The 54,751-nt window shown below is 37.4% G+C and overlaps 6 protein-coding genes and 1 pseudogene across 6 annotated transcripts; 3 read left to right on the top strand and 4 right to left on the bottom strand.

The window, feature by feature from the left end:
* The first annotated feature begins 1,609 nt into the window (after nucleotides 1-1,609).
* LOC137721938 (uncharacterized) lies at nucleotides 1,610-2,317 on the top strand. Its single transcript, XM_068460956.1, has one exon. It carries the CDS (start codon nucleotides 1,610-1,612, stop codon nucleotides 2,315-2,317), a length of 708 nt encoding a protein of 235 aa, XP_068317057.1.
* Nucleotides 2,318-14,538: 12,221 nt separating this feature from the next.
* LOC137723547 (phospholipase D beta 1-like) lies at nucleotides 14,539-21,375 on the top strand. Its single transcript, XM_068462745.1, has 10 exons — nucleotides 14,539-15,764; nucleotides 16,591-16,704; nucleotides 17,282-17,476; nucleotides 17,831-18,079; nucleotides 18,185-18,253; nucleotides 18,335-18,482; nucleotides 18,677-18,825; nucleotides 19,054-19,227; nucleotides 19,325-19,522; nucleotides 19,994-21,375. Exons 1-10 carry the CDS (start codon nucleotides 14,802-14,804, stop codon nucleotides 20,285-20,287), a joined length of 2,553 nt encoding a protein of 850 aa, XP_068318846.1. The 5' UTR covers nucleotides 14,539-14,801; the 3' UTR covers nucleotides 20,288-21,375.
* Nucleotides 21,376-25,929: 4,554 nt separating this feature from the next.
* LOC137723134 (bifunctional dTDP-4-dehydrorhamnose 3,5-epimerase/dTDP-4-dehydrorhamnose reductase) lies at nucleotides 25,930-27,884 on the top strand. The gene is made up of 2 exons (XM_068462305.1): nucleotides 25,930-26,553; nucleotides 27,119-27,884. The coding sequence occupies exons 1-2, from the start codon at nucleotides 26,107-26,109 to the stop codon at nucleotides 27,569-27,571; spliced, it is 900 nt and encodes a 299-aa protein (XP_068318406.1). The 5' UTR covers nucleotides 25,930-26,106; the 3' UTR covers nucleotides 27,572-27,884.
* A 291-nt stretch (nucleotides 27,885-28,175) lies between these two features.
* LOC137721937 (cucumisin-like) lies at nucleotides 28,176-29,597 on the bottom strand (annotated as a pseudogene).
* Nucleotides 28,844-29,359, bottom strand: LOC137721936 (subtilisin-like protease SBT4.6). The gene is made up of 2 exons (XM_068460955.1): nucleotides 29,222-29,359; nucleotides 28,844-29,107 (listed from the first exon to the last, which is right to left on the bottom strand). Exons 1-2 carry the CDS (start codon nucleotides 29,357-29,359, stop codon nucleotides 28,844-28,846), a joined length of 402 nt encoding a protein of 133 aa, XP_068317056.1.
* A 14,623-nt stretch (nucleotides 29,598-44,220) lies between the features above and the next one.
* On the bottom strand, nucleotides 44,221-45,744 carry LOC137723346 (transcription factor TCP9-like). The gene has a single exon (XM_068462514.1). The coding sequence runs from the start codon at nucleotides 45,448-45,450 to the stop codon at nucleotides 44,308-44,310; it is 1,143 nt and encodes a 380-aa protein (XP_068318615.1). The 5' UTR covers nucleotides 45,451-45,744; the 3' UTR covers nucleotides 44,221-44,307.
* A 3,886-nt stretch (nucleotides 45,745-49,630) lies between these two features.
* LOC137722912 (hydroxymethylglutaryl-CoA synthase-like) lies at nucleotides 49,631-53,905 on the bottom strand. Its single transcript, XM_068462032.1, has 12 exons — nucleotides 53,687-53,905; nucleotides 52,816-52,922; nucleotides 52,260-52,392; nucleotides 51,975-52,118; nucleotides 51,695-51,853; nucleotides 51,452-51,525; nucleotides 51,274-51,349; nucleotides 51,103-51,158; nucleotides 50,912-50,999; nucleotides 50,653-50,793; nucleotides 50,422-50,571; nucleotides 49,631-50,044 (listed from the first exon to the last, which is right to left on the bottom strand). Exons 1-12 carry the CDS (start codon nucleotides 53,747-53,749, stop codon nucleotides 49,838-49,840), a joined length of 1,398 nt encoding a protein of 465 aa, XP_068318133.1. The 5' UTR covers nucleotides 53,750-53,905; the 3' UTR covers nucleotides 49,631-49,837.
* Nucleotides 53,906-54,751: the final 846 nt, after the last annotated feature.

The raw sequence follows: 54,751 nt of genomic DNA, 5'->3' as shown, positions 1-54,751 counted from the left end.
AACACAGAGTACAGGCCACCTCATTGTCTACCAAGATCAGACATGATAGATTTCCCAGAAGATTTTCCCTCTCTACGAGGCTATGCGATCTTGGAGAGCCCAACTTCTTCTGAGAAGTTGGGCAGAAAAGTTACCAATGAAGACTTGCAAGTCACTGTGGTGCAATGAACATAAGAGAAAGGTCTCGTTAATTTAACTTACTTAGATCACTTCTCTCTTAGATTAAATACATTCCTTGGATTCCCTTATTACTTAAGCACATAATTCAATAAATAGTGATTAACAACAAGCTTTGCCCTTCCGTAAACATATAATAGTTTAACATAATAAGTATTCCAAAGCTATTACATCAAATTAGTGGCTTTATGGGCATACTTCCAACACGGACGAGATCGAGGAGTACTACCAACTGCTAATGGAGTGCAAAGACATCTTTTCTTGGACCTACAAAGAAATGCCCGGCCTTGACCTTACCATCGTCGTGTATCGTCTTGCAATCAAACTTGGAACGCGATCAATAAAGCAAACTCAAAGACGCTATCGATTCAAGCTTATCCCACAAATTGAGGTTGAGGTGCAATACCCTAAATGGATCTTCAACATCGTCATTGTCCTTAAGAAATCTGGACAAATACGTGTTTGCGTAGATTTCCGCGACCTTAATGATGCTTGCCCCGAAGGATGACTTTCCCTTACCAATCATCGAAATCATGGTAGACGCAACCTCTGGCCATAAGGAGCTATCATTCATGGATGGCTCCTCTAGGTACAATCAAATCCGCATGGCTCCCAAAGATGAGGAACTAACAGCCTTTCGTACCCCAAAATGTATCTACTGCTTCAAGGTAATGCCCTTTGGCTTGAAGAATGAAGGGGCTACATATCAACGTGCAATGCAAAAGATCTTCAATGACATGCTACACAACAATGTAGAATGTTACGAAGACGACGTAGTTGTGAAGACCAAGAAGAGATTCGATCACTTGAAGGATTTGCGAATGGTGTTCGATAAACTACGGCCCTACAACCTCAAGATGAACCTGTTGAAATGTGCATTTGGTGTCACCTCTGGGAAGTTCCTTGGCTTCATTATCAACAACGTGGCATTGAAGTGGACTAATCAAATATTAAGGCCATTCAAAGCATGCTAGAGCCAAGGAATCTACACGAGCTGAAAAGTCTATAAGGATGGTTAACCTTCATTAGGCGCTTCATCTTTAATCTTACCAGATGGTGTCAACCCTTCAGTCGCCTCATGAAGAAGGACACTCCATTCATATGGGATAACGCATGTCGCAATGCCTTTAAGAGCATAAAAAGGTACCTGGCAAGCCCACCTGTCTTAGGAGTTCCCGTGCCTGGAAAGTTGCTCATTTTATACATTGCTACACAAGAGGGTTCTGTTAGAGCACTCTTGGCACAAAAAAATAAAGACCAAAAGGAAAGAGCACTCTATTACCTAAGTAGAACTCTCACTGGTGCCGAGCTTAACTACTCACCGATCGAGAAGATGTGCCTTACCTTAGTCTTTGCCGTCTAAATGCTTAGAAACTACATGCATGCTTACACCATCCACTAGGTTGTTAAAGTCGATCTAGTCAAGTACATTATGTTCAAACCGGTTCTGACAGGGCGACTAGCTAAATGGACATTGCTTCTCAACCAACACAAGATCATCTACGTCTCAATTAAAGCCGTTAAGGGACAAGCCCTAGTGGACTTCCTTGTCGATCATCCAATCCCAGTCGATTGGAAAATCTCGAACGACTTGCATGACGAGGAGGTGTTCTACATTAACATCTTCCCGACATGGACAATGTTCTTCGACGGATCCTCACGAGCAGACAAAGCGGGGGCAGGAGTAGTATTCATGTTGCCACAAAGACAAGTACTACCCTATTCCTTTCGACTAAATGAATTATGCTCCAACAATGTCACTGAGTACCAAGCACTGATTATTGGACTCCAAATGGCGATCGACATGGAAATCACAAATCTAGAAAGGTATGGCGACTCCAAACTCATAATCAATCAACTCTTGACTAAATATGAATTAAGGAAAGATAATCTCGTTCCATACTTCCGGCTAGCAACTCAACTGCTACAAAAGTTTGAGGTCGTGGTGCTAGAACATGTGCCAAGAAAAGAAAATCAAATGGTGGACACTCTCGCTAACCTAGCCTCAAGTATGGCACTAGAAGGAGACGAAGCTATGGATATGCCAGTTTGCCAAAAATGGGTGATCCCACTCGTCACTGAAATTTTACTAGAAGATACAAATATCATCTCAGTACTTCCAGTTGACACTGAAGAGTGAAAATAGTTGTTGATCAACTACTTAGAGCATGGAAAGCTTCTAGATGATCCTAGACACCGTTTTGAAATACGTCGACGAGCACCTTGCTTTCTCTACTACAAAGGAACACTCTACCAACACTCTTTTGAAGGAGTACTTCTAAGATGCCTAGATGAGGAAGGAGCTAATCAAGCCATGGAAGAAGCACATTCAGGCGTATGCGAAGCATATAAGTCTGGACCAAAACTACACTTCCAGCTTAAGAGAATGAGTCACTACTGGTCGAGCATAGTAAAGGACTGCCTGGAACACGCCAAAAGGTGCCAAGCCTGCCAATTCCAATCCAACTTCATACATCAACCACCTGAGCCATTACACCCTACAGTTGATTCATGGTCCTTTAATGCTTGGGGATTGGATGTCGTAGGAGCAATCACACCAAAATCATCTGCCGGATAAACCTACATCCTAGCCGCAATAAACTACTTCTCAAAGTGGGCTGAAGTCGTACGCCTAAGGGAATTCAAGAAGGAAACTGTCGTTCATTTCATCAAGGAGCATATCATCCACCGATATGGTGTGCCTCACTACGTCATCACCGAAAACGGAAAACAATTCTACAACTGACTCATAGACAAGCTTTGCAAAAAATACAAATTTAAGCAGCACAAGTCTTCTATGTATTATGTTCCAGCCAACGGTCTTGCAGAAGCATTCAACAAAACGCTATGCAACCTCCTAAAAAAAGTAATCAACCGAACAAAGAGAGACTGGAACGAAAGAATAAGCGAAACACTTTGGGCATATAGGACGGCACATATGACTCCTACACAAGCTACGCCTTATTCTCTCATATATGGCGTGGAAGCTGTTCTGCCACTCGAAAGTAAAATCCCCTCACTAAGGATGACTATACAAGAAGGCTTGACTGAAGAGGAAAATGCAAAGTTATGACTTCAAGAGTTGGAAGCACTCTATGAAATGAGGCTTGAAGCTCAACAACACTTGGAATGCTACCAAGCACGGCTATCCAAGGCATTCAACAAGATGGTCCACCCAAGGTTTTTCCAAACTGGAGATCTTGTCTTGGCATTACGAAGGCCTATCATCACAACTCACAAGACAAAAAGCAAGTTCACATCAAAGTGGGATGGACCTTACGTAATACAAGAGGTCTACACCAACTGTGCCTACTTAATCATGGCAGAAGACGGCTTAAAAATCATCCCCATCAATGGAAAATTCTTGAAGCTTTACTACCCCTAAAACAAACAAGCAATGCTCCTCGCTTGTATAAGCCTAAACTACACACGGCACAATGCTCCTCGCCTGCATAAGCCTAAACTACACACAACACAATGCTCCTCACATGCAAGAGCCTAAACTGCGCACAACACAATGCTCTTCGCCTGCATGAGCCTAAACTGCACGGCACAATGCTTCTTGTTCGCATGAGCTTAAAAGGCAACACCCAATGCTCCTTGTTTGTATGAGCTTAAAAGGAAACACTCGACACTCCTTGTTTGCACGAGTTTAAAAAGCAACACACAACGCTCCTAGCCCACAAGAGCATAAATTGTGTACGGAAAACAAAAAGCAAAATCACCATAAAAAATCCATCACTTTTTTGAACTACATCATGACTTGATCCTTCCTCAACCAAGGGTGTGTAGGCAACTTGAAACTTTAAAACTTCAAGTACAGTCATATCATCAACAAAAACACAAGCACTTTGAAGAATAAAGAGCAAATTCAAGAATGTGAATATTTTCTTTAAAGGAAGAATTCGGCTACAAAGCCATATTACAAAATGAGCAAAAAAAAAAGACGGCTTCTTTAGTAGTCGGTGCTATTCCAAGTCATAGCTCCGCTAGGGATGTGATCGCCAAGAAGCTCAAACAAAGTCGGTGAATTGTCACGAACATGGTGCGAAGGATTCAAAATAAGAATCCTTGACGTGCACATCTTCTTCTTCATATTCGGACGACCAAAATCTGTCACCTCCCAAGATACGTCAGAAGACCACGACTTCATATGCATCGAGTTGCCTTTTGTAGGAAGAACAAGCGCCTTAGGGCTAGTCAATGGCGCATAAAGTTTCAACGTCGTTCCTCTATCTTGCATATCACCTTCCTTCACAAGAATAGTGATGGTGTTGCTCGTAAAGCACTTGAAAAATACCATGGCTGCAACGGAAAAAAAAGATTGCTTCACTAAAGCAAAAGACATGCGAGACAAACCTCGTGAGTGTTGAAAGATGACGATGACAAAGTCACAACGACAAAAAGAAATCAGCCACAAAGCTTGAGCAACACAACAAAGAGCGCAACTACAAGATGGTCATTCAAAGCACACTACAATAGCAAAGAAAACCAAAATGTTATGCAATCACACTACGCAACCCCTCAGTGATTATGCAAGCAGTTTCTTGCACTGCACGACAACATCACCACCGAGGGAAAAATTGAGACCAAAGGACACTACACAGCGTAACCTCACTACAGTCTTTTGTACAACACCACACAGTAAAAATTGATGCACTGCTACAAGCAAGCAGCCCATGGCAGCAACAACTGCATCACACATGGTACAACATCAAAGACAATGCACGACAAGGAATTGTGAAAAAGTACACACCCAATTGTCCTATAAATAGGTGTCAATTGCTTCCTAATGATATAAGGAAGAGTACATACCAAATAGCAAAAGGAAAATAATAAAAAAAGAAGCACATTTCAACCAAAAGAAGGAAGCAAATTCCAAGCAAAAAATGGCAAGTTTCAACCAATCTGCGTAAGTAGGACCTTTTTAGTGATAATTCGACTTTTCGGAAGTGTTTTGATGCAAGGCCAGAAGGAAGCTAAGAGGCTGATGATCATTGTGTCCAAATTTCATAATTTTCCCTAGAGCCAAACGTTCCATTTTTTAAAGTTAATCCTGCAGAAGTTGTTTTCCCATCAAAACTGCGCATCTGTGGGAAAATGACGAGTTGAAGGCTTTCCCGATTTTTCCTAGTGGTGTGTATGCCTGGAAAGATAAGAGATAAAGCTGCGATTCGCATATTTTTACAGAATTTTCTAGAAGAGAAATCGACCTCAAACTGGGCATGCAAGTTAGATGATGTGTTTCTCAAACCAACAAGGGAAATGCATGCTATTTTTGCAACAAAAATCAGCAAAGAAAAGAAAACAAAACAAAAAATAAAATAAAATAAGGAGAGGGCTTTACTTTCCTTGCCAAAATACAAAAGGGAATCCCTCCAAAGCAAGGACAAGTCTTCAAGTTTCCCAATCCAAAGGGGAAAATACCCTTTTTGCCGTGGAAAAGAAAAAGTGAAAGAAAAAAAAAATGCAAATCCTACTCACCCAAGGACAAGCATTAAATCTTTCCGAAACCTTGAAGGAAATCACCAAAATTTTCCAACACTTTGAAGGAAATCACCCTCGTTACCAAAATTGAAGGAGGTTTCTGCCTAAGGAAGGAAAAACGTTTTTTGTTTTCCTCACAACCACAAGGAAAAAAATTCAAAATACACCAAATGTATTTTGTCAAAATTATGGAAAATTTAATACGCACAATAAGTATGTGCCGATTTATCCATTTCCAAAATTTCTTTCAATATCAAGCCTCTATAGCCCTTGAAGAAAAAAAAAATCTCATTTTTTTCAAGATTAAGCCTCTACGGCCCTTGAATTAAATTTCCATTTCATTCAAGATCAAGCCTCTATGGCCCTTGAAGAAAAATTTCATTTCACTCAAGATCAAGCCTCAACGGCCCTTGAAGAAAATTTCATTTTCATTCAAAATCAAGCCTCAACGGCCCTTGAAGACAATTTTCATTTTTCATTCAAGACCAAGCCTCAACGGCCCTTGAAGAAATGTTGTGTTTAAGAAATATGCCTCTATGGCCCTTGACGAAAATCATCATTTCAATTCAAAAAATATGCCTCTACGGCCCTTGAAGAAGCAAACTAATTCAAGATCAAGTCTCAACGACCCTTGAGTTAGAACATTCACATTGCATGACTTCAAAACACGTTTCCTACATGTGACAAGCACATGCCTCCAACGCGCCTTGAAGTGGGGGCATTTGTAGACATGGAAATTTCATTGCATACAAATGATGCATCACAAGGCTCCACGTGGCATATGACTCATCACAAATAGACAAGTCATCAAAGACATGTAGCAAAGGAAGCTCAAAATTTCCCAAAAATCGGCAAAAGGGAGAAAATCCCTCTTAAAAACTGCAAAGGGCCCAAATTGCTCCCAAAACTAGAATGAAAACTAAAACATTTTCACAAAACAAGCAAGAATTGAAGGTTGCTCACAAAATAGGCAAGAAAGCCCTATAATTCGGCCAAGCAAGGGAAAATGGCTGAAATTAAGACACAAAAATGCCTAATTCTCCCATGGACGAATCAAGACACAAATCAATGCCAAATCCACCCAAAGGCATGGCTTTGGAAGTCTATAAATACAAGGTCCCAAGACAAGCATAAGGTCGACAATTTCTACATTGAAGGGCCGAAATTCTCACAAAAGGAGAACCTCTGCCAAATCTTTGAAGACTAATACGCTGCCAAAGCACTCGTCAAAGAACGCATAACCAAAGCCAAAGCTTTCTTTCGACCAAAGCTGAAGCATTCCCTTGAAAAATCAACAAGCACCTGTGCTGATTCTTTCAAGACTTTGTTGCAAGCTCAAAACTTGTAAAAATGTCTGATTCAAGATCAAGTCACCAAGACCCTTGAATCAACGAAATCCTACATCAACATTCCCTTTACCGCAGCCCTAAACCTGAGGTGAAGACCATCCACGCATTGTTTCAAGCTTAAAACTTGAAGCAATTGTTCAATCATTCATCTGAGATCAAGTCATCACGACCCTTGGATCAACAACCTACGCATCTACATCAAATTTGAAGCCTAAATCAGAGGAAAATTGTAAACAGAGATTGTAACCTAAAATTCAAATCAATACAAATTTACTTTGTACACGAATTTACTTTGTACACGTGTTCTCATTTCATTCGTTACAAAATTTTTGTGTTTACACATGCGTTCTACAAACATTGATAGAAGTAGGCAACGATGAAGTAAGGATCTTTTGGACAATTATTTTGACCGTAACAGTGCATTCCCTGATGCGTACTTTAGACGTCATTTAGAATGCAACGACATTTGTTCAACAAAATCATGATAGCTATTTGTAACCATGATTCTTACTTTGTGCAAAAGAATGATGTTTTTGGTGTCATGGGTCTCCTTCCTGAGCAAAAAATTACTGCAACCATGTGGATGCTTGCATATAGAGCATTTGTAGACCAAGTCGACGAGATAGCGAGGATGGGAAAAACAACCATTCTAGAGTCCCTGATGAGGTTTTGCTTCACAATCGAATCTATCTACACCAAAAAGTACCTCCGGAGACCCATGACCATGGACTCGTAAAGGCTTTTGAAGAAGGGTGAGATACGAGGTTTTCTTGGCATGATTGGAAGTATCGACTCTATGCATTGGACCTGGAAATGAGCCAAAAGTATCATTTTGGAGGCGGTGTCATCATTTGATACATGGATTTGGCATGCTTTTTTTGGTGTTCCAGGAGCTCAAAATGACCTCAATGTCCTTGCTTAATCCCTAGTGTTCAACGATGTCCTGCAAGGAAGAACTCCTCAAGTCATATATACAAATAATGGAACCGTACACTCAGAGGCTTACTACCTAGTAGAAAACATCTTCCCAATGTGGACATCATTTTTCAAAATAGTGTCACATCCATGAAGTGAAAAGGAAAAACACTTCGCAAAATGTCAAGAGGGGTGTATGAAGGATGTGGAGAGTTGTTTTGGTATCCTCTAAGCTCGTTAGGCGATTGTCAAGGGTGTTATTAGATTGTTTGATTTAGAGTCGCTTCGATCCATCATGATGACGTGTGTCATTCTTCCCAACATGATTGTGGAAGATGAGTATGATTATGACGTCATTGATAAATTTGAGCTAGACACGATGAACAATTCCAAAATACAGATATATTATGCTTATGATGCCACCGAAGAACCCGTGCAACACAAGCCATTAGAAAGAGATGGACATTACAATGAAAGGCTCATTCAACGATATACTTCACTCCAATCCTCATAATATCACAAAGCCCAACAAAGTGACTTGATAGAACACTTGTGGTCGTTGAAACAAGCTCAAGAAACTTGAAATAATCTCTCAGCAGCTGCAACTTTTGCCTCATCTCTAGCCTTATCAGCCTCAAATTTAGCCATTTCCCACGCCAAAGTCAATTCACCTTGGCGAGCAAGTTCTTCCATATATTTTGTATAATCGTTCTTGGAAGAACCACCTCTTCTCATTGAAGTCTTCTCACCTTGAGACCTCAGTGGATAACGGGTCGACCCCGACACTTGTTCAGGGGTTGCTTTCGGCACTTGTTATGTGTCGCTTTCATTAACATGCGAGTCATGATCTGGCATATAGTGTAGAGATGTGTTGTTCATGACAACTTTTGGACCGACATGCACAACTCTGAATTTGGGACAATCTTTGACAATATTCCAACATTTCCACCGATTGAATAATTTGTTTTTGTTTTTGGCATTGTACCAAGCTTGTGCTTGAAAATGTCTACAAAATGCAGGAGAAGAAAAAATTATAATCAAAGTAGCTAATGTAAATTTTGGTATACTACAAACAAATAAATAATATATTGCTACCTGATCAATGTAATTTTCCCCACTTTGAATATTAGTATTAGATTGTGCCAAGGTGTATCTCCAATGAATAAACGATTGGCTAAGTATTCTCCAACAACTTGAGAGCGATTGTTCCCTTCTTTCGCCACCAATTTTCTCAAGAAAAAGGGAATGAACAATGCTCCACATTTCTCGTAACTGCATCTCATTACATGTAATCGAATCATGAGTAACTTCAACCCAGGTAGAACATAATGCAACATCTTCAGTAAGTGTCCAATTCGTACTTGCATCATTGGCCCTTTTTTTGGAAACAAAAGTATATAGAAACTTTGAGAGAAAGATTGGAATGTGGTTGAAAGTATTTGAGAAAATATGAAGGTGTGGTGTAAGGTGGAAGATAACGATAAGGTACATATAGAAAAATAAAATAATTTTTTTAAATTTTTTAAATTTTTTTTCGAATTTTTATTTACTTAATTAATTTATACTGTTGGATTATACAAAATTTGAAATCCAACCCTCCAAATGGTGACACATAGCATAATGGTAACATATCAATTTTTTTTATTTATTTTATTTTTTTATTTTAATTTTTAAAGCCGAAAAACTTGGACCATTGATCTGGATTTGAAAGGCTCAGATCGTGCCACGTCATCTAGCGGTTAGGGGACTTTTGAAATTTTTTTTATCTTTGAAAATCGAACGGTCCAGAAAAAAGAGTCGTTGAAATCCAACGGCCGAGTGGGTGCCATGTTGCACCTAGCAATGGCTACAGATAGCCTGTCCAGTACGGGTCTCATTTCCTGCAAATCCTGTCGGTGACAGCTTTGCTAAAGCAGCCGATCCCCTTGGCGTTTAACCATGCTAGACTTGCTCTTAGCAACTTGGATCAAAGAGAATGACCTGAGAGAGAAAGCTTACCTTAGAAGTAGGAGATGGTTCTATAAAAGGCAGCAGAAAGGAAGAAAAAATGACGCTCAACTCAACATATAAAAGACTTCAAAGCTTTGTAAGGCAACTTTTACAAATTTCTTTTGTACTTCAAGCACCCTGTACCTTTATAGCCCTGCTACATTACTTGTAGTATCGATTCCTTGTATTAAAATTTGTAATGACCCATCCCCCAAAATTACGGTTTTTATAATTTTAAAATGTGAAATTACGAAAATACCTTTTGAGGCGAATGTGTTGACTTTTGTTGACTGCCTTGTCGTGTCACCTAAGATTCATTTCCTTAGCATATTCTGGTAGTACTCGTCACTACGGACGCGTGGACGTAAGCGGAATTGAATTTGGAGCTAAAACAAAGATTTTACAAAACTCGGAATGATAAGGCATTTTGGGATCTCTCATTGGCTGACATATGGCGAAATCTTCCCCATTTCTGGGGTGTTTCCTTCTCTCCCATGAGATACCTCTCTCGAACTCTCTCTCTAGAACTTTTCATCTCATTTCCTCACTAACTTTAGAACTCTCTCAGCTCTCCCAACACTCTCTTCTTCTTCCCAAGCAACTCACACACGTACACAGACTACTAACCTACTCTCTCACTATTCCATCCCTTCTTTCTCAACTCTCACCTCTCTCTCTGTGCACATTGCAACAGAGACACCACCAACCTTCACCATCGTGGCTTACTCTCTGACAATTTTTCTCGACGAACCTCGCACTCCCAACCTCGTTAAGGACCAACACCATGTCATCTTATCTTAGTTTTCAATTTCTAGCTCGATCTCGAGCTTACATGCGAGTTTTGCGTAAATTCTATGTAGAAACTAGCTCGGGAAAACATTTCCCAGTTTTTCGACGAGGACATGAGTTTTGAATGGCATTCCTGGCCAACATCAACAATAACTCGACCCCAAATTGGTATGATCTTGTTTCTCCATGTTTTAAGCTTCAATATGGCTTTTGAATCATCGATTTTAGTTGAGTTGTGGCCCTAAATCGAAGCCGGGGAAGTTTCCCGGCCAAAAACCCCAGGTCCGACCTTCGTCTTCGTTGGGTCTGGCGACCCATGAACTTAACCGGGTCGACCCAACCCATAAACGGTAAACCTTAAGCCTGATCCACTAACCCAGCCCAAACTATTGGGCCATGCAACCCAACTAAGTAAGCCCAACCATTATCCAGCCTAAATCTATGAACCCATTTACTAAGCCAAACCTTATAACTCGGCCAACCTAACAACCCAGATACTAAACCAAGCCCAAAACCCTTGGCCCATTACCCTAGGCCCAACCCAACAACTAGCCCAATCCATTAACCCTAGCCCATATCCCACCCAACCCGGATCTCAGCCCATGTTCCATGGTCAAAGCGTAGGTCTGCGAGTAGGATCGCGTGTGCACTGCCATGGGCCAGCACATGGAGCGCACGCCCCTCTGCTGGAGGTACTATGCTCTGCTGCCATCCACGGTAACAACCATGGTAGCGTCGATGACTTTTTTGGTGAACTTTCTGATGACCCAACTCGGCGCATGGCGGCACGTAAAAGAACATGAGGTCCCTCCTTAGGTTTTTCGACGTGCTGAATCCGAATCTGTCGTCCGTTTTGCAATGTTCGATCATTTTAATAGAGTTTTACTAAATGACATCTAATGTGGTTAGGTCAATGGCGAGAAGTGACACCATCCTCGCTAGTTCGAGCGGCTTTTGGGCAATGGAATACTAGTGAGTGAACCCCTTCTAAACTTGCATGGTTTTATAAAATATTAGGCTTGCATGCATTGCATATTTCATGCATTGAATATGTCTTATATTATGTTTTCCAAATTTCTATATTTATGCTTTATAAAGGATTTATGATTTATTAAAATTGCTTTTATACATATTTATGATTTATTGAATTTACGTTTTTACTAAAGGTTATGAATTATGGGATTTTCACAATAAGAATTCTATGGATTTACGAATGTGAGTTATCATGAATTTATGTGTTGAGGCTTTAAGCTTTTGAGCTCCAGATTTGGATATGAGATTTTGAGATATGTTTTCGGTACGTATCTAATGGGTTATCATACAACACATCCACACAAAACGGGTATGTAGACGTCTATGGCCATAGGACACAGTTGAGGAGATTTATGTATATAAATTTTCTCCAGCGTAACCCTGAGTCGTATAGTTTCACCTTCGGGTGATAAACCATGGTTTATTCACTGGCGTAACCCAGTGTCGTACAATTTCACCTTCGGGCGAATAAGGAGTGAGATATTTATGCTATACCCCCCGCTCACTAGTCGGGGCTAGTGTCGGTGTGTGATGTTATATATCCTCTTCTCCAGCGCAACCCGGAGTCGTACAGCTTCACCTTCAGGTGATGGACCATGGTTTCTTCATTGGCATAACCCAATGTCGTACAACTTCACCTTCGGGTGATGGACAGGTACTGCCTTCAAGCGACTATGATACCCCTAAAGAGTACAGTATGATGTATTTAACGGATTTGCCTTCTGACGGTGGTATTCATTTCTGAGCACGGTTTTATATGTACTGATTTTATGAACGTTTGCATGGCATGTAGAGTTTTTGAAAAAACCTATATATATATATATGAGTTTTCAAAACAAGGGGTTAGTATGTTCCTAAATAAAATGGTTTTTTTATTATTCAAAACAGGGGGTCAGTATGTTCCTAAATAAAATGATTTGCCTTCAGACGGTGGTATTCATTTCTGAGCACGATTTTATACCTCCTTTCTGTAGGTCCCATTCCTCAGTTCATACCTTTCCATAATCATTCTTTCACATTATTCTTGTTTAGTTGTATGCTCTGAACATCTAATTACATGTTTTAGTTATATGCGTGTTTAAAATGGCTTTGTCACCCTCAAGTGTCGATCAGCACGTGTCTACCCTGATATTTGGGGATATTGGAGTTGGGGCGTGTCAAAATTTCTTTCACAAACACTTTCTACATGTACTAGGATCTACCCGATCGGTGGATAACTATGCCTAACTGTGGGTAAAACTTGCCTTAATAGGTTTAATCTTTGCCTGATCACTTGTATTATTTGTTTATTTTCAATTTATTATATTTTCATGCAATTTAGTATGGTTTAATTAATATTTTGCAAGTCTTGACAACTTCTTACTTTCACCTTTTTACTTGTACTTTGTTTCGTTTTACTTACTGTTTTTACATTTATAACAAAGATTGCAAACTGACTTAGATCACTTTTGATCAGTTTGTGGTTCTCTCTTAGCATCAATATAAAAGAAAATAAAAGTCATTGTCACACCTTGTCACCAAGGCATAAAAAGAACTTAACATGGATTTAATCCTTTCATGGAACAATTTTTGATAAGAAGTTCAGTTTACTTGGGGCGCAACCAGACAAACTCAACAAATACTTAATAAACAATCAATCTGTTGGCCTTAACTAATAGTGGCACACCTGAAAGCAATCAAATTGTTTATAAGAGCCTAAAAACCTACTCAAGGTTTTGACAAGGCACCTTAAACTAACGCAGAGTTCCACACTCATGTAAAAAACGTGTGGGGATTGACCATCCAACACTAGTAGTGTTTTCATAAACCACTGATCACGTCACATGATATAAGGATATGTACACAAATTGCGTCAATAATAAGCAAAGAGATGCGTCACACAGTTGACCTGATTAGTACGTGAAGGATTTACAATCACTGCAGTGTATTAAATTCAAAAAGCTGTTACACATAGCAATCACTAGATACTTTGGTCCTTATAGGCTGCATGATAAAGGTTCATTAACATCGAAAGGAGTCCTAGTGCTCACTAGTTACTAAAGATATGAGATCACATGCTCATTACATAAAAGTTACAGAAAACTAAAGAAAATGATTTGAAAATTTTGAGTTTTAATTAAAATGACAAAAAAGTGTTGTAAGTGAATAGTACTAGGAGTGACATTTTAGAGTAAAAATATATTTTTTGTTAAAAGTGAACAGTACTGTAAGTGTTTTGTTAAAATCCCCATTGAAAGTTAGGCATCAAACTTAAAGATATGACATCACATGCTCACTACATAAGTTATAACACAATATTTTGCACAAGATTTTGTGTTCGATTTTTTCTCCTCTAATATTGTTCGTATTATGTAATAATTAAACAATATCATGCATGACATGCTTCTTTGAAATTTCAAGATGTGTTCGTGTAATTTTTAAAATCTCATGATAAAACCTTAAGAGAGTGTCGAGATAATAATTAAATTATATCAATTATCAAGCATGGTATAGCCATGGAATAACTTTAAAACCTCAAAGGGGTTTCTTAATGTAATATTCCAAACTTGATAGAACTTTCCACGCAAAACCAAAGACAATCAATCATATATAATATCTCCCTATTTTTTAATGTCGTGTTGATTATTCAATAACTCTCCATATTTCAAATAATTAAAATAATGGGAAAGTTTGCGTCTTCTTCTTCCTTCTTCACACTCATTCAAATTCAACTGCTGCTGCTTCTATTGTATAATATTCATCTTTCCAAGGCCACCTTATTTTACCAAGTCAAACCAACCCACCATGTTTTATTTTTGTCCTCCCCTTAAACCCCACGTTTACTCTTATTTTTTGGCCCATTCCTTCTGGTACTCCAATATTTCACCAGAACATCTGTTTCTTTCTTTTCTGGTGGAGCAACAAGAATCTTTGGGGTGTTTTCTGAATTGGGTTATCGCCATTTTTTGATTTCGAATCCTGTTTAGCGAAAGTATTTAGTTGGCTGAGTTTGTTTGATATGTAAGTGATATAGATATCATCAAGTTCAAAATCTTTGAGTGGTGAGCAAGTACTCTTGATTATATGGCGTATCCTGCGTACACCTCGCTATCGTTTGGAGGTTCAGAGCATGGGCAGGGCCAACAAGTTTTGCCATTCAAGACTGCCAAGGGGTCTCTCAAGGTCTGTCTTTTACATGGCAACTTAGTTATATGGGTAATGGAGGCCAGAAACCTTCCTAACATGGACATGGTTCATAGGACTCTCGGAGACATGTTTGCTAAATTTCCAGGGAAGTTTGGCAGCAAGACCGAAGGGCAAGCGCCGCAGAAGATAACCAGTGATCCCTATGTGACAATTTCTGTGTCAGGTGCTGTGGTTGGGAGGACGTTTGTGATTAGTAATAGCGAAAACCCGGTTTGGGGGCAGCATTTTGATGTTCCGGTCGCGCATTATGCTTCGGAGGTGCAGTTTGTTGTGAAAGACAGTGATGTTGTGGGATCACAGATCATGGGTGCTGTGGGAATCCCAGTTGAGCAATTACTTTCTGGCATGAAAGTAGAGGGAACATTTCCGATACTTAATTCGAGCGGGAAAGCTTGTAAGCCTGGAGCCGTTTTGAGATTGTCAATTCAGTATATCCCAATTGAAAAACTGACATTTTATGATCAGGGAGTAGGTTCGGATCCTGATCATCAAGGCGTCCCCGGCACTTACTTTCCTCTTAGGAGAGGCGGTAAGGTGACTCTGTATCAAGATGCACATGTTCATGATGGTCGCCTTCCGAATTTGGAGCTTGACGGCGGTGTTCAGTATGAGCAAGGGAATTGTTGGCAAGACATGTTCGATGCAATAAGTCAGGCCCGTCGCTTGATATACATTGCAGGGTGGTCTGTGTACCACAGAGTTAGATTGGTTCGGGATAAGAATGATGCCGCGGATTACATGTTAGGTGATCTTCTTAAGGCCAAATCACAGGAAGGTGTGAGAGTGCTGCTTCTTGTTTGGGATGATCCAACTTCCCGGAGAATTTTGGGATATAAAATGGTAAGGCCTTCGAGATTAGTAAATATATTAATTCGGGATTCTCTCGGTTCAGATCAAATTTATTATACTTTTCTTGCATATAAGGATGATTTTATAAGTTTTTCCCTTCGATTGAACAAGTTATTATTGGCTCATTGTTGAAGCTCTGAAAAATGCTTTCGCAAATCTGAAATATTTCTATCTTAGGCGCCAAGAATACTGATTGCTACTTATACCAACTGTTATGCTTTGTTCTACTTCCTCATTTCTCTACAAGACATAAAAGTGATCAAATCATCAAACATCGTAAGAAATGACATAAACAGAACAAAGTTTGTGTTTGTTCTTAAAAAAAAATTATCTTTCACTTAATGTTTTAATATTTGAGTTGAGAATTGTGTATAAGAAATTGAAGCAAATACTAAAAACAGAAGATAGAGACAATGTAGGGGCAGCTGAAGATGAACTCGAATCTTGATGAGAGCGGAACTGAGGAGAGGATGATAGAGAGCTCGGATTAGGTTTATCAAATACTACTAGATTCATTTGATTTTTGCCTGATGTTGTACTTCAAAGCAGATGCAGTTATGTATGATGTACCAAGCTAATTGACCAAAACGTTATAATAAGTAACTCTAAGGTGCATCTACACATTGCCCGTTCTCTGCAGTCTCGTATTTCCCTTTGTACTTTTTAAATTTTGATTTTGATTTTCATACATGTACGGGATTCAAAGGCTATGCTCTTGATCCGGCTGACACCAAAGTATAGCTTGAATAAATGCTTGAGAAGGCTAATCTTTATTTTGTACATCATTGTCCATTTTGATTGACTATATGATATGCAGGAAGGGGTCATGCAAACCTCTGATGAGGAAACTCGGCGTTTCTTCAAGCACTCTTCAGTCCAAGTGTTGCTTTGCCCTCGATCTGTTGGGAAGGGTAGCTGGGTCAAAAAGCAGGTTAGATAAAATAACCAACTTAGTTATGCTGCAAGTTGAGAGGTGAACATTGTTCATGTCATTTTGTTTTTCATACGTGGTGCTAAAATTTTGCGTTTCCTTCACTTATTACACTAGTAAATGGACCTCGTAAAATGAAATCTGGAAAGTCCAGAGTTCTGTTATGATATGCCAAGTTGCATATCAATTACAATTATCCCACTTCAACTAATTTGGGGCTGAACATCAAGTAAATCCCACACAATCTTTTGGAGGACTAGGAATCAGTGCTGCTTATTCTTGACATGGTGATATTATCATCAACTGAGAAAAAAGAATCGATATCTTCTATGGCTGGCAAGCTCTAAGCTTATGTCAAATCGTCGTTTTTTTCTTTTCACAAGTAGTATGTTAAAACTGTATGGACATATATATAGCACAACTCAGATTTGATTTATGTTTTCGTGTTCTGTTCGGATACTTATCAAAAGAAATCATCAGGTGTATAATTGCCTGTCTCTATCTCTTTGTATTTTCATGCTTAATGTTCTGCGTGAGTGCTTCTTTGAACCTTGATACTTCTTGTCTTTGGTCATAGGAAGCCGAAACTATCTATACCCATCATCAGAAAACAGTGCTTGTGGATGCTGATGCAGGCAATTCTAAAAGAAAGATCATTGCATTTGTTGGAGGTCTTGATCTATGCCTGGGGCGCTATGACACTCCAGATCATCCAATCTTTAAGAGTTTACAGACAGTGCACAAAGATGACTGTCGTAACCCTACTTTCTCGGTAATCATTGTATTAATTTTTTATTTTTCTGTTGGATTAACATCCATTGCTAGATGATGTACACACAATGAAAAATTGATAGTTTATAAGCAATTTTTTTTTTTTTTTTTTTTGTGTAACACGAGCAAGAATACTTATTAGGTATTAGTGCATTACATGCCCTCTTCTTAAAAAGTTCTCATACTTTTGTGATCCTATAAGAAGTGTGTAAGTCATTGATGTTACTGGTTTACGAGCTCCCTGTCGAGTTTTCATGAAAAGATAGAGGATCACCTTGATGATTTGATTCAATAAATAGTATAGTTATGTCGAATTTTTTCTTCTTTACCATGTTCACCTTTGCAACACAAACAGGAGCGCTCTGTTGGTTGTCCAAGGCAGCCATGGCATGATTTGCACAGTAAAATTGATGGTCCAGCAGCATATGACATCCTTGCCAATTTTGAGGAGCGTTGGTTGAAAGCTTCAAAACCCCGCGGGCTTCAAAAAATTAAAACACCGCATGATGATGCACTACTAAGGATTGAGAGAATTCCTGAAATTATTGGGATGGCGGAAGTTCCTTGCCTGAGTGGCAATGATCCAGAAGCTTGGGATGTTCAGGTACATTGGATCTCAATCAGGCGTGTGCTATCTTTTGTCTTCTATGATTTCTAAACAAATTGGTCAATTTTTAATCTTCTCCCCCACCAACCCCCACAATTGAAGGTTTTCCGTTCAATTGATTCCAATTCAGTGAAAGGATTCCCGAAGGACTCAAAAGATGCTACAAGCAAGGTGAGAAATTTGGCTTAACTTCTTTGCACTAATATAAGGTATCTCACAGTTTACACTAATGTCTCACCATGTCTGCAACAGAACCTGGTTTGTGGGAAGAATGTGCTGATAGACATGAGTATACATGCAGCATATGTCAAGGCAATCCGTGCGGCTCAACATTTCATTTACATAGAAAACCAGTACTTCCTTGGGTCATCATATAATTGGAACTTATACAGTGATTTAGGTGAGGACTCTAACCTTTGAAGCAAGTAACCCGAAAAATGAATATAGGTGGTTCATAAACATGTCGGTGCTCTATTTTTCCCTTCCCACCATGTAGCATCAATGCAGCATTGGGATTTATGAAGCTAAATTTGTATTGTATTTCCATGTGATTTATTTTCGTAGAGACATCGGTGATGAGGCCTTTTTATGCAGGTGCAAACAATTTAATACCAATGGAAATTGCTCTTAAAATCGTAAACAAAATCAAAGCAAATGAGAGGTTTTCTGTATATATTGTAATCCCCATGTGGCCAGAAGGTGTTCCTTCAAGCACTCCTATTCAAAGAATTCTCTTTTGGCAGGTAATCTGATTACTGTTTAAGAAAGTACTTGTACTCGAGCAGTTATCGTTGGCTCCAGACTCATTAGTGTTCTAGCATGCCTTATGAAGCTTTCTAGGCCGTAATAACACAAGAACAATTTCAAGGCATTTTGTTTTTTTTACCAATCAGATGAAACATCCATAAAAAACAATAACAATGCAGCACCATTTTTTTTATACCATGGCTTTTTTTTTTTCTTCTCTGCAGAATAAAACAATGCAACTGATGTACGAAATGATTTACAAGGCTCTAAAGGAGGCTGGACTTGAAAACAAGTATTGTCCACAAGACTATTTGAATTTCTTTTGCCTCGGGAATCGCGAAATACCGAATGGTGAAGAAACTTGTGCTGCAAACAAAAAAGAAGCAAATACTCCCCTGGTATGTCCCCTAAATTTTTTCTTGAACACACCTTTAGCTCATGAAGCTAGGTTTGCCGATATATTTCAATTGCTTGTGCTGGTTTTCTGTAATGCAGGCACTCACTCGGAAGAATCGGCGTTTTATGATTTATGTCCATTCTAAAGGAATGATTGTGGATGATGAATATGTTATAATAGGATCTGCAAATATCAATCAGCGATCCTTGGAAGGTACCCGGGATACCGAAATAGCAATGGGAGCATACCAGCCTCATCACACCTGGGCTAGAAAACTCTCTAGTCCACATGGAAAGGTAAAGCCTTAATTGTCAAAGCTTTCTGTACCCATATTGCTAGAGGTTTTCTTGTGCATCGTTTTATCCTACCTGAGTCCTGAAAGTTTAAGGTTGAGAGAAGTTTCTGAATCATGATAAAATGCAACATGTAGCACTATTAAAATTTTCGAACATAAGTATGTTATCCGAGTGTCCAGATTTTGGTGTTGAGTAGAAGATACAACTGCAAGATTTTCAATTCTGTCTGTTGAATAATTGGGAAATGATTTCCGAAACCTTTTTCTCCTGCACATCCCTATTTATTTCTTTCCCTTGATTTTTTTTTTATTTATTCAATCCAAATGCGAGAAGTAACAGGGCAGGGGGAGAAAAGTGGTGTGTGGAAATCACCTTACGTTATAATTTGGAAGAGGTCACCATTCATACATATGGAAATGGTACGCTACAAGGGAAAAAATTGTAATAATTTGCTTGCATATATGATTGCAGATATATGGATATAGAATGTCACTTTGGGCAGAGCATACAGGATGTCTTGAAGAATGTTTCAAGAAGCCGGAGAGTCTTGAATGCGTGAGACGGGTGCGATCCTTGAGCGAGCAGAACTGGAGGCAATACGTTGCGGATGAGATTACAGAAATGAAGGCTCACCTCCTGAAATATCCGGTTGAAGTCGATCAAATGGGCAAGGTGAAGGCTATTCCGGGCTGCGAAACTTTTCCAGACGTCGGCGGCAACATACTGGGGGCATTCAAAGCCATCCAAGAAAATCTCACCATCTGATCACAACAGATTTTTCAGTGCAGATTTGAAGTCCCAGTTGATAAGTATGCTTCTGCCTCAAATTCTTGGTCATATGAATATACAACTAGGCCTGCTAGCTATGTGGCACCAACTTGTCTATTTTTCCTTGTACATTAGAAGGTAGGATTTGAACATGCATTGTCCCACATGCGTTGTAATGTATATGGTTGGTGGTGAGTTATTTTGTCCAACTCTGCTTAGAATGTCGAAATAATTTGGGGTGAAAATTTGAATCCTCAATGCAGATTAAGTCATTTGGCTAAAGCAATGTATTATCTTCTTTACACTCAAGTTTAAATTCTCTCGTTATAAATTACGGCTGTTTAGAATAAAATATCTAGTAAAACAAAACTATGAATGACAAATATAAGAGATACTAAATGTTCTTCTTTTCTTGATTGCTGCGTGGAGGCATTTTATACTCAAGCTGTCAAACCTTAGGCGTTAGTGGGGAAAATGGCATGCATAAATCACTTTCCTGATTTTTTTAATTTACAAAGGAAATCGAGCTTAGAATCTATTTTCATCATGGTTCTCGAGTAACTCAATTTTTTTTAACTCTAAGAGGTTGGTTAAGTGGAAAGCGAGTAAAAGTTTGGAGCTTTCAGCTTAAGTTTGAACTTCCAGGGATATGCATTCTTTAGGTGAGCCACGAGCTCTACTTTGACGAATCGTTGGATCCAAAGGTAAAAAGTACATTACACTTGATGTGGTACTGAGATTGCATAGAGAGGAGGATGATTAGTTTGTAATCAATGTATGATGAAATACTTTTTATATATATATATAAAATAAAGTCCTTGCTTAAGTAAAACATTAACAAATTAGGAATGTAGTTGTTATAATCCTGAAATGTTTATTAATATATGTAACGAGTATAGATACATCTCGCTTATGTTTGTCGCTCTTATCGTGTAATCATACATATCGTTTATTTTCATAATGTGATTGAGAATAATGGAGAAGAGAAACAGAGCCGTGAAAATTAGTGAAATCATGAGTAATGGTGGGAGCTGAAAATCGGGTCCTACATGGTTTGCCTTCGTTATCACACGATTCACACTTGAGCTAAAGGTGTGTGTGTTCTTTCTCAAACCACCCACTCTTTTGGACAAAAAGATCCGTATCCTATTTAAGCATCAGACGAGGTATTATTACAGTGTGTTGCAGGTGCATCAACTATCATCCTGCCCTTGTAGCCACAGTCACAACAATCATCGACATTTTATACATTGGTCATCTGTATTAGTTGATACAATTATACATACATACATACATACATACATACATATATATATATATATATATATCAATATCATAGCTAAAATGATGTGGGATGATTTTGTAATTCGATTACTACTGTTTTTTAAAGTAGTAATACTAAGGGAAGGGGATTGTTCAAAATTATTACAAAAACTTAAGAGAGTAGGGAGTTTCGAACCTAAGACGCGTATGTAGAGCTTAACACTATATCTATATCCACTAAGATATTAGACCAAATGCTACTTATAAACTTGTTATTTGAACTAATTAGGTGAATGTAGAGCATACTAATATGTTGTTATTCCAGTTAACAAGTTTAAGAGTTCTCTTAAATAAATAAGGGACAGATCTGTGACACCACTTTTTTATACAATTTTGACACACATTTTTGTGGGCCCCACTTTGTAATTTTTTTTAATGATTTGAACCGTCTATCTTTTATATCTTCCCTCAAAGCTCATGTCTACCAAAAATACTCGAATCTAAAATCATATAACCGTTGGATTAATGGTTTAGGGTTTCTTTGTATAATCATATTTGTCTATTTTCTTCACTAGAGGTGAATGTATGATTTTGGATTTGTCAAATATTTTGAAAGGATGATCTATATATGAGGTTCTAAAAAAGAGACGGTTCAGATCATTAAAATATATTACAGAGTGGATCTCACAAAAACATGTGTAACAAAAGTGGCGCTACTGATCCGCCCCCCATAAATTATCGATAGATATAAAAGTTAGCATATCTTGATTTCATAAACTATTTTAAATTTTTTGAAATGAGTAGTTTGCATTCTACCAAAATACAATATATATATATATATATATATATATATATATAGATGATTTTTAGGCTATCTCCCACGCAAGGGGCTAAAATCTCATAATTTAGCCCCATATTTTCAACTATTCATCTATATGTATGAGGTTACCCGTTCTTTCCTTCAAGGGGTAGGGACCTATAATTCCCACCCCAACCCATTTATAATCTGTTAAACTTTTGTATTTCATTTGTCTTTTTCTTTTTCTTTTTTTAAATTTTTATTGTCACATCCCTGCCCGGGACGAATCACTTCCCGGGCCCGCTCCACCACCGTAGCACGATATTGTCCGCTTTGGGCTTACCATTCCCTCAAGGTTTTGTTTTTGGGAACTCACGAGCAACTTTCCAGTGGATCACCCATCATGGGATTGCTCTAGCCTCCTTCTCGCTTAACTTCGGAGTTCCTACGGAACCCGAAGCCAGTGAGCTCCCAAAAGGCTTCGTGCTAGGTAGGGATGATAATATATATTTAAGGATCACTCCCTTGGGCGATGTGGGATGTCACATTTATGGCTTATAGTTTTGGAATTAGTTTTTGTATCTTACCTTAAAAAAACAATTGTTGAGAAAATTGAATTTTTTATGGATTAGTGAAAATTGATAAGATTGTTGGAGGAGTTTTGGTGTTGGATCTAATTTGGATTAATTAAAATTTGAGCCATTGCATTTTTTTATTACCAAGAAAATTAATTAAATTGAATTTGAGCTATTGGATTTTTTTTATTACCGTTAAAATTGATTAAATTGGATTTGAGATGTTGGAATTAAAAATGGATATACTAGGCATGCCATACTGGATCAAAATCTAGGAGATATGCTAGTCCCTGGATCTGAACGACGCATGTATCTAGACAATAGAAAAAGTACTTGTTGTGTGCTCACCCACGCTCGAACTTTCATTTTAGATTTATTTTTTTATTTTTTTTATTTTTTAGTTTCCATCCCCCTATTGGAGTTAGCCTTTAGATTTTATGGAACCTTACTGCATCGGAAATTTTGGATCTGAGATTTATGCAATGGTTGAGGAATTAGAATAAATAAAGTGAAAGTAAAGAGCAACAAAAATAAAATAAAGGTAAAAGAAGAAAAGATAAAATAAAAGAAAAGGTAAGCAACGAAGGATATTAATATGGACAACGATTGTCTGCTATTCCACTTCCGGTGTCCTCCCGTTCTTCTGTTTGTGTTGTCACGGTTAAGACACGTCAACATTTTATATTACTATTCATTTTTGTCTTATTATCTCTGTAAAAAAAAAAATATAAAATGTTGACGTGACTTAACCATGACCACACAAAACAGAAGAGCACGGGAGGGCACCGGAAATGAAAGGGCAGACAATTCTTGTCCTATTAATATACCTTAATTAATTAGAACATGTAGAGCTGAAGCTTGAACACGTAGAGATGAAGCTATGAGTCGACTCTTTCATGAGAAACTATAAGTCCACTCTCCACTTTAATAAATATTATACTACAGATAATACTTATGCACTCACTTCTCAATAGTGAATACACTATGCACTCACTTTTTAATTTGATTCAACTAAAAAATGTCATGTGTTTTTTATTTTTTAAAGTGAAAAAAAAATATACTAATAACATGTGCATTAGTTTTTTAAACAATAAAACATGTCTTAAAATATCATTAGACAAAACCAAAAGGTGAATTCTCACTCGTGAGTATGTAAGCATTATCCTTGTACCACAACTAGCAAGTGGCTTGATTTTCTGAAATTTTTGAATTAAGATATAAACCGTACCATTACACAATCTTTATGCTCATTTTGGCTAGACTCCTAAGACGCTCTCATAAAGAAAAACAAATTCTTTTCGACCGATGGATAATGATTTTGAAATTTTAAATTCTCAAACTAAGGTATGAATCGATTTATACATGTGTTTTTCGTTTGATTTCAATGTTTTTAGAATTTAGGAGTGTATCGCCTGCAAAAAAGAACTTTGGAAGGCCGAGTATGTGTGAGAAACAAAAGAAAGGAAAAAGGGATTTATGCCAATCAAGTGTTTTTCGTTTAGTTTCAAGTTTTTCTAGAGTTTAGAAGTTTAAGGTCGCAACCATAAGCGATTTTCCATGGACTGTTTAGGCATACTTTTTGTAAGGTAGACATGCAATTTTCCATGGTTGCAATTGTAGAGAAAATTTTCATTGCGACAGGAACATAAGTGGTACATCACGTGTTTTTATATAAATGGTGGAAAATTGTATTTTTGAAGTTATTAACTTTTTAGCACATATATTCCACTATTGGTATAGTAACACATGATATATCACTGCGTGTTCTAGTTACATTGAAAAATCTCTCGCAACTGTGCGTTTTTGTATCTGCATAATTTGCTTTCCGAGAAAAAGTTTTAATTTTTGTTTTAAAGACAATTTCTTAAAAGAGCTCTTATGTGCTGACAATTTCTTGAAAGTTTTACATTGTACAACTACATACGGTCAGCTCGGTAAGTTTAAAAGTTAATGAATTTATGTGGTTTTTATTTTTTAGGCATTATTGAATTTTTTAAAATTCTTATTGAATATCTTTAAATTTCTTAACTCCTTTAAAATTCTAATAGACCCTTTAATCTCCATAAATTATTGCCACCTTCCCTTAATTACTTTAAACTTACTCTCTTAACGTGATCGGAATTTACAGTTGAAACTTGTCAACAATGAAAAGGAAGGCACAACAATGCATCAACTAATGAATGACCAAATTGGAAAACTCACTTGGACCAAAAATGAAAAATAGGAAACCAACTTGTCAATGTGCCTACATTTTAAGACAACAATTCTAATTTCCAAATAGGTAAAACTCAATTTAATAACTATCAAACTTTTGTAACCAATATACACAACCATCAAAAAACAAAAAACAAAAACACTCGTACTTTTTATTTTTTTATTTTTAGAATAAACGATATTATCTACACTAAGAGGCGGGAGAGTGGGCTAAACCTCATAATAGACTAGCAATAATGTGGTTTAAATTCGTCTTTGGCGAAAATCGAACCTAAGATCTCTCACTTACAAGTGAAGAAAAATACCGTTAAATCGTAGGACTAAGTGGGTAAATGCCCATACTTGAATTCCCATTTACAATATAATTTGACCTAATCATATCAAAATTTTAGTGGTAAAACACTTACCTTTACCCTCCTTCCACTCATAAAGTATAATTCACGCTCTCTTTTCTTAGATTAAATGAAAGCTCGATTCTTGCTCTCTTCCAAGTTGCAACAAACAAATTATTAAGCAAAAAAAATTGCAAATGATTCTATACACTTACGTTTGTCTTTTTCTTTCATTAATATTCTCTATTCGTTGAATCTAATTGTTAAAAACAAACATAAAATACGTACGAGAAAAATATGGGTAGAAGTCACTTGTCAACTCGAAATCTCCACTAATATCAAAAGTGAAAAAAAGAAGTGAAGTCTATGGTAAGGTTCTATAGGGTCTCCCACATCCCAACCCAACTATAATATTCAGGCAAAGAAGTAAAGATACACCATCAGTGTCCGATACAGTCGCATTCGACCACCCCGTCTCTCGTGTTCCTTCTTTTTCTATTGCCTATATACACCACCCACACCACTCATTCCATTTCTCACACAATCCCCAGATCCAAATCAAACACTCCTCAGCTCGTTCTCTCTCTCTCTCTCTCTCTCTCTCTCTCTCTCTGGTCTGTGGTTGTGGCACTGATGGGTTTCCCATCCAATGGCGCCCAGAAGCCGCTCAAGTTCCTGATCTACGGCCGGACGGGCTGGATAGGCGGCCTCCTCGGCAAGCTCTGCGAGGCCCAATCAATCGACTACGTCTACGGCTCCGGCCGCCTCGAGAATCGCAGCTCGCTCGAGGCCGACATCGCCAATATTAAGCCCACCCACGTCTTCAACGCCGCCGGCGTCACCGGCCGCCCCAACGTCGACTGGTGCGAATCCCATAAGGTCGAGACCATCCGGACCAACGTGGTCGGCACCCTGACCCTCGCTGACGTATGCAGAGAGCGGGGGTTGGTCCTCATTAACTATGCGACCGGGTGCATTTTCGAGTACGATGCGGGTCACCCGCTCGGATCGGGCGTCGGGTTCAAGGAGGAGGATACCCCCAACTTTATCGGATCTTTCTATTCCAAGACAAAGGCCATGGTGAGTCAATCGCATTTTACCTTTTCACGTTTACCAATTTACGTTTGCATTGTAATTACGTATTTACCCTTGGTAAGATCTCATCTGGGTATCTTAGATCCAAAGATTTTACTGTTGGATCTGTAATGTTGTGAACCTTTTGGATTACAAATGTTGTGTTTTCTAATTGCAACGGTTAAGACAGCAAGCAAGGACCCAGTAGTAAGGACGGGGCTTCCTGATAAATAAAAAGATGTGGGTGGATCAGATTTGATGCTGCGAGACAGTGAGTCTGTTTGATTGTGGTCAATAAGAGGACCATGGTGTAATTTCTCGTAGCCTGGATAACTCTGACTTGCCACTAATGCAACTAATTGTTAAAAATATTCGCTTTTGTAACTTTTTACCATCAAAATCGGACTTACTAACTTGTTACATGTAGCATTATCGTTACGAGATATCGTAAAATTTGTAGCAGAATTTTGATGTCATTGACAATTTTTCAGTTTTCAAATGTGTGACTTGATCTATAAGAATGCTTAAAAAGTGGGAGTTACTAATTTTGGTACTTGATGATACTTGAAAGGTGGAAGATCTGCTCAACAATTTCGAGAACGTTTGTACTTTGCGCGTTCGGATGCCGATTTCATCCGACTTATCCAACCCCCGTAACTTCATCACGAAGATCACTCGATACGAGAAGGTAGTCGACATTCCAAACTCCATGACAATCTTGGACGAACTCCTCCCCATTTCCATCGAGATGGCAAAGAGAAACCTCACCGGAATCTACAACTTCACAAACCCCGGAGTGGTCAGCCACAACGAGATCTTGGAGATGTACAAGGAATACATTGACCCCAGCTTCACTTACAAGAACTTTACTCTTGAGGAGCAGGCAAAGGTGATTGTTGCTCCTAGAAGCAACAATGAGCTCGACGCCTCGAAATTGAAGAAAGAATTCCCTGAACTCTTGTCGATCAAGGAATCGCTCATCAAGAACGTTTTCAAGCCAAATCAGAAGACTGCCGCAGCTTAAAAGCTTTTAGGTTTGGATTTTTGGTTGTCATGTTGCTATTAATTGAATTCAGTTTATGTGATCTCCCCATTATACAGCGCCTTCTCCCGGGTGGCATTCACGTCTGCCTTGTTTGTATTGGAATGTTGTCTTTGAAATAACTCGATCAATAAACTAGTTGCAAGTTTGTACCAAGCTCAAACCTTTTTTTCTTCCTTAAGTTATTGATAATGTATTGATCGCATTTGAATTGGACGAGCTCCAGTTTAGTCTTTTGATTCTGTTAATTAGTGTGATCAATGTTGCGACTGAAATAAAGTTTAGACCTTGATAATTTACTTGTTGGCAGTAAAGTTTGTCGCCTGGAGCTATTTTTGTTATATTTTTTAACTGTGATTTACTGTCCGAGTGTCCCCGGTTGTACTAGCATTGTGTCGAAAGAGTAAGATAGCGCCATATACAACCATAGATATCCTGTTCTGTTTTATTTCAATCTTGTTCAGCAGGTGCAGAGTGAAACGGGTTTTGAGTTGAGTTTACTCCGAAAAGAATTGGCTTACAAAGAAATCATTTGGTGGCAGTACAGAGTGAAACGGGTTTTGAGGTCACTCCGACGGAGTTGCTGCTATGATTTGAAAGGAATTGGTAGTTGGCTGCTGCTGAGGAACCCATTTATGTCGTACAGGGAAGAGCCTTTGAAGCTTGGCGTTTTCTCAGGTATGGATGAGTAAAAAGCAGCACCAGGGAGGATTGTGTATATAACAATTGGGCTTCTCACTACATGGACCCATCAGTCAATACGATTGAACCAGATACGATTGGGTGCTGTGACAGCGGCGGACTACGTACCTTCACGGTGAAGGATTTTTCTTGCCAACTGCGGAAAAATGCAGCGATTATGGTGTTACAGAAATGCTGGAGTCGCGGAACTCAGACCCCACATTGATGATGGAATAGACCGAGTTTCAGGAGCCAACATTGGTGACGGTTTCGGTCAAGACGGCATTAATTGGCTGGCCATCTTCAACTGCAAGGGCCATTGTCACTGGTGATAAGCTTTAATGTGGTGCTGTTGTAACCCTGTTTGCAGTGGAAATGCACATCGTCTGCCTCAGATGGATCAAAGACGAGCCCATGTTTGACTGCTTTCAGAGGGTTGATGTGACCAGACCGGTAAGCAAATTCAAGTTCATTGTGTTTGTTTGGGTCCATGACATGAGCTATTCATTTCATGGGAAAACCAAAAGGTAGTAGTTTAATAGAGAGAGGCACGTTGAAAACACCAGGAACTGGTTAGTTTCCAGAAAAACAAAAACTAGTGTTTATATTATGACTGTTCATACATGTAGTCATTAGGGCAGATTTTATTGCGGCAGCAGACCATTTTGGCTGGGCAGTCTTGACATACGCAGCAGCACTGCTAGCATGAGGACAGGACATGGAAGTCCATGAAATTATGTTATAATCGACACCCCTGGTGTCATTGAAGTCAGTGGATGGCGGTGCCATGGGAGACCAAGCAGCAAGTATATCAGCACCCAGGGCAGTGAGATCAAACTGTACATCATTTATCACAACCAATCAGCATATAACGTGTTCAGAAGCGTAGTTAAAAGCCATTTAAGCAATGACGAAAATGAAAATCATGACATTCATTTGGAATTTTGTCACCTTGGAACATCCAGGTTTATGGTTGGGTCCTCCAGAAGAAAACGATACAACATACGGTGCCATGATGTCCTCCTCTGTCTCAGCAACGAGAATTGTTGCAACTGGATTCTTGAAACAAACAGGTCCGTTTTCTTTCATTAAAATGCATGATGCAGAAAAAGGAATTTTAATTGTGTAAGATTATATATACTTGCTCTGTTGATCTGATATAGTCCAAAACACTGTGTCCTCATGTGGTGATCAGAGTTGCTGGTAAGGAGTAACTGAATGCAGAATCAGTGTAAAATGAATCAGCCATAATTGCACCCGCGCCATCAGCTACCACGATGCCAAAACCAGTCCCGATGGCTTCGCAGAAAACAATCTTTCCCTTCAATTTCCGTTCATACAATAGCTTGATATCACTGAGTTAGCAGTTTGCAGCATCTCCTCCAATAATTAGGGGAAACGACTTCCTAAGAAGGTCGAAATTGTTAACGGAGATTCCCTGCATTACATCATTGAACAATAATAGTACGGTATTAGTACGATGATGACTTGTTATGGTACAGCTAGATATAAAGGGTGCAGATCAGTGTCAAACTCACATTGTAAATTTCTCCATTCCCAAGTATGCTTTCGCAACAAACTCTGTCAATGGTTCTGGTAGTGACCGTCAGAATCCGAGGTGCATAACTGGAAACCGCTTTCGGAAGAGGCCCAGAGTTTCCAGCAGAGGTCAGAAACCAAGCAGCAAGTATTCGAGTGGAAAGTCAGAGCCAAGTGAAGTTGATTCCATCTGCTATTGCATCATCAAATGCTGCAAGGATATCTGGCACTGGCACATCCAGATACCCAGCAAACTTTGTAGACAGCAATCCTAGAATCGGGGACACTGCCTCTGGCAGTTCCGGAAGCTAGCCCAAAGTAACCTGCTGGCACCTCCCTGCCTGCAGCAATCGAAGCAGTGTGGCTTCCATGCCCTTCGGAGTCTCTTGGCTATTCGAAGTCAGTGGTGTCGTAGTTTCCTTCACTATTGTAGAACCGGGCTCCAATGAGTTTACTGTAAGCTCAAATGTTCCATCTCCATTAGTTGCTATTAAGATGAGCCAAAGAAGAGTTGCCTTGGCCATTGGTAACCAACTTAATTAGTTTAAGTTTACAAGTTGATATGTTGGATAGTAAGATCTCCATTGTGTATTTATATAATCACAAACTTGGAAGATTGCAATGTCGTTGCTCGCCGGTCGGACTGCACTGCAAATTCCCTCGTAGAAATCAGTTGCAGGCAGGCCTGTCCTTAATGCTTCTGGTTTTGTAATTGTCTCCAAACAAAGGTCTAACATGGTGTTTAATAAGATTGAAATGCCACAAATAATCTTTTTAACTGTATGTTAAAAAAGGTTCCCTTATTTTTTATTTTTACATGTGGTTCACCTTAACACGCTCCTTGACGTGAAGTTTTATTTAAGCCTAATACATAGACAGTATGCATTGGGTTACGTGAGAACACGTAGATGACCTTGATGTTAATTTTTATTTTCATCAGGCAAATGACTAGAACCTGAAGGTCAAGGCGTGTTCCTTTCTCGGCCGTAGTCACAAGATTAAGAAGTTAGCGGCGCGCTCAACGCAACATTAACACATTTTACTCCCCGGCTGAGCTCGACCGATGAGTTGGCATGCCCCACACATAACCGAATGACATAGTTAGCTCATTAATTACTCGGCATGCGTGCCATGTAGGCTTGGTAGTTTTAGGGTCAACACAAGTATACAAACTTATGCCTCTCAAAAACACTCACACACAAAACTCTATCCCACATCCATCTATTTATACTAATAGATATCCTAGGTTTACACAAAGTCCCTAGAATATAGGAAACCAAATCCTATACTGAAACCAAATCCCAAACCAACTAGGAAACACAAATCCAAATACCTTGCGTCTAAGATATCCTAATCCTTTTTAGTTTAGGCATGTTGATTTAATGCCAAATCCAACAATCTCCACCTTGGCATGAAATCCATAACGAGTCATTAAACAACTTTCGTTGCTTCACCATATTGCAAAATCAAACTTGCTTCAACTGCACCAAATCCAAGCAGTGCTCAAACTTGGCTGCATTAACCACCTTTGTCAACAAGTCAACTGGATTATCTTCTATACCACCATTTTTTAGACGAATCTCACATTCAGCTACCACTTCTCTCACAAAATGATATTGTACATCAATGTGCCTGATATCTGCCAAAATAAATGGCACTTTGGCTATGACAATATACATCTAATTTGTGTTGTTCTACACCTAAATCTCCTAACAACCCCAAAGTTCACATTGCTTCTTTGATAGCTTCAGCGATCGCCATGTATTCTTCTTCTATGGTTGATAGTGCCACCGTTGGTTGTAATTAGGCCTGGCAATTCCTGACACGACCCGATAACCCGACACGACACGACACGAAATTAACAGGTGTTCGGGTCGACACGATAACGAATCGGGTCGTTATCGGGTAACCCGATAAGCACCTGTTAAGATAACGGGTTGATTCGGGTATACATGTGGGTAACACGATACATGATAAGCAGAATATTATTTTTATAATTTTATAACCCTAAAAAAATACTGTAATAATTATATATATTAATTTAACAATTTTATACCCCTAAAAACTATAATATATATATATATATTAAATTTACTATAATAATTATACCCCCAAAATATTAACTATCTATAATAATTATATATATATATATATATACATATTAAATTTTGAATTAAATTTTATAAAAACTATAATAATTATTAATTAATATGCATTCATTGATTTGATTCCATAATTGATAATTCCATTCCATTCCCTGCAGGTTGCAGTGTCGCCCTTTTTGAAGAAAAATGGAGGGAAAATGAAAGTGATAAGAAAAGTTGAAAAAGAAACAAAAAAGAGAGGGAATTAGGGAAAGATGGGTAGGCACCGTAGGCTGTCAAAGGGAAAAGTGAAAATTATAAAAAAAGTTGAAAAGGAAACAAAAAAGAGAGGGAAAAATGAAAATTAATAGAAGTGGTGAGATTTTTTTTTTTTTTTTTTTAAGTTATTAACTTTTTATCACATATATGACATATCTCACTATTTTTATAATGACTCACGTGATGTACTACTCCGTATACCAATCAATTATGTGTACAAAATAAATATAATAAATAAATATATATATATACACACACACCATTGAACTTGATGGGATACGAATTCTCCGAAACTAATTTCAACGATCCCAACCGTCAAACTTGTTTGTATATGCTTCGAGATCACATCAGCAAAAAATTGCAAAAAACAAACATTCAGATATCAAGTAACGAGACAAAGCTTTTCGACAGTTATAAACGAAAAATCACAATTTAACGGTTATTTTAACTTCGATTTTGATGATTTTTTACAGCTACACTCATTGACCATATATGAATACAATGAATGAATTTGATCTTCAATTTAAAATATTTACACAAGTGGATACCACAAAATCTTATGTTATACTTGATGAAAGTATAAATAAACTTTAAGTGTTAGTCAATCTATTGTTTTTATGGGATACGAATTCTCCGAAACTAATTTCAATGATCTCAACCGTCAAACTTGTTTGTATATGCTTTGAGATCACATCAGCAAAAAATCACAAAAAACAAACATTCAGAGATCAAGTAACGGTACAAAGTTTTTTCAACGGTTGTAAACGAAAAATCACGATTTAACGGTTATTTTAACTCCGATTTTGATGTTTTTTTTACGGCTACACTCCTTGACCCTATATGAATACAATGAATAAATTCGATCTTCAATTTAAAATATTTACACAAGTGAATACCACAAAATCTTATGTTATACTTAATGAAAGTATAAATAAACTCTTAGTGTTAGTCAATCTATCGTTTTGATGGGATACGAATTATCCGAAACTAATTTCAACAATCCCAACCGTCAAACTTGTTCGTATATGCTTCGAGATCACATCAGCAAAAAATCACAAAAAACAAACATTCAGAGATCAAGTAGCAGGACAAAGCTTTTCGACGGTTATAAACGAAAAATCACGATTTAACGGTTATTTTAACTCCGATTTTGATGATTTTTTACAACTACACTCCTTGACCCTATATAAATACAACGAATGAATTTGATCTTCAATTTAAAATATTTACACTAGTGGATACCACAAAATCTTATATTATACTTAATGATAGTATAAATAAACTCTAAGTGTTAGTCAATCTATCGTTTTGATGGGACACAAATTCTCCGAAACTAATTTCAACGATCATAACCGTTAAACTTGTTTGTATATGCTTCGAGATCACATCAGCAAAAAATCACAAAAAAAAAACATTCAGAGATCAAGTAACGAGACAAAAAATTTCCACGGTTATAAACGAAAAATCACGATTTAACGGTTATTTTAACTCCGATTTTGATGATTTTTTACAGCTACACTCATTGACCCTATATGAATATAATGAATGAACTCGATCTTCAATTTAAAATATTTACACAAGTGGATACCACAAAATCTTATGTTATACTTAATGAAAGTATAAATAAAATCTAAGTGTTAGTGAATCTATTGTTTTGATAGGATACGCATTCTATGAAACTAGTTTCAACGATCCAACCGTCAAACATGGTTGTATATGCTTCGAGATCGCATACATCAAAAATTTCAAAAAACAAATATTCAGAGATCAAGTAACGAGCCAAAACTTTTTGACGGTTATCAACGAAAAATCACGATTTAACGGTTATTTTAACTCCGATTTTGATGATTTTTTACAACTACACTCCTTGACCATATATGAATACAATGAATGAATTCGATCTTCAATTAAAATATTTACACAAGTGGATACCACAAAATCTTATATTATACTTAATGAATATAAATAAACTTCAAGTGTTAGTCAATCTATCGTTTTGATGGGATACAAATTATCTGAAACTAATTTCAACGATCCCAACCATCAAACTTATTTGTATATGCTTCGAGATCATATCAGAAAAAAATCACAAAAAACAAACATTCAGAGATCAAGTAACGGGACAAAACTTTTCGAAGGTTATAAATGAAAGATCACGATTTAACGGTTATTTTAACTCCAATTTTGATGATTTTTTACAACTACACTCATTGACCCTATATGAATACAATGAATGAATTCGATCTTCAATTTAAAATATTTACACAAGTGGATACCACAAAATCTTATATTATACTTAATGAAAGTATAAATAAACTCTTAAGTGTTAGTGAATTTATTGTTTTGATAGGATATGCATTCTATGAAACTAGTTTTGACGATCCAACCGTCAAACATGTTTGTATATGCTTCGAGATCGCATACGTCAAAAATTTCAAAAAACAAACATTCAGAGATCAAGTAACGGGTCAAAAGTTTTCGACAGTTATAAACGAAAAATCACGATTTAACGGTTATTTTAACTTCGATTTTGATGATTTTTTACAGCTACACTCCTTAACCCTATATGAATATCATGAATGAACTCGATCTTCAATTTTAAATATTTATACTAGTGGATACCTCAAAATCTTATGTTATACTTAATGAAAGTATAAATAAACTCTAAGTGTTAGTGAATCTATTGTTTTGATAGGATACACATTCTATGAAACTAGTTTCAACGATCCAACCGTCAAACATGTTTGTATATGCTTCGAGATCGCATACGTCAAAAATTTCAAAAAACAAACATTCAGAGATCAAGTAACAGGACAAAACGTTTCGACGGTTATCAACGAAAATTCACGATTTCACGGTTATTTTAACTCCGATTTTGATGATTTTTTACAACTACACTCCTTGACCCTATATGAATACAATAAATGAATTTGATCTTCAATTTAAAATATTTACACAAGTGGATACCACAAAATCTTATGTTATATTTAATGAAAGTATAAATAAACTCTAAGTGTTAGTGAATTTATTGTTTTGATAGGATACACATTCTATGAAACTAGTTTTGACGATCCAACCGTCAAACATGTTTTTATATGCTTCGAGATCGCATACGCCAAAAATTTCAAAAAACAAACATTCAGAGATCAAGTAACGGGTCTAAAGTTTTCGACGGTTATCAACGAAAAATCACGATTTAACAGTTATTTTAACTCCGATTTTGATGATTTTTTACAGCTACACTCCTTGACCCTATATGAATATCATGAATGAACTCGATCTTCAATTTAAAATATTTACACTAATGGATACCACAAAATCTTATGTTATACTTAATAAAAGTATAAATAAACTTTTAAGTGTTAGTGAATTTATCATTTTGATGGGATACGTATTCTACGAAACTAATTTCAACGATCAAACCGTAAAAAATGTTTGTATATACTTCGAGATCACATACACCAAAAATTGCAAAAAATAAACATTTAGAGATCAAGTAACAGGACAAAGCTTTTTGACAGTGATCATTGAAAAATCACGATTTAACGGTTATTTTAACTCTGATTTTGATGATTTTTTACATCCACACTCCTTGACCCTATGTGAATACAGTGAATGAACTCGATCTTCAATTTAAAATATTTACACTAGTGGATACTACAAAATCTTATGTTATACTTAATGAAAGTATGAATAAACTCTTAAGTGTTAGTGAATCTATCATTTTGATGGGATACGCATTCTACGAAATTAATTTCAACAATCCAACCGTCAAACTTGTTTGTATATGCTTCAAAATCGTATATGGTAAAAATCGCAAAAAATAAACATTCAGAGATCAAGTAAAGGGACAAAACCTTTCGACGGTTATCAATGAAAAATCACGATTTAACGGTTATTTTAACTCCGATTTTGATGATTTTTTTACAGCTACACTCCTTGACCCTATACGAATACAATGATTGAACTCGATCTTCAATTTAAAATATTTACACAAGTGGATACCACAAAATCTTATGTTATACTTAATGAAAGTATGAATAAACTCTTAAGTGTTAGTGAATCTATTGTTTTGATGGGATACGCATTCTATGAAACTAGTTTCAACGATCCAACCGTCAAACATGTTTGTATATACTTCAAGATCGCATATGCCAAAAATTTCAAAAAACAAACATTCAGAGATCAAGTAATGGGACAAAACTTTTCGACGGTTATCAACAAAAAATCACGATTTAACGGTTATTTTAACTCTGATTTTGATGATTTTTTACAGCTATAGCCCTTGACCCTATATGAATACAATGAATGAATTCGATCTTCAATTTAAAATATTTACCCTAGTAGATACCACAAAATCTTATGTTATACTTAATGAAAGTATAAATAAACTCCAAGTGTTAGTGAATCTATCGTTTTGATGGGATACGCATTCTACGAAAATAATTTCAATGATCCAACCGTCAAACTTGTTTGTATATGCTTCAAGATCGCATACGCCAAAAATCGCAAAAAACAAAGATTCAGAGATGAATTTGATATTCAACTTAAAATATTTACACTAGTGGATACCACAAAATCTTATGTCATGATGATCGAAGAAAATTGAGGATTTTGTAAAAGGAATAACATGCAAGCTTTGAGTTCCATTGGCAAGGTTTAAACTTTTGAGAAAGGCTTCACAACCTTTAAAACAAAAACTCTTTCATTTTGCATATCATTGCACATTTAATATTTTGTAATAGATTAGTAGTGTATGGATGTTTGTTTATTAGGCTTTTATTTTCAAGTGTAGATGTAGTACTTAAACGACAAATGTGTTTTAATATTTTGAAGTAATATTTATGTGGCAATGTGTGGTATATGCAAATTTAAGGAAAAAAAAACATTTTTCTTAAGCGGGTCATAACGGGTTGGGTCACTTTACCCAACGTTAAGGAAAAAAAAACATTTTTCTTAAGCGGGTCATAACGGGTTGGGTCACTTTACCCGTTGGGTAAAGTGACCCGACCTGTTAAGGACCCGTTAAGATAACGAGTGTGACACGACACGACCCGTTAAGATAATAGGTGTTACACGAAAACGACACGAACACGACAGACACAACCCGTTTGCCAGGCCTAGTTGTAATATTGATCTCTAGCATATAGGACCCTTTGCCATAGTAAACACATACTCAGTTGTCAATCTTCTCTTGTCTAAGTCTCCAGCAAAGTCTAAGTCCACATATCCAACTGAGAACTTATTAATTCCTTCATCGCATTTTTCAATCAAATACCTTTGTCCCTCATTCCATGTAAATACCTTAGTATCCACTTAGTAGCATTCCAATGCTCTTTTCTAGGATTATGCATGAATCTACTAATAATTCCAGTTGTGTGTGCTATATCAAGATGAGTACACACCATAGTATACATTAATCCTCCAACCAAATTAGCATATGGAATACCATCCATCTTTGACTTTTCTTCATTAGTTTTGGGACATTGTTGACTGCTCAATTTGAAATGAGCACCTAACAAAGTTCCTACAGGCTTAGTGTCTTTTGTTACTCCAAACTTTTGTAACAACTTCTCAAGATATTGCTTTTGAGACAAACACACCAAACATTTTTGTCTATCCCTTGTGATCTCCATTCCCAATATTTTCTTGGCTTCACTAAGATACTACATTTCAAACTTCCTTCTAATTTGCTCCTTCAAGTTTTCTATCTCTAAAATATTGCTTGAGGCTATAAGCATGTCGTCCACATAGATTAACAAGTACACGAACGAACCATCTTTCAACTTTTTGTGATAAACACGATGATCATAGTGACGTCTTGTATAGTCTTGACCCTTCATAAACTTGTCCAATCTTAAATACCACTACCTGGGCGACTGATTCTAATCATAAAGAGATTTTCTAAGCTTACAAACCAATCTTTCTTTGCCCTTCACTTGATACCAATGATTCTTCATCCAAATTACCGTGAAGGAATGCAGTCTTCACGTCTAGTTGTACCAATTCAAGGTTAAATTGTGCAACTAGGGCAAAAAATCTCATTGTAATCTATTCCCTCATTCTGAGCATATCCTTTAGCTACTAGCCTAGCTTTAAATCTTACCAAGTTCTTGTCATCCACTCCATCCTTCTTTACATAAACCCATTTGCAACCAATTGCTTTCCTTCCTCTAGGCAGCTCCACTAGTTCCAAGTCTTAATCTTGTGAAGGGAGAGCATTTCATCGTTTATTGAATCATTCCATTTACTCTGTTCTTCACTGTTTACTGCTTTTTTCAAAATTAGTGGGAATTTCAACCTCAATTACTGGCAATACGTATACCATGCAGGCCATGCAATCTTTATATCTCGCAAGTAGGGATATATCTCTTTTTCCCTTCCTTTTGGCTATGCAATCATCTTGTATCTTTAGTTCTTCTGATGATGTTTCTTCTTCGTGATCACTCTCTTCAAGTTCAAGTTGATCATCTTGTCTTTCTTCTTGTACAGTTTCCTTACTTGGCTATGAATTCACAATTACTTGTTCCTTAAGCTCCACTATGTGAACATCTTCGTTCAGTTTCATGTGACTTTCATCGAATGTCACATCTTTACTTACTATAATCTTGTTCAACTCGGGACACCAAAGTCTGAAGCCTTTCACACGACTATTGAATCTCATAAAGACAACTTTCTTGGCTCATCGATCCAGTTTGTTTTCCTTCACATGAAAATAGGCATTGCATCCAAACACTCATAGCTTATCGTAGTCATAAGCTGGTTCTTCAGACCACACTTTAATGGGTGTTCTACCCTCCAATGTTGTTGACAGTAGTCGATTAAGCATATAACATGCATAGCTCAAAGCTTTTGCCCAAAATCTCTTTCGCAGCTTAGCTTGAGATAACATGCAACAAACTTTCTCGAGCAAAGTCCTATTTAGTCTTTTTGCAATCCCATTATGCCATGGAGTATGTCTAACACTGAAATGTCGACTAATCCCTTGCTTTTTACACACTTTGAAGAAATGATTAGATGTATATTCCCCTTCATTGTCACTTCTCAATATCTTAATCTTCTTTCCAGTCTTGGTCTCCACCATGTTCTTCCATTCCAGGAAGATGTCAAGAACATTGTCCTTTCCTTTCATCATATATATCCATGATCTGCGAGAGTAGTCATCAATAAAAGATACAAACCATCTGTTTCCAACTAAAGAAGCATTCTTTGCAAGCCCCCAAACATTAGAGTGAACATAGTAAAAATCCCTTTCGTTTGATTAATAGCTGAGCCAAATTTCACCTTTGTTTGTTTGCCAAGAACGCAATGCTCACAGAACTCTATCTTTCTAATTTTTGCTCATTTTAAACACCTTTGCTTGATCAATCCTTGCAATATTTTTTCTCCTACATGTCCCAACCTCATGTGCCAAAATACAAACAAGTCACTTTTATCACTTTACACTTTATCAGCTACCATAGCCACTCCATTTTCCAAAGTCTTTCCTTGTAGCATATAAAGTAAGCCATTCCGAGGCCCTTTCATTATAACAAGTGCTCCTTTAGCAACTTTGAGCACATTGTTATCGAAGTAAAACTTGTAGCCTTATGACTCGAGAGTGCCTAGTGAGATTAAATTTTTCTTAAGATTTGGGACGTACCTTACACAGTGTAATTCTCAAATCACACTATCATGATGCTTGACCCTGATGCTTCCAATTTCTTAAGTTGTACATGAGTTATCATATCCCATATACACAGTTCCATTCATACCCTTGAAGCTTGAAAATCAATGCCTTTAAGAAGTCATGTGATGGGTACAATATGTGCCGAGCACCCACTCTTCCATATAATCGACAATGCTCAATGCAGTTAGGGCATAGACAAATTCCTCATCCTCGACTTCAACCATATTTGCTTTTGAGTCATCCTTTTTCTTTCTAATCTTTTCTTTGATTTCAGGACAGTCTTTCTTCTAGTGTCTTTTTTCATGACAAAAAGCACACTCATCTTTGTCCAAGAACTTCTTATTCTTTAAGACTCATCTAGTACAATACCTACTATTTTTTCTGTACGGACCTTTCATTTCTTTTGATCTTCCTCTCACTATCACAACTTTAGAGTTATTCTTTTTTTGCCTGTCAAGGTGTCTCACCTCATGATTCATAAGAGCACTTGAGATTTCATCATACTTAATTGTCTCCCTGCCATAAATCCAAGTAGTCACGACAGGCTCATAGGATTTAGGCAATGAGTTCATCAGGATCAAGGCCTTGTCTTCATCTTTGATTATCTCTTCAAGATTTGCCAGTTCAGCTATAAGCTTGTTAAACTCTTCTAGATGGCCAATCATCTTCGTGCCTTCTTTGTACTGGAACCTAAACAACTTCCTCTTGAGATGCAATCGATTCTTTGCACTCTTCTTCATATATTTTGTCTCCAATGCAGCCCACAATTCCTTCGCAGAGGTTATGTTCATCACACCATACTTTTGGTGCTTTCCCAAGCATAGCCGAATTGTAGAACATGCATTAGCATTCAATCTTTCCCATTCTTCTTTTTTCATCGAAAACGGCATGTCTCCTAACACAACAACCAAACCTTGTTGTATCAGGACATCTCGAACCTCACATTGTCACATAGCAAAGTTGTTCCTTCCATCGAATTTCTCAATTTCAAACCTAGCACTCTAAACCGTCGTCTTGGTTCCACTAGTGCCAAACTTTTCTTCAACATCATCACTACTGGTGGAATCACCAGTCTTCGTCATTGCTTGATAGTCCCAACCCACGTAAGAACCTGGCTCTTGATATCACTTGTTATAAACTTAACGAAAAACCAATCAAGCAATAAATAAAACACAACGATTTCAGAGTTCCTCCAATATAGGAGTACCTCTCTAACAACGGAAGCCTTATCGATTACCAACAAATACAAGAGAACTCACAAACACAAAGTGTTCTCAAGTATATAAACTTATGCCTCTAAAAAACTCTCACACACAAAACTCTATCCGTTATCCATCTATTTATACTAATAGATGTCCTAGGTTTACACAAAGTCCCTAGAATATAAGAAACCAAACCTATACTTAAACCAAATCCCAAACCAACTAGGAAACACAAATCCAAATATCTTGCGTCCTAGATATCCTAATCCTTTTTAGTTTAGGCATGTTGATTTAATGCCAAATCGAACAAAAGTCACTGTATAGAATATGTTTCTTAACAATGTGTATTGAAATTGTTCAAAAAATAAAAACAAAAACAATGTGTATTGAAAATAGTGAAGACAAACTTGGGTATCGAGTATAAAAGACCACCATGCATGCAGTCTTTAGAGCATCTCCAAGGGAGTTCTTATATAGGGACAACCACCATATAAAATGAATATAAATCAAATATAGGGACAAAATGAATCTCTAATTGGTCAGAAAGTAAATCCTTAAAGTATATGAACTCACTGAATACTTAATGCATGAACCCACATATAAGGACTGTATAGGTATTGAAATGGTAGACCTCTTGGACAATTAAAGTGGTAAAGATGGCCCACGAAATTAAAATCTGCTGTGCAGCATGAACTCCAAACGGAATTTTGTAAGAAGAAAGGAAATTTGGGACCTTTTGGGTGGAATATCATTTTTACTCAAAAACCTATTTAGGTTAAAAGTATATAATCTATGGTTTAGAAAATATTTTAAATGTCTACAGTAGAAAATTAAATAACTATTAATCTAAGCTGAAACATAAAATTATTTATTTACTTAAATTAAATTATTTAAACTAAGTATTAAGTTAATGTTTTGTTCATTAGGTACAAAATTAATGTATTTCCTTTAATTAATAGTAAGCTAATGTCATCTTTCCATGTCTCCAATTATTCCTTATATTTTCACCATTGTCCTGGTTTAATTAAAAGAAAAAAGAACGAACCACATATTACAATATATGAACTCTAGTTTTTTTTTTTTTTTTAATTTTATTATTATGTGCCCAACTTCGTACCTAATCAATTTGCAAGGGCATAATCTAATAATGAAGCAATTTGAGGGCATAATTTAATAAAGCTAGGTCGGTATCCTATATATCAAAGGCATCTCTATCGATATGGAGTTCAGTTTCATACCTTGGGTTGGATAATGAAACAAGAATTCCTAGGAGATGAACTAATTAAGGCCTCCTCTAATTCCTCATGTGAATTAATTATCTTCGATCATAAAAGTTAAATAAGACTTGTAACTTAGCCAATGTTTTGGTGAGTAAAATTGTAACACTTTTTTTTTATTCCTTTCTTCTTGGGCCGGTCAAACTGCCGACCCCGTGGACCTCATGTGAAACACAAAGCCACCAGGCCACAAAGAGACTGTAAAATTGTGACACAAACTGGATTGACTACAAACCCAAAATAAAGGAAATATGATGGGTTACATAACCCAAGGGTTATGTAACCCATCTCTATCAATTCAATCATATTTCTAAGACTCAATCTCATCTAATCCACCAAATGAACCCTTAGAGGTATCACAACGTCTCAGTGACAGGTTATACGTCATGACGCCCTTATTTGGAAAGAAATCGCTCCTACATGAGTGCCACGATTAGTAAAACATGTAATGTATGAGAGGAATTATCCTTTTTTTTGTTTTTTATTTTCAGAAATGGTATTAAATTGAACAAAATCAAAATAAAATCAAGAATCGCAGTTGAATGAAACTTTGTAGCAGCCTTAAAAATAGTATGCAAAAATCACTCCCCTTCATTTTTCTCTGTGAACTCAAGATTAAAATTATCAACATGATCTGGTCATCATCCATCATAGAGTATAGAAAACTACATGCACAAGTTCACATATGACATCATGGACACAATATGCTACGTTAGTTATTCTCACGCATGAAAGTCCTTTTCCTAATAGATAAATGCTATGTTCAGTTGCTAAGTGCTTCGGTGACTCTAATGGTTCGTTTAAAAGCGTTTTTAAGGTGACTGAAATTATTTTTTGAGAAAATAGTTTTGGTTTTCAAAAATACTTGAAGTACTTCCTGGAAGAAGCACCAGTTATGTGCTTGTTACAGAAAACACTTTAAGTGTTTTTCTATAATTCACTTGCACTTTTACTAAAGATTGATTCAAATAGCATTTTCCCCGAAAACGCTTTTAATCTTTTTCTCCAAAAACGTTTTCAACATTTTCAAAAGTACATTCAAACAAGTTCTAAATTGTTGATGTAAGCAGCATTTACAATCACTCATCGATCATGACTATATAGTGAACATGGATTTGTAGATCAACGGTTCATAATCATTCATCAATCAGAAGATATCAAAACAAATAAAATATTAGAGATGGGCCACCAGACATATGAGCCGTCCATAGTAGGACGGAAGGGCCCCATACAAATGTGGTTGACGAAAGGAGGTGAAGGCGAGTGGACCCCAATCTGTGTGCCCTCCCCATCTCGATCGGAGCAACCAACCCAACTTGGAAGAGTGCAAATGTGGGCCCAGTAAACATATAATCCTCCAAGTGTAACGAATGGACCCCGCCAACCACACCCCCACCACATCCCTCGGCGCACGCGACCTCCTCGCCCAACCATTGATGTTTGACAACTTCAACGATGGCCCACCATCCACGGGGATCACATCTCTCTCGTTGATGCTCCTTCATTATCAACGCCCTCACAAGGAGCGTGTTTCACACATCCCAACAGCGATAACAATGCAACGTAACCATTGTTTAAAATACCAGTAGTGTTGAAAACATCGATATGTAAATTTGTAAAAATATCTACATATATATTGAATATTATTATCGATATCGGTTTTTTCAATGAAAATAATAGAAAACTAAAATGAAATTTTAGCACATGTGCGTACGGTCGTCCCGCAAAAAAATGGTTGTCCAAAAGGCAAAAACACAGAGAGTTAGTCCCACCTCCGCCTCTGCAACTCCTTAACTCCAACCCATCGCGGCATTAATTTGCGTCGACAATTATTTTTGCATGCATTTTTTAAAATTTGTTTGAGAAAATAATATCGCTAAATCGAAATTAAACCACAAAATAAAAACACAAATCATTCACATCTGAATTTTCGGAACAAAAACTAACTAAATCACTCAATCGGACGTGAACCGGTTTCGGTTCAATTTCACTGGGTCTGTTGTTGATGTGCCGGTCCAACAGGTTGATCCATGAACTTCAACTCCTGCTTATCGTAAATTTCCAGAGAAAAATCCCTCAGCATCTGAGTCTTGGTCGTCGCGCCGCTTCCGCTGCCGTTACTGTTGTTGCTCGAGGAGCTCACGCTCGGCGGCGCCATTGTCGTTGACGACCTCTTCGCTGCCCTCGCTCCCACCGTGCTCGTACTCGCCGCCGAGTTCGACAGCGCTGGAGACGGAGCCCGAACCTCCACTCCTCCTGCTCCTCCTCCGCTGTTCACCACGAAACTCGATATGGGCCGGGCTCCTCCCACCATGTTAAAAACCGGCGTCATCGTCGGAGATAGGGCCCATATCTGCGGTTGTGGACCAGAAGGTCCCGCCCCCGACCCCACCGGGCCCATCCAGAACGCATTTGCCGGAACGATCAACCCGGCGCCGCCCACTGCCCACACCGGAACAAGACCTTGTGGAGCGGTGGGACTTACCGGAGCAAGGCCCGACGACTGCGACACGGCGTCCTTTCTCACGTCCATGAATTCGGAATTGGAGGGGCGTTTTCGCTTCTTGGCTGCGGAGGTTGGCGAGGAGTTATCCTCGACCGACGTGGATGAGGTGGTGGGTATCTTGAGTGTCCCGCCGACGGAGACGGCGATGGCGGGAACGGTCCCGGTGCCTGTGGCTTCAATGATGGCTTGCTCGGCGTGTTCGAGCAGCCAACGGACGGTTTCTCCATCGGACTTGTGGCCGAGTTCCCGTGTCAGCTGGAAGATCCTGGCAGCGCAGGTAGCGGGTATTCTGATCCGCCGGCCGCGGCCCTCAACTTTCGTATGGCGGTCCTTGGTGGAGGATCGTCGGGTCGGGGCAGAGACGGGTAGCTGTACGGACATGGGCATGGGCATTTGCATCGTGTCCGGGAGCATTCCGATGGGGTGACCCTGCGGCGGTTGTTGTGGGTCGGAGTCAATGGGCTCCTCCTTCAGTGAATGGAACTCCGTCGTTTCTTCGTAGTTGGGTTGCATCGAAACGACACCCTCTCCGTTGGTATGGTCGTTGTCTCCCGGGTCTCCGGTGCTGGTGCTGAGATCAGAGGCACCTCCGTCGTCGTCCTGATCCTCCAAATACGACGTCATTCTTGCAAACTGAATCAGAAGAAACGGAAAATATTTGTATCGAAGGAAACTTTGAGAGAGAATTGGAGTGTTTGGTTGCCGAGAAACTGCGAGAAAATGATAAGGGTTTTGATCAGTTTCTTTTTCTCCCGTTCTATATTATCCAATATCCAAACACGCGAAGAAGGAAGAATGGGATCGAACTGTAAAATATAGAAATATAACGGAAAGAGAAGAAATCAAAAGAATGGAGGCCCCCCACCCCACACGCATCACTGCCCCACTATTTTTTATTTTTTATATCTGCAAATTTCACAAAGACGATGCGAGATTTTTCAGTGGGATTAGAAAATGAAATCGTACATTATGTATCATTATACTAATAATGTGACGTGTGTTAAAAAGTTAATAACTTAAAAAAATAAAAATTTTGATAACTTGCATAAAAACACATGGTGTACCTCCGTGTTCCAGTCACAATAAAAAATTTCTCCACTATCATATAGTGTTTATTGTTCATTAATATACCGTCACGGATTTGGATCTCATCAGACTTCTTTTTGTAAGGATTTTAAGATCACTCACATCCTATTTATCGTTCGTGCATCGTGCAGTCGTAAATTATTTTATATTTTTTATTTAAAATTAAATATAAACAATACCTAATGAAAAATGACCTTACGATGTACGATGTATAATGAACGGATAGTATGTGAAGATCTCTAGAATCCTCACATAGAGAATCCTAAAAGGATCCTCATCCCATTGTCATATGAAATTTTTTTTCTACATAATAATCTATTATTAGATCGGAACGGTAATAATATATTATTAGATCTGAGCATTACCGTTGTATATAAGTTGTTATTCCAATTGGTAATGCAATGAAGATTAAATTTGAAGACTAAATTTACAAATTAAATGATATGTTACGAATATAAATAAGCACAGTTATCAACATTTAAATAACAAATCAATCATAAACTTACGTATAATTTAATTTATAAAATTTAATCGGTAAATTTAATCTTCCTAACGTTAACCTATTCTAATAAAAGGTGCTCCAGTGGGGCGGCACAGAACGAATTGGAAAGGCTGAGGTGGAGTCGTTCGGAAAGGTCTGGAAAATTGCTTTTCTGCATTTGAATGGATTTTTCACCGGTGTTGGTTGGCACTTGGCAATTTGGCATCGCCTATCTACTACTGCTCGCACGATGTGGTCCATCGCCCCTACCAAAATCCTAAAGGCCTTCCTACCTTTTTCAAATTTTCCTTTTTAGCCAAACCCAACGTATTAGCGTGACCATTAATGGTAAAATTTACTTACCAATGTCGGAAAAAAAAGATACTTTTCAATTGTGGTACCGTATCATGTTACGATTAACTAACGACTCACATTACGTGTCAGATGCTGTAACTACTCTCTATCAATGAAGAAGAAAAAAATCCAAATCAGAGTATTTAACAACACAAAGAGAAATATTATTAAATCAAAAAATGATTGATAAGTGTAACGTCACTCCGATTTAAGTGACCGAGAAGAGCATGTAGATTGGAGGGTATTCTAATTTAGTTCTTTGTTGATTTAGGTGATAGAATAATAGTATGTTTGTTAGACCAATTCTTTGGCGATTACGTGTGGTCAAATGAGATGAAGCCAAAAGAGGGGTTGGATTATGTAGTTTCTGTTACACAAATCTGTTTGAGTGACTATGTTGACTTGCCGGCAAAGGGTCAAGTTTATGAGCTCCCCTCATAACTATAACCACCAAACCTCATTACGAGGACTTTCATGTCACCAGTTGTATATCATTTTTAATCTCAATTTCTTTTCACATTTGAATATCTCATATAAAAACAGAAGAAAAAGAAACGGTATACGTTGTTGTAAGTGATTTTCTTTCGATTATTAGTATCTCAAAATTACAAAATCTCTTGAGAAGGGAGATAAACAAAATGTCCAAAATCAAATATCTAGGTAAATTATTATCCAAATTCCAGAGAATATTCTTGGCTGATTCCTATATTACCAACCCCTAATTGGGTTATGGTGGACAATTAGCATCAAAGTGCATTTTATAATTTTTTGGCCCCTAATCATTGACCACAGTGCGACGGCTTTGACTGCCCTCATCATATTAGACAATAGAAAAACTCTCCTACTCCGGTTTCATACACCTGTCATGTGATGTATCAGAAACGTACAACGGATGTATGAAACTTGTAGAAAGATGCAGTCGGTGTAACCAAGTTTGTCTTCCTTATAAGCCACACATATGTTGAGCATAGTGAAATAGTACACTTAGCTTGCATGTGATCAAATATCTTAGTGGATGGGGTATTAAGTTTCTATCCATGCGTCTCGAGTTCGAAACTCTGTCCTCTCCTCTTAATTGTTATAATAATTTCGAATTCTCTCCTTCCTCTTAATAATAATAATTTTTTTATTTTTAAAATTAGTACACTTAGGAAATGATATCTGCTAACTCCTTTTCTCCTCCAACATTTGAACCGAATAAACCAAAGGAGAATTTGAACATAAAGCCTCGTTTGACAGCTTGAACTTTACTTACTATTTCAGTTGGATAGGAGAAAAATAATCATCGGATAATACTAACTAAATCAATATGGCATTTAATACTATGTAGGATTAATCTATCCATTGAAAAATACATCGGACTACAATAATATTGTACAAATTTTCACAAAATAATTGATGTTATATGGAAAAAATGGAGAAAACCAAAGAAAAGAAAGAACAAAAAAAAAAAAAAAAAACCACCTAAACGAAACTAAACTAAACGTCATTACACTGATAAAATTTATGAAAAAAAAAACATACAAAAAAAGGAAAGAAACCCAAGTATCTCTCCCAATCGTGTCTTCCTTTCTTCATCATCTTCCCATGCATCAAATCCCACCCTCCCATACGAACTCACTTCCTCATTTCTTCAATCTCCCAAAATTCACATTGATTCACCCACCCAAACAATACTACTTATTAAATTGAAGATACAAAATGATGAAGAAAAGAAATCAATTTGCTAGAAAAAAGACGAATCAACTAATTGCATAAGAGAGAGAACAGAGAGGCAAGCAGAGAGAGAATGGAGGAAGAGGAGTAAGAAGAACGAAGTATAAAACCAGAGATGGAATACATGAGGAGGAAGAAGAACAAAGAACATCAGATGAAGTTCGTGATGAATAGGAAGAGAAAACAGAGAAGGTGCAGATTCGTTTGAGAGTGAAGATAGAACGTGAAGAAAGTTGAGGTTTTCCTCTAAAACCAATTGATAATATAGTGAGTAGTCAAACCTCTTATAAGCTTATGTAAAGTCCCTCCTCCCATCAATGTGAGACTTATTCTCAACACGCCCCCTCCCGTGTGGCGAATTTTCAAGTCTAACACGTGAACAACACAACTTGGGTGACGTGAAGCACATGTACTAATTTTATAAGCTCATGGGACAACCTGGTTTAATACCATGAAGAAAGTTGAGATTCCACTATAAAACCAATTGGTAATATGGGGAATAGCTCAACCTCTTATAAACTCATGCAATGTCTCTCCTACCAATAATGTGGGACTCATTTTCAAGAATCTCAACAAAACGCGTTTAAATTATCCTTAACTTTTGAACCCGCTAAACTATCCCCTTAAGCTTTTGAAGGGTATTCTTTAGCAAGTGTGAGCCATACTAAATAAGTGAGCCCGGGATATTTAATTGGCGGCTAATTTAATCCAAAATGAGCCAAACACCTCTCTCGCACTATTATTCCTATCCGTAGTCTAATACGGCATACCAAACTAGGACAAGGAAATATGAGCACAGAGAATGAGAAAAACCAACAGGATCCTCTCGGGATTCTTTTGGTGAAGATTCTAGGAATCCGTAAATCGCATCTGTACATCGTACATCATATGATCAGTTTTTATTAGATATTATTTGTATTTAATTTTAATTAAAAATATTTAAAATAATTTATGACCAGATAATATATAATGAACGGATATGATTCACGAATTCTCACAAAGAGGATCCGTCGAGATCCGGGTTCTTCATAAAAAAAAAAGAATGCAGCAATTATTTCGTGTGTACTTTTTCAAGAATGCTTTTGCAAGTACAAGTAGAAAAACAAGCTACGAAACATGGGCTTGTGATCATGGGCTTGTGATCTTCCTTTTCACCAATCGTGGACCATCATTATCATTCAACAATTTTATTAAAAAGAAAAATAAGAAGAAACAAAAACAATTTTTTAACCTGACAATACTTAGCTGCCGATCAAACTATTTGCTTTTAACATACAAACTTACGGAGGCCAGCATGTTCTGTTTTACGAGTTACAACTGACATCTAGCATCATAATCTCAACTTAACCGTGTGACCGGCTTGAATTACGTCCATCAGTGACCGTTGGCAACCACACCGTTGGCATTGGAGATGGCGGCCGCATCCTTCTTGGCATAGAATCTACGGTACTTAGAGTCGACTTCGGTAAGATAGTATGTGCCTGGAAGTAGAAGGCTAATGTCCTGGTTGGTCACAAAGTCTTTGCCTCCATACCTGTGCTCCATGATCTTCATCACTTCAACAAACTTCCCGGGAGGGAACTGCATCAAAAACACACGTTGTTCAATAAATGAATTCCTTACCGAGGTGCTTTTCTAATTTATCAAGCGTGATAACTCAACCGAATTCCCGTTGGACAGCACATGGTTCTAATTTTCAATAGCACTCAATTAAACGTGGTGTTAAATGCATCATCGTGCATGACAACGTTCCGGGCAGAGGAAGATGGCTTTCGTGTTGCCAAGGATTTTAACATGGCAGTTTCAAAAACAAAGTAATGAGCAGTATGATTTATTGGAATCACATTGTAATCAAGATTATTCCTCAAAGACGCAAGCATTACTTGAGAAAAATAAAGTTTGTTCGTATCTGAATGGTACGACTATGCTTACAGAAAAAGGAGGGAAAAAACTAGTACCTCATGTCTTGCCTTCAACTTCTCTCCAACATTCATCACAGCTGCGATGTTCTCCAAGCTAAAGGGCTGTTGACCAGCATTGAGACGCAATGAGAACATGGTTGCAGTTGAGCCACTTCCATAAGAGAACAGTATCACCCGCTTGCCATCCTGTTATCAAACAAAACTTATTAGGCCAAAATGTACAGAGGAGAAGTCGAGCCTTTTGGATAAGAAATTTATGGGATTTACCAAGGAGCTGTGCTTGTTGTGGAGGAGGGATACAAATGCCGCATAAAGAGATGCAGTGTACATGTTTCCAACTTGCTTTGGTACCAAAGTTGTTGGTACAACCTTAGCGTCGTATAGGGGCTTAGCGACTTGCTGGGATGCCTGTAGTTAAATAAATCGTGTACAATGATCAGCAGATATAATTAAAGACTATGCTCACAATCAAAGGAACCGAGAAAGTTGCAAGTATAATAGGAATTTTCAAGGGTTTTAACAGTACCTTTTCAAGATCCCGGCTATTGTAGCTATCATCACCAGGAAGGTCAGCAAATGGAGCCAGCTTTTCTTTACCCGCCTCATCGATGGAGCTACGTATGGAAAGAGAGAAAATAAATCACCACGTAAACATACATTAAGAATAAATGTCCGGAGCATTATGATTCTTAGACGGGATTGAGGAAAAACAAGTACCTTGCATTCCTTACGGCGTCATTGAACACCAAACGAGCAAAGCTTTTTTGTACAAGCTGCAACAAATCAAAGCACAAATTATTTTAAAAGGAAAAGAAAAACATTCAAAATCTCAATTGTAAACCAGAAAGAAAGATCAATTGCAAGATCACAAGTTCTAAGAATATATACCTTGTTATAGGGAGAATGAAATACGAAGTACTCAGCATCAGCGATAGAAAATTGTTTACCTTCCAATTTCTCATACCTATAGAAAGAAAGAAAACAATTAGGCATTTACATAGGAACAAATAATAGCGAAAACAATACAACAAAGTCAAATGACTTCAGTATTTTTACAAGAACTCACTTTTTACATAATTCCTTGTAGCAAGAATCAAGAGCCTTCAGATAACAAGTCTGAGAAAGCTTTCCGTCAACAACCTACAAACATTTCACAGGAATGATAAATTAGGATAAAAAGGCCTAGAAACGTATCACTCAAAGTTAAAAATATAAATAGTCCAAACTCAATTTGGAAACAAAGAAAATAAGAACATATGATTCCTACCGTCCCAAACACATATATGTCAAAAATGGTAAGAAGAATTACCGGATATTCACTGGCAAGGTCGGGCTTGTAAAAATCATATACGTGAGCCATATGACTTCCCCTAATTTTGCTCTCAAAAGCAACAGGAGCATCAGGTCCAATCAGCATGGCAATGGCAGCTGCTCCACCAGTTGGTCGTGCTGGTCCCTCTGCATAGACCTGAAATAGAAATTCTCCCATAAGATAAATAGAGTAAAAGTAGAGACATAGAGGTAATGTAAATGGAAATATGTGTTAGACTATTATCAACATTAACATACGATAAAGTAAACGGTCATACCGCACTGTCAGTGCACACGACAAGCCCATAGCGCCCATCCCATGAGCTACTCTCCACCCAATTGACACAGTTGAATAAAGCTGCAGTTCCTCCATAGCAAGCATTAGTTGAGTCGACACCTTCAATGTCAGTGTTACCGTGCTTCTGGATATTTGATAATGAGAAGAAAGTGTCAGAAAAAATTATCTATCAACATTAGCTCATAAAATAGGATACCAAAGAAACATCATATTAAACGGGGTAAAGAAAGAGCATACATCTTCTAACAGGGGAAAAAAAAAATACCTCAAAAATTGTCATCAGGAAGGTCTTAATAGATTTGCTTTTGTCGATCACAGTCTCACTGCCTACTTCCAGGCGACCAATTTGTTTTGGATCAATCCCATATTTCTCAAGAAGGGAGGTAACCACTGTCAAACTGAAAATTCAAAATTCAAAGTTAATGACTATAGAGTCTCCACAAGATTATCCGTAAAGTGAAATAATACATATATAACACAAATATTACAAGGTAAAGCCGTAAAGATACGGTAAAAACCATAAATAATTTTAAGACTAACATGCACATCAGAAAAGAAATGTGATCAAGAAGATGAAATTATACTATGTGACCTGGTCTTTTTTTCCCAACAATTATGATCATGTCCAAACTGGACTAGAAGGTTGCATTATCAATGCAATTTTTCGTTTTAAATCATCAGATTTCGACTGTTTCAGACAGTTTTCGAATCACGTGCTCTTAAACCCTGTGTTTAATACTAAATGCAATGGCAAGGAGCGGCTTAATACAATGTATTAGGCTACAAAAACATTGAGGATTGAATGTAGAACTAACTAGTACCTCATTGAGATGACATCTTCCACCTCTGAACAAAACGCCATGCAATCTTGTCCAAGTCCGATAGTGTACTTCCCCTTGCTGGCACCATCATGAGCCTCCAAGGCTTCCTATTTTGCATAAAGAACGAAAACTTTCATTAGTTGACGGAAATCTTAACTAGTTTGGTATGGCTAACAGGACATCATGATGCAAATATCGAGATAAAATGCCCGGATTTGTTGCTAGGAGTAATGTTGCTTCAAACACCCTACCGCTCTTCGTGTGCGCGATTGCAATTAAGAAAACATTAGATGTTCATTTTATTCTGGAAATTCAATCAAAAACTCCTTTCACTTAAAACTTTTTATATTATTTCCTAAGATTTTTTTTTGTAAATTATGATCAGCTAATCTACAAAGTTGTCATCTTTCCAATTGGACCCTTCAAATTTATAGTCACTGCCTGTAAAATCAAAATTCTGAACAAAAAAAACAAAGCTCAAATTACATTTAAATCAACATATACTTAAGTTCTAATAAATCGATATATATAATAATAATTTTTAATCCAGTTCCAGATCAAAATGTCTAAGAACATTTCTTCACACGTTAATGCAAAAAATATTCAAGAAAAAAATCAACTACTCAATTAACTGAGTTGCTTTCTGCTTCTTTTTTTTCTTCATTTTTTTCTCTGATTTAAGAAAATATCGAACAAAAAACTAAAATGATTATTAATTTCCATTTCCTCACTTATTCAAGCAACGAAAATAAAATTACAAAAATAAAAAAAATTACAGGCACGACGAGGAATCGTTGTGAATGTGAAACGAACATTAAAATTTTAAAAGAAAAAAAAAAACGAAAGCAGTTTGAGAGTGAGGGATCGTCACCTGCTGAATACAGGTAGGGGGGAAGTAGATGTCGACGGCGAGAATTCCGACGTTCTTGGCCATTTTCTCCGGCGTTCGTCCGAGTCACTCCGACGAATCAAAATCCCTCGTCGAGCTGAGTTTAGAGAGAGAAAGAGGAGAGAGAGAGAGAGATGTGTGGAGGTTTGGAGGTGCTGTACAAATGGGAGGCTTCGCTGTATATTTATAGGGGGCAGTGAGTTGCAGAAATGCAGACTTCGTGAGCTTCGTGCAAAAATACGATGCGATGGAGGGCGCCTTCTATCTTTGACCGCCAACTTTTGTCAAATTTACTTCCCTTGCCCCTATTCTCACGGTGACAAACGGCATCATCATCCCCCGATTCCCCCATTCCCCGGTGGTTTTTTATTTTTAATTAATGTTGTTAGATTTTTATACCCACTTTACATTTATGTATCGGCTCTCGTTTTTCTGTAGTACTAAATGTAGTGATGTTTTAGCCGTTAGATTTTATTTCTGTAACTGTTAAATTTTTTATTTTTAATCTAACACATTTATTTTTCTTATCACTCAAAGGTACGTAATATTAAAAAAAGTTGATATTTATCATAAAGATTTTACAATAATAAGTGGGTCGATAAATAATTATCTACCTCAAATATCACTTGCTACTTAATACTATGATCTAATGGTATCTTCTTCACTTGCAAGTGAGAGGTATTCGATTCTCATTGAAGGCGATCGTTTGTTCAAAAAATAAAATATATTGCTTGTAAAAAAAAATCTTATCCTAAATATATTATATCTATTACAAATAATGAGAGTAATATTTTTGGGAAAAAAAAAATATGACAGTAAAATATTCCTTTTCTAAGATATTATTTATAGGGATGTTTAAAGCAATTTAGGCTCAAGGCTTCTCAATATAGGAATAGATAAATTACATGTTGGGGAAGCAAGATTCAAACAATTTAGGTTTGATGACCTGGCCTCAACCAAATAGAGGCTACTTAAGGGCAAATTAAATAGGGTAGTTTTACTAACATCCCACAATCTTATGAATGCATCTCACATTTTCATTTTCTT

The sequence above is a fragment of the Pyrus communis genome, chromosome 17 (genome assembly GCF_963583255.1).
Source record: "Pyrus communis chromosome 17, drPyrComm1.1, whole genome shotgun sequence".
NCBI classification, from domain to species: domain Eukaryota; kingdom Viridiplantae; phylum Streptophyta; class Magnoliopsida; order Rosales; family Rosaceae; genus Pyrus; species Pyrus communis.
The sequence above is the reverse complement of the archived record's forward strand: the minus strand, read 5'-3'. Positions and strand labels throughout refer to the sequence as shown.

Coding starts and splice junctions, on each gene's coding strand:
- LOC137723134 (XM_068462305.1), top strand. CDS start 26,107: ATGGGTTTCCCATCCAATGGCGCCCAGAAGCCGCTCAAGTTCCTGATC. Junction 26,554..27,118: donor ATTCCAAGACAAAGGCCATG/GTGAGTCAATCG, acceptor GATACTTGAAAG/GTGGAAGATCTGCTCAACAA.
- LOC137723346 (XM_068462514.1), bottom strand. CDS start 45,450: ATGACGTCGTATTTGGAGGATCAGGACGACGACGGAGGTGCCTCTGAT.
- LOC137723547 (XM_068462745.1), top strand. CDS start 14,802: ATGGCGTATCCTGCGTACACCTCGCTATCGTTTGGAGGTTCAGAGCAT. Junction 18,826..19,053: donor AAAGAATTCTCTTTTGGCAG/GTAATCTGATTA, acceptor TCTTCTCTGCAG/AATAAAACAATGCAACTGAT. Junction 19,228..19,324: donor AAGAAGCAAATACTCCCCTG/GTATGTCCCCTA, acceptor TCTGTAATGCAG/GCACTCACTCGGAAGAATCG.
- LOC137721936 (XM_068460955.1), bottom strand. CDS start 29,359: ATGAAAGAAAACGGACCTGTTTGTTTCAAGAATCCAGTTGCAACAATT. Junction 29,108..29,221: donor ATAAACCTGGATGTTCCAAG/GTGACAAAATTC, acceptor AATGATGTACAG/TTTGATCTCACTGCCCTGGG.
- LOC137721938 (XM_068460956.1), top strand. CDS start 1,610: ATGTTCAAACCGGTTCTGACAGGGCGACTAGCTAAATGGACATTGCTT.
- LOC137722912 (XM_068462032.1), bottom strand. CDS start 53,749: ATGGCCAAGAACGTCGGAATTCTCGCCGTCGACATCTACTTCCCCCCT. Junction 52,393..52,815: donor GAAGATGTCATCTCAATGAG/GTACTAGTTAGT, acceptor TTGAATTTTCAG/TTTGACAGTGGTTACCTCCC. Junction 50,045..50,421: donor AGTTGAAGGCAAGACATGAG/GTACTAGTTTTT, acceptor TTTTTGATGCAG/TTCCCTCCCGGGAAGTTTGT.